The following is a 72,089-nucleotide window of genomic DNA, read 5'->3' as shown; positions in this document are numbered from 1 at the left end:
AAAGGATTTGTGTGTGTGCCTAAATGCCATGTCTGTTATTTCAGTGGTTGGGGCACTACTCATAACCACAAAATTTACCAATCTGGTTTTTTATCTTTCAGTATATAAATTTATACTTGAAGAATCCCTAAGCAACCATGCTTCTTCCAGCAGGCATAAAAATGGTCATCAAACCTTCATGACACCAAAGTACTTGAAGCTTGTATTCACTTCAGAATCCCTAAAGATTTCAAGATTAAAAATTCCTTTGTCTGTCTCAGTTGCAGCACACGGTGTGATACACTTTCTTAAAGCACTCATCGGTGCTTAAAGGACATCTGGGAATGAAACTTTGAGAGCTAGAGATGAGAAATAACCATTCAGGCAGTGATGAGAGCTCCACTCCCTACCTGATGTGGGTATTACTTAAAATCCTACCACAGTACAGGTTTCTTCAGCTTCCTTTGTCTTCAGTAGATACACATGTTTATTTACAGTGCTAAAGGTCTGGACTGCAGTATAAGCCATACCCATCCGTATTGCAGTTGCTTTACCAATAGTAAGTCAACTTTGCTTTGCACTATCAAAATTGCTTCATCATTTTTTTTACAGGCTACATGTATTTGCAACATATTAACATAGCCATGTAAGTTTAGCAGCAAAAGGAGACAAAGGGATTGTACACATGAAAAAATTTTTACTTACTGTGTAGGAAATAAGATATAGCTATTTACTTGTATAGAAGTAACATAGGTATCTTGAGGTTTCTGTCACACTATACTGGGAATTTTGGTCTTTACCTGCTGTGCTGGGGATTATAGTCGTCTAAAAATAAAGCATTCTAATACTGAGTACTGGAACAATTAAGAACTGTTGTGGAAATAATTATGTGTGAAAGTCTTGTTGTTATGTGCCCTGAGGTCATGAAATATACTCTATCAAATGGAAAGGACCACAAAGGTCCATGAGGCATTATCAACATGAATCTCTCATGGCTGATGCCAGTCAGACTACAATTCTTTAGGTCTATTCATAAGACCCTATGGGAAATCAAAGGAAAATGGAGTATCTGGTCAAGAAGTTCAGTCTTAGGGGGGGAAAAAAAAAGGCAGAAAAAATAAAGACAGAACAGAATTTGTAGCAGAATTTTATTGTTATCTTTTTACTCAAGCAACAGTCTAACTACAATGTAAGACACCACTAGAATAATAAAAAAATATGGTTCCAGGAGTATTTATTTATTTTTTAAATGCAATGTAAGTAATATAACATATTTATCAGAATTAACACTATTAATAATACATTAATAGTATTGCAATTATTCCCCAAAACAGTAAGAGTATTGCTATTCAATTATAAACTTCTCTTTAATTCTTATACTGTAGTAGCAATCATTGATTTCTGTATTTTTTTTCTGATAATAACATATGGCTCCAAAGTCTATAAAGATTGGCTGAACAGCTTTGAAAAGACATAAAAGAGATTAATTACCCTGATCTTTTGAGATGTCACTGTCTTCTGTGGACACAAGGTAACCAGAGGGCTCATGGAGAGACTCACCTTCTCTGCTGCCATGCAGCTTCTTAAAAACTTGTACAGTGGATGCATCAGAATGACTTGCTCAGAAGAAATCTGTTTAACAGAAAAATTATTCCTTCTGGGAATTATTGCTGTCCCTCAGCATTCAGGCATCAAGGTCAGCCTAATATGAAACTAAGCACTTTTTTGACTCTTTATTCTAACGATTCAGTGGACAATCAATATCAACTCTTATTTCCTGGGCAGCCCATTTCCTGGGCACTAAACGTTTTTAAGGAGGTTTAGGTTTAGACACTATTTAAAAACAGAAGTAGAAAAAAAAAAAAAAATCCCATCTTTTGTTAGTTTTAATTATGAAAAAGTTTCTGTTACTATTACAGTTACTGGTTTTTGGTTGTGTTTTGTTTTGTTTTTCCTTAAGATGAGTCTAGCAGCAATTCTTGAATTTTGCATAAAAATACCAACTTCATCATGGTCCTGGTGAAGTTATGTCAATTTCAACAGAGACCAAAGGAGAATTTTAATAGAGTGCTACAAGAGCTGAACTACAGACTGAAATTAACATACACCTGTAATTGTCTCTGCTTGCTTATTTTTCATTAAAGATAAAATTACATTTTTATTAATGATTATTTATTCATATTGTCGTGATGATTTCAAATATAAATGTTCCTTTGTGTGGAAGATTATAAACAAGTTGTTTCTTAGCATCCGTTTTAAGGTTATCAGTTACAAAGCTTGTTTCCTACTTAGTTATATGTATTCTTATATTAATTTAGGGGATAATTTTTTCATTAAAAATATTAATTGTATTATCAGCCTTTTGTGTAATTGAAATAAAATTATAATGAGAAATACAAAAAGATCTCCTAACTGAGAACTATCTTAGAACTTTGTGTCAAATATACATATAAAAAATAGAAATAGATATACACTGAGGAAATATATATTTAAAAGAGATGTAGTATTTTTGTAAATTTGGTAACAGCTTTTATTTGGCTGGTGCTTCAGTAATATACTAGATATCCACCTTTTCTTTATTGGGAAAATCCTCAATATCTTAATAAAGTAAATATTGTGAACAACACTATTCAAAGTCATTTCAGTCTCAGAAACGTGATCAGATTGCTACGCTTCAAAGTGTAACAGGCTGTAGCAACTGACAATATTGATCTTCGTTAACACCTAAAGGAGTTGTGCTTTACAGTTTGCCAAGTTACCATAATTTTATGTGTGAAGTCTCAGTTGGGTCCATATGTATGCATGTTGGTCCAACGTATGCAACCTTAATTAAGCCCATTTCCTAAGCATACACCAGATTATGGTAAAAGTTATATCTACACTAGACTCAATTAAAAATCTTATTGCTACCATCTTTATCTCAATTATGGTGAATTCTCTCTCCTTCTCTCTCTCTCTCAATTACCATTCATTCAAAACTGAAGAGGATAAGAGGACATTTTTATTAGCTGGTTAAACCTAATTTGGGATAGCCATTTAGGAACAAGCTGTCTACAGCTATCAAAAATATCAGATGGCGTTTTTGTCCAGAGGAAACTCAGTAATAATGAACCAACGGGTGTAAAATGATGCTAGCTTCACTTGCAGGATCAATATCAAAACAGTCTGAGTCCCACTGAAAAGAACGATGGCTACTGTCCTGGTTCAGCTAGGATAGGGTTAAGTTTCCCCAGCAGAGAGGGGGAAGGGATCTCCAGCCGGGTTATTCATACCATGCTGACATCAGGTCTGGGCGCGGGAGCGCAGGAAGCTTTTCCTTTGTGGCTTTGGTGGAGGGGAGCTCATGGCGGGCTTGTTCCGTAATCATTGCAGTATTTCTCTGTATATCTTTTGTCTTGCTTACTGTTATTGCTGTTTATTGTTGTTATCATTGCTACTGTTGTTGTTCAGATTGCTTATTACACTGTTGTATTAAATTTCTTCTTATTTTAACCCGGGGTTTGTGCCCTACTGGTGTCTGAGGGTGGGGGAGGGACAACAGCAACATGGTCTCTGGTCCCGGCAGGGCCTAAACCAACACAGCTACTTTGTCATAAACATTTCATTTTGGTTTTACTTTTACCAGTAGTAGCAATTTTTACCTCTTACTCTGTAATATGTTATTTTTTAGTACCTTTAAGAAACAGAAATCCTCATATATTTCACTTTCCTAACCAATAAATGTATGAATAGGCCCTTATACTTTTTACTGAAAAACAGTATACTCATGTTTATATCTTTAACATACTCAGATTTCATATTCACATTTATGTAAATATTCCCATTTTACTTAAGAGTCTTCAGGTGTTTCTTTAAAAAAGCATTTAACTGAATATTTCTGCATAGTTTTTTTATTAGCATATTTGCTTCATGTGCTATACAGTTCATCACATTGTTTCAAATGGACGTTATGGTCTCTTAGATAATGTGTATCTAAAACTAAACTAAACAAACCACAAAAGTAAAGTAAAATATCTGGTTTTGGTGGCAGACTTCAATGGTCTAAAAAAACTTAAATCTATAGATATATTTAACTTTTGTTACTAGGCACACAGAAAAGTACAACTTTAGTAATGAAATTTAACAAAAATAGCCCAAACATTTTGTTTTTTCTTTTCTCACATCTCAAAGATTTCTAGCAAACTAATTTTTATTTATCACAGTAAATACATGTGAAATTAAGCTACCCCCATGGCAAGCTTTACACCAGTCATCTCAAACACGTGCCTATACATTCAGTTCTGTCTAAATACTCACATCTGAATCTTTGAATAAATGTACATATTATGCAATTTCTACCTGACTTGAAACCTAAATGACTAGAAAGTTTATATTAGACTAACTTAAACACTGAAAAATTTCTTCTAATCCTGCATTGTTTATAAACAGTTATTTTATTCCTGCCTTGTCTTTTGCCCTTTGCCATTTGAGAGAACAGGTCCACAGAGTTTATTTTTGTTTTGCTTTTCTATAACACAAACCAAGACAGTTATCCCTGTGTTATTACAGTCTAACTGGTCTGGATATTACTGATGGTCCACACTATTATGAGCAGCAGTTTTCAGTTCATTCGTAATCCACAGTACTTCGCAATTTCAGTACAGATTCCCATTAAATATTTGTTGATGAGAATGCGTTATTTGATGGTGAATTGCTATAAATGCTTATTTCTGTTGTTTACTTGGCAATAATCAGCGTCTAAGATTCTAGCGTATGTGTGGTGGGGTGTGTATGTGTGTACAATCTTGTACTCTGTTAGGACATCCTACTGCTGAAAGAGTAGATGAAGAAGTTATATGGCAGCAGACCTCAGCAATGATGCTAAATGAAAGTCAGACATACTCAGATCAGATGCTTCGTGTTAACAGGAACAGCTCTCAAGAAGCTTCCTCCTGTCCTGTGCTGAATTCCACCCTTGAAACGCTCACCTCTGCATAAACATAACAGCTCTATATAAAACACAGCAGTATGAAATCTCATATTAATGATACTTTAGACAGTATCTCTGTATTTCACTTAACATGTTCTTTCACTGTTGGTTAATTGGTATCATTAGCACAAATGTTATGGTTACTTAATTTAATTAGTTCTTACTCATACATAATACTAATTTTCTCTTTCAGAAAGCTAAATGAAGAAATGCAAGTGAAAACAGTGTATTGCTTTGCTTTGCTTTTTTTGTAATGTAGCTCTTCTACATAACTGATTTTAAGGAAATAGTTCTCAGGAAGGCTGTTTTTTTAACAAGTAATATTCATAATAATATTATAATAATCAAATTATTTCCATTACTTCAATGGAAATAGCTTCTGGAGTTTTCCTACCATATTCACATCTTTTGATCTACAAACCAGTATTCACCAGACTACAAGCCTGTACTCACCAGACGCTAATTCACTTCAACGCTGAATCGTTCATTTATCTTTGAACATATAAATCTCTTCATGGAACCCAATGGGACTCTTCATGAAATTAATTGCTTTTCTGGATTGGGATCTTAAGTTATTTCTGATTTTACTCTATATCCACACATAACGTAGAAATCATTATTTGAAACTATTTACCATGGAATGAAAACTAGCTGACAGAAATCACATCTTCACTTCTGACTAGCTATAGAAGCTGCTAAAAGCCTCCCCCATAATCTGCCACTTTTTGTTTTAAAATAAATAATTAATATAGTGTTATGTATAGGTGATTCTATGATAGCAACTCCTTATCGTAAATAAAGTGTTAGGTACATATTTTTCTTACATAGTAACTTCTTAAAGTAAAAAATTATACCTTTCGGTGGCTCCAGATCACTGCTGTTATTAATAAAGCTGAAGACTGCTAATTGCTTTTGGAAATTACCTCTGTCCTGAAGATGTGCCAAACTAGGGACACCAAAATACTGTGAGGAAAGCAGAATTGCTTAAGGTCACACAGCAAATAAGTGATTAAGACAAGTAAAGAACTGAGGGACTCTTCCTCACGGTTAATGATCTCACACTGCCCCAGACCTAAGCCTTTTCTCTGTTAGGCATTATAGCATGCTTCCCTAAAGATTTCAGCATCAATCTCCACTGTGCCTTCCATTGATATCCAAGCATTTCCTAAGGCATGACTATATGTGCCAGCTACCACACTTTAATATACAGTCTTAGAGCTATTTTGAAATAATAGGTGCAAATTACTGCAGATTTTCTTGGGGAAAAAAAAAAAAATCAGATGGCCACTTTATAAAGGGTAATACTGGTGCATTGTTTTGAACCTTATGAGCAGTGGAAGTCAATAGAGTCTAATGCAATGAGAAGTCATGAAATGAAAGATTATATGCACTTCCATCACTCCCTGTAGCAAGATTATTGATTTAAACACTATTCAAAGCTTATATTATGGTAAATAAAACAAGGTACTGCAGTATTCATGATGCTACAGATTAAACATTGGAAGAGATCAACCTTAATGATCACAAGAAGGAAGTCAAATTTTATTAGTTATTTGAACACAATTTGCTGTGGAGGAGGACATATAGTAGCCTTTCTGAATGTACAACTCTCATCCAATAGCTTACAGGTATGTTGATGATTCATACAAAATGTCAGAATTTAATTTACTGTATAAATTAAATTGAATGTTCAGTTTTGGTAATTTTCATAGCAAGAAAAGAGATCCAATAAAATCAAGCAAGTTTCTTGTAATGTGAGACTAGAGAATTTATATTTACCCTGCAGCTATTTTAAAATATAGTACATTTATTATGTGATATTTGAAGTAATAGAATTTTCTTTTTCATCTATAGTAACTTTATTTAAAAAAAAACCAAACAAAAAACCCAAAAACAAAACACAACAGATAAACCCTAAAAAGCCCTAAAAGCTGACTCAAATTAAATCTGATTTGTTGGCAGTAAAATCATACTTTAGCTGCATTCATAGTTACATAAAAAGATTTTTAGGAAACATTAAGAAATATATGCCATTATAACATTTATGTGGAGAATATTTTTACTGTCAAAATAAGTATTCATAATAATTTCTTATTTGTTAACTGAAGGCCTGTATTATCAGTCAGATCTCTCAGATAATATATGGATTCCCATTTCAAACCGTTTATTTCACCATATTTAGGACAACCTGAACATGGCTTGATTCTTTTCCTGTGAATAAAATTTTAGCAATATGAACATGTTATACTCTGTTGGAAGTTTCTGAAGAACATGACAGATCAGTCATGTCTCTCTCCATCTCTCTTCTGCCTTTCCCCGCCCCAACTTCTCCCTTAATATATTTTTGTAAAAAGAGGTGTTTGTGCATCTGCACATCTGTTCAACTGCAGTATAGGAAAAACTTCAGACCTTCAGTTAGTTTTTGTTTGGATACACAATGGATGATCTTATATTGAGATGAAACACAAAATACATAGATTACTTTTGGAACATGATTTAAACCCTCCAGATAAAAGCTTAGTCAAACAAGGTAGAAGTTTCTACTTTGTACATGTTGTTTCCTAGTTTACCTTTTGTTTTTTCCCTTTATATTCCTTCTCTATGTTCTACTTTATTCCGCAAAACAAGCTGTAATACTGGATTCTAATTATTTATAGTATGATCTCCATCAGGTCATGTCACACCTTTCACTTTAGAATTTGTCACTAACAAGGAAACTTAGTGACTGAAATTCTTTAAATTTAACGTTAAAATTATGTTGGTAAGGAATTATTTTTTCAAACAAAGTGTGTGATGATAGTAAAATTTGATCTTCCATTTCTCTTGAAACAGAAAATGTATCAAAAACTTACTATTGTTATGTCCTTCTGAGAGGATCTATACAAAAGAAAATTGCATTTCAAACAATATTGTCATATTTTTCCTTTTTGTTTGTTTTATTTAACTTTTTTTTTGTCTTCTGACAACTACCTATCTTTATGTTTGTTTGTGTTTTATGATTTGTGCTTCCAAAACATAGATTTCTATGAATAAAGTTTTAAAAAGTAAACTTTAAGAGACAAAGAGATGAAAAGCCAACAAATCCATAAAACAGATACACAGTGAATTCAGCTGCAAAGCCTGGTGAATATTCATTTATTATAGGATATGAAAATTATTAAAAATTAATTAGAAAGTTATTAAATTGTTTGGTTCAAAAAGAGAGGTGACAACATAACCTGGATCCTTAGGCTTCATATATGAGTTTTTAGCATAACAAACAAGAAAGAAATACTTGAATCTCAAAAATTTCAATGTTTTACATGTACAAAGGTTAAACAGACCATTTTCTTGTAAGCGGCAGAGAGAATTTTTCACGTATTGAAATGCGTGAGTAGTAACATGCCCTGGACAGTGACATTTGCTACAAGTAGTCTGACACAACAGAACAACAATTAACTAGAAAAATGCCAAACATTCATTACTCTTTCAGAGAAACTTTTTACAAGTTTAATTTCGGACTTTGAATTTATGAGTTACATATTCATACATAAATACCACATAATGATCAAAATGAAAAGAAAGGTCATTTTTGCAACTCAGAACCCAAATGATAAAAGAGTGTATTTTCTCTTTCTCTTAAAATTGTTCATACTCATCCTCTCTATGTACTTCTGCTTAGCAAAAATTATAGAAGAGTTAGAGGAGAGTAATTTCTTCTGATTATGCATGTACCATGGTGCAACCTTAACATCACTTTCCCTCATTGAAGAGTCACAAAGAGCAGTTTGTTAAAAAACTAATTTATTGACACCCTTTGCATAGGGTAATACCCATACTGGGAAGCAAATCTTTCAAATTGGATGGTCTGCTGTTCTCTGGGTGGTAATGAGACTCTGTTGCATCCTCTGCATGTTCCTTGAACTCTGACAGGCTTGGAGCCATGATCACTTCCCTGGGGAGCCTGTTCCAGTGACTGATTACCCTCTCAGTGAAGAACCTTTTCGTAATGTCCAACCTGAACTCCTGCTGACACAGCTTCAATTTCCTCGTATACTATATCAGTAGTCACCAGATTATCTATCTAATCTATCTATCTATCTATCTATCTGTCAATCAAAACACATTAAAAACATATATATCTATCTATCTATATATATCACTCCATCAACAGGACTCATATACCCAGTCTTCCCAGTAACTGCCTCTGATCCCAATCTCCCCCATTTCTGAAGGACATATGAGCTCCCAATGGCACAGCCCCATTTCAGCCGTGGGTACAGACTCCTTTGCACACACTGACACACATGCACGCACTGACACACACATACATATACAGTGGATTCATTCAATAACTGGGCTCAGAGACACAGTGCACACAGTAGCCTGCCCTGATTCATTGCTCTGCCTAGTTGCTTCCCATACACACACATGCACACAAACGGGTTCCAGCTGACCCCAGCCTATGGTGTCTCCAGCAGCTAGCGGGACTCTCCTGGTCCCTTCAGTAAGCAGCTCTTCAGGAGTTTCCTTCACCCACATGCTCCTCTGGTTCCTAAGCCACTTCACGTACTCACCAATCAGTGCAGCCTGATCCTCACTAGTGATCACCACACTCTCTCACACACCTGCACTGGCTCCAAGTTCTGTACCACGGACACATGGGCCCCAGTGACCTGAGGTCCCACTTCAGCTGCTGACACTCAGATCCCCATACACACACCCGCCAGAGAGTCCTTCACTCAGGGAAAATAGCCAGACATAGTGTTTAATCAGAAGATACACCAGACTGCACAAATCAAACGCAGACCATGGCCAGCCAAGCATATCAACCACCCTTTTTATCTCCTTCTCGCTTTTTTTTTTTTCTTATGTTTATTCCTTCCCGGTTCATCTAGATTCCCTCCTTTCTCTGCTTTTGGTTCCTGCACTAAACATCCCATAAACAGTCTTATTGTCCTAGGTAATCATTCCTGATCCTGCAGGAACTGCTAACACTTTACATTTTTCTGTGTAAAGCTTGGTCAATTCTACAGCAGAATCTGACTGAGGGAGTCAATGAGATGGACAGATCTCTCACCTAGTAGATTAACCAGCTCACAGACACATACAAAAGATTTTTGTCAAGTGACCTATGAACAGCAGGAGCTGTGTTGGGGAATCTCTGGGACAATATGAGACTCTCAGCTGGAAAGCTCATGCAAGGATTAGACAAATGCTTTTTACAAAGGCAGTTATGCATTCAGTCAGCTACCTGGTCTCACATTGGTCCATTGTCTCTTCTTGTCAGAGACTAATGAGGTAGCTATTGGACCACCAGGAAACTTGTGACTGAGAGCACTGAGTGCATACATATGCGCAGTCCTGATACCCAGTGTGCCACAACAATTACAGGAGAAGCCTCTGTTTCATATTTATAACACTATTCTAACTTCAATTCCACATACCTAGCTACATCCCATGTTTATTCCGAGACTCTTAGTAACTGAAGCCTGTGACTGTCTGAATTGAGGTGAGCTGGTCAGTGTTTCTCTGAATGGCCATACTGTTCTCCACCTCTAATTTCTGCATAGCAGATATACTGCATGAAAACAGCTATCTTAGCTCACAACCTGACTGCTAACTCTGTCCTGGACAAGTCAAAGCTAAGTTTTTTTACTAAGGATGGAAGAGGTAATGCACTTCTGCAGCTAAGATTTTTTTTTTTTTTTTTTAAAGTACATAAAGTTTTGAACTTAAAGAGGACCTGACAGATAAACATATGAGAACGAGCTTTGAAAGTGTTTTATGGGACAAAATGTTGGTGAACTGAAAATCACATTATGGGTAAAACAATAGAAAATGAATAGTCATCATTAGTATGGTCTACCAGAGCCTTAATTCTTAATATTTCTTAATAATCCTTTATGAGGTCATTGTGTATTATACACCAAAGTTGTCAAGAAAATCAATTTCTCAAAGACCACTATCACATTAAAAATATATATATTTAGTCTCTCAGAAAAATAATATTGAAAAATATGAGTTTGTATATTGGGAATATTTCACTCGATTAGGCACCACTTATTTCAGAAAATAAAAAAAATAATCTTTTTTTGGTGGAAATGAACAAAAGGAAAAAGGTTCAATTCAAAGACTAGAAAACCTATGAAGTTGCTCGCTTTTGATATTATGTAAGAGGGAATATAGATTGAAAGAACATAAAAAATATGCCATGTATATGTAGCAGCCTGAAAATCAAGAAGAAAAGAAAGTCACTGAAGCATTTCCATATGAGAAAAAAAGTGCCTAGAAAGATCAGTTTACAGTAGCTGAAGTATTCAGCTTCAAATAATACAGAATCTAGCACTACCAGAGTCAGTCATACTAGTTAAGGCTGTAGCAATAGATTGCCCTTTGAGCTTACTACAAAATCACGAGCTGCAAAAAATAAATTATATGCAATGATAGGCTTCCAACATTGTGGAGAGTCTTTCAGGGTCAAAATCACAGGGACTACTTTCAAGTGAACTCCTTGTCTGTGGATATTTTTTTGTTACCATGGATACATCAAAAAAAGTTAGATAACAAGCTGTTCTTATTAGTTATGTAGTACTCCTCAAAAAAGTAAGGAGTCAAGCAAGATTTTCTTGACTTTTTTTTTTTTTTTTTTAATTAGGATGACAATGAAATAAGTAAAGCAATAAGGGACATCATTAAGGAGAACTGATTGACTCTAGAATTCATTTCATTATAGTCTTTTAATAATAAATTTCTATTTTGAGGTAGTGAAATAGTTTAACCAGTATACAAAAATGACTCATATTTGCTTGAATTGCTCTAACATCTAGATCAGAGTTGTCCAAGAGACCTAAGAAAATTAGAATTTTAAGGGCATTACATACCTATCTTTTCCCAGCTCTTGAAATTTCATATTTATAGGCTGCAACTCACAGTATGATAATGCTAGACGTTATGTAGCAATCTTGTGAAAACACTTTGTCCCAAGCAACTTGCTTTGCCTCAAGTGGTAGGTGATATTTTAAAATTAAATACAGTACTAGGCGGTTAGGAGCACAATAAGGCAAGACCATATAATTTCCATGTAGGTTGTTTTGGTTTGTTTGGGGGTTATTTTTGTGAAAGAAATACTGAGATTTCCATCTGAAAATTTACAGAGATATTTATATGTGAAATTTATACTATCAAGTACATGAAAAAGGTATTGGTGCAGCATATTCTTATTGATACTGTCATGTTAAAATCAGAGGGTCCCTTGTTTCAAAGATTGCACATCTGTCATAACCAATTGACTTTTCTAGTATGAGCTTCTATTATACTTTCTGAAGGTAAAGAGCAATTTCTATTCTAGTTAGTACACATCACAGTGAAACAAGCTCTTGTTCAATACCTGAACATAGACAGGAAAGAACCTCAAATAATAATTCACAGACATAAAAACATTTTTTGATGTGCAATGTCTTTCTTACTATGGAGTTTAGATTAGAACCTCTCACTATCTGTCATTGTTCTCAGGATGTACTCTGTAATTTTGTTGTTTGTTTTTTTTTTTTTTAAAAAATACTTGTACTATTTTAAATGCTTGCAGATATATGAAATTATGAGGCGATAGTAATTTGCCCTCCAGTCTGCAAATATAATGAAAAACGCTGAACTATTTTACTCACCTGAGTGGACTATTAAGTCTTCACTGTCTTAACCGTCAAATGTCTCTGATGCATTGATTCAATGCTTTGAAATTCATATGGTGTCAAAATCTTCTGTTGCTTCTTACTGAACTTCTAGAACCTTCACATTTTCTTGTGAGAACTGCTTTGTTCCAATCATTATAGCTGCAAATGAAATCTACACACACTTCTTGATAAATTGACAATGAAAGATAATACTGTTCAGAACTGTAAGAATCCTGTATATAATAATGTTATATTCAGCAGGAAACTTACTAAAAAGGTAGTTCAAAACTTGTTCTTTTGACTGATAACAGCATCATATTGCCATTTAAAGAACAGGAAACTGAGGACAAAAGTAGAAATTCAGTTAACTGGTCAATGACCAAAATCAATCAACAAAGCAAACACAGGGCTGAAAACAGAAGCTACATCTATGATTCCTAACTCTGGCTACAGCTAGTAGGTTAGAAATTATCCTGCATATATTATTTTTTTTTATTATTATTTATAGAAGGTAATCTATATTATTACTTTTATCTATATTATTGATCTATTTATTTGATAACACATTGAAGATGGCTACAAATTCTGCAATACTGAATAAGCATAGCCAGCTACATCCTGAGAACACTGGTCTGGTAGGTATTCATCATCTACCTGATTTTCCACAATGATGATTCACAAAATGTGCATTGTCTGGATATTTTAGAGCCTGAATGGAGCAACTGGAGAATGACACCCCCCCCCACAATCCAGGAGGAGACAGTCAGTGACCTGCTGCATCACACAGACACACACAAGTCTATGGGACTGGATGGGATACACCCGAGGGTGCTGAAGGAGCTGGCTGGGGTGCTCGCCAAGCTGCTTTCCATCATTTACCAGCAGTCCTGGCTGACCAGGGAGGTCCCGACAGACTGGAAATTAGCCAGTGTGACACCCATATATAAGAAGGGTTGAAAGGATGATTCAGGGAATTACAGGTCTGTCAGCTTGACATTGGTGCCTGGGAAGCTGATGGAGCAGCTCATCCTGAGTATCATCACACAACACATGTGGGACATCCATTATTGGATAAGGGAATAAGGGAAAGGCTGTGGATATTGTCTACCTTGACTTTAGTAAGGCCTTTGACACCATTTCCACAGCATTCTCCTGGCAAAACTGGCTGCTTGTGTCTTGGATGAGCACACGCTTTGCTGGGTAAAAAACTGTCTGGATGGCCGGGCCCAAAGAGTTGTGGTGAACAGAGTTAAATCCAGTTGGCGGCCGGTCACGAGTGGTGTCCCCCAGGGCTCAGTTTTGGGGCCACTCCTGTTTAACATCTTTATTGATGATCTGGACGAGGGGATCGAGTGCACCCTCAGTCAGTTTGCAGATGACCCCAAGTTGGGTGGGAGTGTTGATCTGCTCGAGGGTAGGGAGGCTCTGCAGAGAGACCTGGACAGGCTGGAGCCATGGGCTGAGGCCAACTGGAGGAGTTTCCATAAGGCCAAATGCCGGGGGCTGCCCTTGGGCCACAACAACCCCCAGCAGCGCTACAGGCTTGGGGAGGAGTGGCTGGAGAGCTGCCAGTCAGAGAGGTACTTAGGGGTGTTGATTGACAGCCGGCTGAACAGGAGCCAGCAGTGTGCCCAGGGGGCCAAGAAGGCCAATGGCATCCTGGCTTGTGTCAGCAATCGCGTGGCCAGCAGGGACAGGGAAGGGATCTGACCCCTGTCCTCGGCACTGGTGAGGCCGCCCCTCGATTCCTGTGTTCAGTTTTGGGCCCCTCCCTACAAAAAGGACATTGAATGACTCGAGCGTGTCCAGATAAGGAGCAATCCTGCGTGAGAACAAGACTGATAAGAGCCTCAGCCGAGCAAGAATGCAATAAAGACGTGACCCTGAATGAGGGGGGAGAAACTCGACGAGACAAACAACCCCCGGAAGGGGTTGGGATGGAAGAGGACGTTCCACAAGGCAGGAAGCCTGGCAAGGCTGATGGGGCACCTTTTATCCAATCATAAGAAGGTTTAAAGCGCGGGCTAAGTTAACTGTCCAATCTTGAGGACTTGTACTGCATGTTACGTGTGCGGGAGATCAATATAAAAGGGCTTTCTTAGTTGTAATAAACGGGCATTGCTTGATCACATTGGTCGTGTGCATGCTCAGCTCTCCCACACTCTATGAACCTTTTATTTGAGATACAGGATTTTAAACCAGAATACGGGAAAACCTACATTTTATAAGAGACTTGATAACCCTACACAAAGCAGATCTGTCTGACGTTCAAGGGATTTCCAGTTCTGCTTTTTTTAAATCCAGCTGATTGCTGAGTAGTTCTTGAGAAACAGTTCTTCATGCATAGAAGGATATTTCTCACTGACAGGAGTTACTAATCTCTTTCTTAAGGCTCTGATCTGCAATATTTCAGTGTGAGTTAAAACTTAAAATAAAATATATCCAAAACAGGCTAAACTTTCTCGGGGTAAGGCAGTAACATATCCTGAGTAGAACTTTACACTTCCCTTGGAGAGTTACTTGTATCATACTGAGTAACAGCAGAAATGGCTTCAGCTTCAGCTTTACACTAGTTTTGAGAGGTCATTTGCTTTCATCTCTTCTTTTACTCACCTGTTGAAAAAAAAATTTAGCCAGACCACAAAATCCGGACTGGTTTTTTTTTACTAAATTATGATGTCCAAGTATATTTATTGTAAATCACTTTGTATCTTAGGGGATTTATTATCTGTGTTGAAAGAAGAGTTCGTTTTACTTCACTCTTGATCATACAGTTTACCACTATTTCAAATTATTTGAATCACAGTTGTAAAACACTGATTTCCTTCAGTTTGTTGTACTTTATGTAATTTAAAAACTGTACTTCAACAGCTAGTAGGGACACTTCTTGACAAGTCTTTGTGACATATTTGTTTCGCTCGTCTGATGTTTTTTTCTTTTTTTCTTTTTACAATTTGCTTATATTTCAAATGGGACCTCAGGAACCATTTAACTTTCTTTAGCTTGCCACAAGCAGACCTATTTCTGGAATTGCAGAGACTGCTTTGAGGAGTAAGCCTCTAAGTGAAACTTTAACTCTGCTGGGAATTTTTCAATAACATTCTGATGCCTGCTTCTGGCGATCCACATTTCATTATTTGAGAGCAAATACTTTCTGTTTACAAATGAGATATATAAAGATTTAATTTGGTTTGCCCAAAATACAGATTCCTGTTGAAGAAGCAGTCTGACAGACATTAAATCCTGCTGCCATGTATCTTTTAGTCACTCTACTCCATCTTCTATTTTTAAATTATGTGAAATTTAAGCTTAAAAAGGTGATAAATGGGTCACTTAGAGTAGAATCTTGTAGTTAGCCAGTCATCAATTTATCATAACAGAGAACTGGTTTACTGAGAGAAGAGAGAAAGATTTACTGAGAGCAGCTAGAGCAGTCTTATGAAAACAGAAGAAATGAATAAAAAAATATTAATTTTACAGGTGTTTATTCAGTTTAGTCCCTGTGATAGTAGTTATTGTGAAAATATGCAACATGCATTACTTCTAACTGCCAAACTAAAGCAGTTAGTTCTTTGTTAGTCCTTTATTAGGACTAAAACTAAATGCCAAAAGTGGATTGAAGGATTTCTTTTAGAGTAGTTTTGGAAGCATATGGAAAATTTCTTCTGCCTTGAAGAAAGTATTCCCTTTTTTTCAGGCTTTCCTTTTACTGGGGAAGAAGTTCTTCTTTTATTGTTTCCAAAGAATTCACCTTGATATATTTTCATATAGACTAGCTGTTAGATGTGTCATTTTTTAATACCATTGCAGGACTTTAACCAGCTTAATCAAAACTTGAATTCAAATATAGTTGTAACTGTTAAGAGCATGCAAGCCGGGGGGGGTGGGGGGGGTGGGATGGGGAGTGTTACAACATTCAAAGGACCACTGTTTTCAACTACATGCTAGATGCAGGAAGAAATGGGCATGGAGGTGTGGAGAAATGAGCTGGGCTTTGCTTGTGGCATTTCATTGGGAAATGAACAAGTGAGGTTCGTCATACTGCACAAAGTGTAGTGCTAATTACAGTAACATCAATCCTTCACAGAAGAAAGGGAGAAAATTAGAGGTTTACTGTGGTTGAATCACAACCTGATTCTCATTCTGTTCTTACAAGGTTATGGTAGAGCCATAACTGAATGGTAGTGAGGAACCATGAAGTGATTTCTTATTGAATCAATGATTATTGTATAAAATGAATGCATCTTACATATGTATATATGCTGTACTCATATGGCTTTAAAGAGACTCAGAGTATCCACTGAGATAGCAATTAATTTTCAGACATTGTTAGTAACTCCTCCCTCCTACAGTAGAGACAGTGAATCAAGGAATCACCAGATAATCTTATTAACTCTAAACAAACCATACATCATGCTCTCCGAAATAAAAGTAATATTAAAATAAAATGAATTAAAATGAGATTAAATGAAATGAAATTAAATAAACTAAACTAAACTAAACTATAATAAAATAAAATACTGAATTTAACAAGTTAAAAGATGTTGTAATTTATTGACTTTTTTTTTTTTTTTTTTTAGACTGTTTCGTCCTCAGGACAGCTACATGTAAGCAGAAAATCTATAGCATACCCTTTGGACACACACAACATGTCATCACCATATGTTGTCTGAATGTTCTCAGGTCAGTGAAAAAGATTGTCAGTAATGAACACTTTCTTGCTTATTTTGGAAAACCCAAACAATTTGTCTCTCCCTAACTCCCAGAGAACTATGACATCCTAAAATCTCTTTTTTAATTAATGACTACTGATTTTCAGTACTCAAGTCAGCCAGTGTGCTGTATTCCTGCAACTGAAATTGAATTGAAAGAATTTAGCTTTTTGCATAATCTTAGTCTCAATTAACAGGCTAAAAAGATTTCAAAGATGACTACAACTCTGACCTTATGCTGCATATAAATAGCATATTATTAGGCATAGTACAAGACCCAGTCCTAGACCCAGAAAACTAATTGTGTCTACAATATCAGTATTAGCCGGTTGTCTAAGCTGCCATTATAGCTGCTGAACATGAGTGTCTGGTGTCACTGAAGACACCCTAGAGTATAACAACTGGCCTCCATAGAGTGCTCTAATATTCCATGGTTTTCCTGCAAGTTGAGTACTGTACCTACTTGATTCCAGAGACCTAAGGGCATCCCAAATGTCTCTAGCCACCTACCCTTCAACAACTAAACCTGCCCTCCAAGTGACTCTGCTGAGCAGGGACTTGAATCATCACTTAAATAATTATATAACAGCTAGTGCCATTTATGATACTCTAGCATGTGTGGGATGCACAGGCTTAGCAGGTATGATACGATCTTTAGAAGAATCATGATGTCTCGAATTGGAGGTCAAGTAGAACAATAGAGTAGATACTTGGCACCAGATGTTACCTATATTTAGGCAACTGAAATTGGCTCATAATGTTAATTATTTTACATAAATCTGTTCTAAGTGTTATTATATGTTTTGGAGAGGGTTTCAGAGGTTGTAGAAATTTTAATTAGGAAATTCTATGTCAAAGCCCCTCCAAAATTTTTCACCAAATATCTCATCTATAAATGAATAATAACAATAATATGCTATTAAATGGAGAGATGTTATACTCTCCTTCTTGAACAAAAAGGAAACAGTCACAAACCTAAATATTTCTCATTGGTGAGGAAGTAGATGAGACCATATGCATAACAAATATTTTCTTTGTATAATTAAGGATGACACAGTAGGATCCTGTATATGAAACATTTTTCATACAATTTAAACATTCACAATGTATGTTACTGATGCATGTATATCCTATTATATATATTTAATATGAGGATAAAAAAATATATATAAAAATAAATAAATTAAACCATGAATTTTAAAAGATATCATTTCATTTGTGTACTTTAGGGACACCTAATAAATTAATTTCTTACTTTCTTTTGACAAAGGTCTCACACAAACTACACTTGTAACAATTTCCAGTTTTCAAAAGATTCAAAGAGAATAGTCTTGAATTCTTGCCAGCATCAAATCTTTTTTTCATTATTAGTTTTAATGCTATTTGTTAAATGCAGCACATTAATTTATGGTACATTCAGTACAGTTAGATAAATTATAATTAAGAGGCTATCTTGTTTACATTAGGTCAAAACTAGCACGTTGAGACTGTTAATGGGCAATTCACTCACACAAAATACTATTATACACCTCACAGGAAAATGAAATGCAGTTATTATAACTTTTTTATTTGTAGGTTGGTTTCTAAAATTAAATCGCAATAACTGTTTTAGTGTAACTCAGATAATACATGGATCAGCTGTACTCAGGCGAGTTAGAATGTTGATTGCAGCAAATAATGCTGAAAGAAAACTCCAGATGAATGCAGCTACCACAGCCTTAGTCATTCCTAGTGGGATTTCAGTGTGGACTAACACAACACAAACTTTATATTGCTTCAGAATGATCACTCTATTGCTTTTACTCCCTCCACCTTTTTATTCATTTTCTTTTGCCCATGGACGCATAATTAACATGATCCTAACTTTTCTAAACAAAGTGTTCATCCCACAGGTTTTTACTTTCAATAACTGTGTTTGCGGTGCTGAAGAAGGAACATGTCCTTCTGTAAAAGTTTTAAAAATCATTTTGAAGAGGGATTTTTTCAGAGTTAGACTTGAACTTTACACAATGTTTTAGTAGTGCTACCTACAGCTGATATATCCAGAGCCCTAAGAGCACTGCACTATCAGAATAAACCCTCTCAACAGATATTCCACTTGAAAAATCCAGGAGAGAGACGGTCAGAAGACTGGATTACAAAAGCTTCAGTTGTAAATACAGATTTAGATGGCATGATCTTCTCTTAATCCTCCTCTGATACATACACGATGCCTTATAGAGTACAGGCAATTCAAAGACCATATTTTCCTTAAGTTTGTAGCAGATCTTTATACGCATATGAAACATATGCTATAGAAGAGCATAAGGTGGTCTAGCTTCTTCAAAATATTAAACTTTTCTTTGTGTTTTACTAGTCCCTTATATGTGGAATATTACCATGTCTTCATGAATGGGATGATGTACGCTCAGAAATTTATTTGCAACTACACTCAAGAATGTTGTCTTCTGGTCTAAATGACTGCTGGTGGGGTAAATGTCAACCTCTACCAGGCTGCATACTATTAGAAATTTTTGCTTTAACCCATTAATCTCTACTAATTGTTTTTTGTTTATTTTATGGTTGTCCAGTGGTGTGCAATGTATCAAAATTTTACCTGTTCTAGTAATGCCATATAAGCACTGGGCACTGCAGTGGATAATAAATTCAACTGAGATTAGTATAACTGCTGATTAAAAAACAGTAAGGTCAATATTAAAGCAAGGACATGCTTATATTATACCTAATTTGTGAAAATAGAACATATATATATAAGTTCATGTTTACAAAACACAATGATACTTAAAAAATTGTTAAAGTTTTTAAGGAATCATATTCTATCTTTTGTTCATTTAAAGAAGATTTAGAGATAAAGCAACTGTTCTGATGAAAATCAGAATTTGAAAATGGTGGAATTTTCTGAATCAACAATGGAAATAGCGCTCAGCCCAACAATGAAGTTTCATAGTCATTCTATAAAAACAAATTATCCAGTAGTTGACTTTAATTACACCTACAAGTCAGTACAGTTGCAGAATTAGTAGCTAGGTGAAATCAATTTTAAAAAGTTATCCTTTTGTTCTACTAAAATCTTAACTTTTTTATATTGGAAAAACCAGGAATAATGATTAGTAAGTACTTTTATGTTTAGAATGCAGACCTTTTACTACTGAATCAGTCAAATATTTTCCTCTACTTGAATAACAGTTGCTAGTTTCTGTTAGTGTATAACGGATACATAATGGTCTAAACTACTGAAACAAATAACAAGTTCCTTATTTCACTTCCTAAATAAAAATATTTACATCTTCAAATACTTGAGCATAATTTTCCAATTTTTATCTACTTGTAATATTTTTCTTAGTCAAAGTCTTCAAAAAGGATCCTTGAGTGTCTATGATTTCCATAGCACTATAATCAGCAAATGCATTGCATAACTTTTTTCTGTCACTTATTTCCCATTTTAATTAATGTTTAAAAAACCAGCCTGATAAGCCATATTATTTTAACTAAATTTGTGCATAAAAACATAATTTTTCAGCCTATGAAGACTACTAAAACCTACGTGGAGAAAACAGTTGTAAGAAATAAATTAAGATACACTTGAAAATTAATAACTGTTTTTCTAGATGATTAAATCATTCATTATTTGATACAACCAGAGAAAAAATATTTATATTTTTACCTAAAAATATTTTTTTGTTTCCTGCTTCCTTCTAAATTCTAGGTGCCCAGCTACCCTGTTCTGTGAGCAAAGCTAAAACATGAAGCCAAAGTGTAGGATCACACTAAATAGGTGTATTAAGATAAAAAACTGAATGATAAACTGCATCTGAGCAAAGCGCTGGGTTGTAGTGGCTGAATCTGTGGGTGTAACATCCTACAGTCATAAATGGAGTGATAATTAAGAATCACAGTGAGCCCATGATTAACCATATTAACAAAGAGGAGGAAGAATAGAAGTATAAAAACGTTTGAAATTTACCAATTTAAAAAGAACAGTTGCAAACATTCACTAAGTTTACTAGTATTTTAGAAATTCTCTGGCTTTAATGATGCCACCAAAGACACAATTTTACTGGAAAAAAAACCCCGCTATGATTACTGGATAAATTTTAACTAATGACATTTTCTTTGAGAACTCATTATCAACTTTGCTTTTCTCTTACATGTTACTGTATCATAGGAGACTAAACTGGGCACTCCACAGTTTCCATCTGTTCAGAAAACAGTTACAACTTGCTTTGTTCCCCACAAGCCTTCTGTCTTCCCTAGAAGCAACCACATGACTGTCACTAAATTGAAATCACTGTAAACAGAAAACCTTTACAAAAGTTTCAACAAAAGTTATATGCAACATGCAGTAAAGCTGTAGGTTATAATGTATCTTCACACACTCTAGGGCCAGGAAGTTGGACTCGATGACCATTGTAGGTCCCTTCCAACGGGAATCTATTCTATTCTATTCTATTCTATTCTATTCTATTCTATTCTATTCTATTCTATTCTATTCTATTCTATTCTATTCTATCCTATTCTATTCTATTCTATTCTACTCTACTCTACTCTACTCTACTCTACTCTACTCTATTCTTCTATTAATCAGAAAGGTAAAGCCTTCTCTAAAAGACAAAAAAATAAATGTAAATATAGATGTGAAACTCTGATATGAAATTGTTTTGAAAGCGGAGCTGCTTTTATTTCCTACTTGTGCTTTTTGGTGCTAAATAAATATGTAACTCCAGAGTTCTGTAAAATGAAAGGAGACAAGGAAAATATACCTAAAATTCCACCTCTTGGCCACCATTTTGGGAAGGAAGGCAGAAGGGACAGGGGATGAAATGCCTTACATGAGATCTAGGGGATTGTATCTATGTTAGCTTGTGAAAGTTAGTCTGATCTGTAAGTGGGTAATTGTAAGAGACTGTGTTAGACTGTTTGTCTCGACATTGCTGCTGCACCGCTACCACTTCCTGACCTCAACATCCTGCTGCCGTGGAGGAGCATGCTCTGAAGGAGACGAAATGTCCCTGAAGAAACCACTGTATCTGCCCAAAGCTGGAACAGCAAGCTACATCCTTCATAGCACTTACTAAGCTGCACTTGCACATGAGGCTAGGTGCAGAGGAAGTCAGGGTGAGGAAGACATGCAGAAGCTGAAGGCGCTGCAGGTTGACACACCCCCCAACACCACTATCCCCCCCCCCCCCCCCCCCCCCCCCCCCCCGGCACAACCACCATAAACGCCTGGGCATGCATGCATGGAGGAACAAAGAGTGGTGCATATCACAATGAGCTCTGTGGAAATGGGAGGACTCTTCAAAGAAATCATAAGGAATGGGACAATAAAAAGACTGTGTACTTCTCTCTCAGAAGAGTTTGGAATTTGGGAATTCAACATTGACTGTGTACTCTTGTCTTGGGGGAATTAATTAATTCAGCACCACCTGAACTCTTTTCTTGAACCCTATCACCTGCACTGAGACCAAGCCAACGGGCCACTGCCAGATTCATGGTGGTGGTATCTGATTTTGCTGCATCTCTTCCATTTGCTTGCTTAGTTATTCTGAATTTTCCTTTCTGCTTCCCTCTGTTCTATCTGTATTGCCCTTGTAACAAGGAATAAAGTTTAAAAGGTTTTACAGCATCTGACATAATTTGTGTCTTAATTTCACTCTTGGGATCATAAGAACACACCCCCACCCCTCTCACCCCCGATACTGAATTGGGAAAGTAATATACCCTATGGACTAGGGTGCTGGCATCAATGCAGATGTTATCATCTTATTACTTTTTGTATTACCAGGTATTTAAAATTATGTTCTTTAATTATGTGAAGAGTAAATCTTCTACAACATTTTTCTTTCTTTTTTTTTTTTTTTAACCTCAAAGAGAAACACTGTGTTTCTCTGAATTCAGAAGAAATTTTTATTTTCTAGAAGACAGAGAGAAAAACAAACTAAAAATCCCCATGCAAACAAATTCAAATAGAGTCATATCATTATCACGGAATCACAGGATTATTTCAGTTGGAAGGGACTTTTTCAGATCATGTAATCTACCCTCAGTGCTGGGTCACCTGGAGGAGGTTATCCAGGTATGTGTTCAGTCAGGTTTTGAATATCTCCAGAGATGGGCACTCCACCCCCACAAGCAGAGTTTGAACACTCAAACAGTAAAAAAGTGCTTTCTTGTGTGGAGGTGGAATTTCCTGTATTTTAATTCAGGCTCATTGCTTCTTTTACTTTCACTGGGCACTAGTGAGAAGAGTCTGTCTCCCTCTTCTTCATTCCTTCCCATCAGGTATTTTTTAATTTTGATAATATTCTCCCTCAGCCTTCTCTTTCCCAGGCTGAATATTCTCAGTTCTCAGTCTCTCCTCCTACAAGAGATGCTCCAAACCCTTCATCATCTTTGTGGCCTTTTTCTGGACTTGCTCCTGTAAGTCCATGTCTCTCTTGAACTGGGGAGCCCAGAACTGAACACAGAATTTCAGTCCTCAGTAGATGGGCAGGATCATCTACCGTGACCTGCTGGCAATGCAGTAGATTGTTATCAGAACATGGAATTTCAGCAGGACTCTCAAAATTAACTGCAACTCATACATAAATTAGGAGTAACATATCACTTAGGGATAACTACTGTTCACTGACATATGTTGATGATTGAGAAAAAAAATCAAAACTCACCAATCAGACCATCTGTGGTGAGCTAACTGAGAGCATATCTGCTTTTCATGAATTAGACTAGATGACTGAAGGGGCACTTGCAGTCTGTCCATACACTGGTGTGTAAATAAGAGCAAAGAGCGAGTAGGTATCCTGGCTTACTGTGAGACTCTAAAGTGCACACCATTCATGTGCCAATGGGTATGGGACATTTTCACTCCAGGAGAATTACTACAGGATGTAATAAATTTATTTAACATATACAGCAAATATGCAAGACTATAGTTAAATGAGATTGATACAATTTTACAATTTGATCAGGGGAAACCGTGTGACATTATTTCATGATGTTGTCAGAACCTTCTTCATTCTGCTCTCATTTCCATTCCTCTGACCTCATTGTTCCTTACGGACACCTACTTTTTATGGAGCAGGAATTCTCCTTGTTAGTCATTTTCACACTGCCAACACTTATTACTCTCTTCTTGTTACACCATCTATTCTTTATTCCTTTTATAATTATTTTATGTTTTTCAAAAAGTTCTCAATTATTGTTGGTTAATAGTGGGTTAGATTAGATACAAGACTAATATTCCTTATTAGACTCAGCTTTTACTTCCAGTTCCTTGTCTTAAAAGTTTCCAGCTGGGTTGTTTGGGGGCCTACAACTGCCTTTCCCATTGTCATTACTTTTGTTGGTACAAATAAAACAGATATAAAAATAGCTTAAAAGGAATCAGTTAGAACTAAAAGCACAGTATCCCATCAGGGGTAAGCAGATAAATATATACCTCTGAGATGGATATTGCTTAGAATTGAATGGTTGCAATATTCTGTTGGAGGGTACAGAACATATGATGCCGCCTGGACATCTTATGTACAACAGAGTGCCTGAAAATCAGTTTCTATAGACAAAGACTCTATGATAAAAACAAACAAACAAACAAATAATGCATGCTTTGAGTACTTACTGTATTCTACTTGGGTTAAAAATTTTGGCCCACTACTGAAAGCTTCAACATCTACACTTTTAAAATTATTTGAAATTTTTAGGCAAGTACAAATTATAGTATAACTTTTATTCAGTAAATATGTGGTTAGGCTGTTTGTATATGGATCTGACATTGAAAAATTATGTGTAGAAATAATTTCGATATTATTTACAAGTGACGACTATTTAAACCATCATAGATGTTTTGCAAGTTCTATATACTTTATTTTTCTCCTTAGTTGCTGCATGTATTAAATTAACTTTCTAAACATTCCATTCTTCAATTCTGCACTGAACTCAGAGTTTTTCTGGTGTGTTGGTTTTTTGGTTTTTGTTGTTTTTTTTTTTTTTCCTAATGCATGGGTCCCCAGTCTGTGATGTTAATTGTGCATCATTCTTTCTTACTGAGCAGCAATTCAGTTGTAACTCCTCTTTCACCTTATTCCATTATGACCCGGTATTTATTTTTAGAACTATAAGCAAGCAGGTGCTAGTTATGAAGCCTCATCTCTATAGAAAACAGCACCCTCAGTTTTTGTGACCTGCAAAGGGCTTGTGGCTCCATTTTGAATAAATAGTTTGGGTGTAATGCATTTATAGTTTTGCTGTTTGCTACAGGTTTGTTTTTCTTCATAAACTACTTTTCATCAATATGCTTAGATCACACACAGAGTGAATCAACTGATGTCAGGAATGTGGGCTGTATCCATGCATTTGATAATGCGAGCATTTTTCTTCAGAATTGTATAATGTTATGAGCTGGCAATGCAGAAACAGCAACTATTATCTTAAGTGAGACTAGGGGAAATTTTTAAACCTGAAGACAAAATTCTGAATCTTCAAGTCAAATGTTATTTACATATTAACATAAAGATGTAAAAGCCTGATTTCCCTCTCAGTATGCAAAGACACTGGAATGCTTTCAAAGCAAATGCATAATAAAAATGTTAGAATTTTGTCGTGGTATAACCCCAGCCAGCAACTAAACACCAGACAGCTGTTCACTCACTCCTCCCTGCAGTGGGATGGGGAAGAGAATTGGAAAAAAAAAAAGCACAAAACTTGTGGGTTGAGATAAGAACAGTTTAATGACTAAAATAAAATAAAATATTGTAATAATAATAATAATAATAATAATAATAATAATAATAAATATAGCGAAAAGAGAGAAATAAAACCCAAGAAAGACAAGTGATGCATAATGAAATTGCTCACCACCCGCTGACTGATGCCCAGACAGTCCCCAAGCAGTGATCTGTCCCTCCCAGCCAACTTCCCACAGTTTAAATACTGAGCATGACATTCTATGGTATGGAATATCTTATGGCGAGCTCAAGTCAGTTGTCCCAACTATGCTCCCTCCCAGCTTCTTGTGCACCAGCTTGCTGGCAGAGCATGGGAAACTATCAGATTCTTAATTTAGGATTAGCACTACTTAGCAACAACTAAAACATTAGTGTGTTTTCAATATTATTCTCACACTAAATCAAAAACACAGCACTGTACCAGCTACTAAGAAGAAAATTAACTCTACACCAGCTGAAATCAGGACAAATTTATAACAAATTACAAAATTAATCAGATTCAAGAATTTTATTATCTCTAAATTTATCCAGAAAAGGACATAGAAACATATGAGAGTTTTGTTAAGAGACAAGTGAGACCATCTGCTATGGAAGGTATGTCATTGTGCAGATCAATGAGAGAATAGCTTTAAGGGACATTCAAAAGAATCTCTACACTGAACTGAGAAATTACTCACAAAGAAAAAACTCATGGGGTTTAAACAAGGGGAATTGTGTGCAAAGTTAGACCTAGGAGAGAAACGAGTGAAAGTTTTGTTTGTTCCCTGATGGTGTACAGACCAAGAGTTTCATTATACTGGGAGTAAGGATTATAGTTCAGATTACAGTTCAGACTTTTTCTCTTTCATATGTTCCCTTAAGACATTTTTCACACTTCAGTGAATGGGTTTTTAATTTTGTATCAAGCGAAAATTAAAGAGTAGTATCTCTTGAAGCTATTATTTAAACTTTTCAAACTGTACACCAAAAACTGTCTGTTTTTCCACGTGCACCTAGTTGTGCAAACTGTTATAAATAGATTATAAATAGTTAACTATGGGGACACTTTATGATCTATATCTGTTACATGGCTTTACTAAGAGAAAAGGGGCTAATGCAAGAATAGCAGTATCATTATCAGTATTCTTCTGGCTGGTATGTCAAACTTCCGAACACCCATCCAAGCAGCATCTCAATAAATGAAATGAACTGCAACACATTGATAACTGTTGCCAAAATAAACACATTTAATATTTCACAATACTGCAGTGTTTTATTATGAGATAGGGATTTCATGACATGAAAAAATGTCTTCCAAAGAAACATCAGGTCAGTTCAGGACCCTGATTTCTGTATTTTAGTGGCAAAATTCATCAGGAAGAAGGAGAAGTGTCACTGGCTTCTGTTGCCTTGACAACTCGTGTTGCCAAACAACAGGCTGGGTACCTTCTAGCAGGTTTAAACTTTCAGGCTGCTAAGAGACTGACTGCAATGACAGCAGAAACAATAGCTTTTGCTCGATGCTTTCTGTATAGCAAAACAAGATAATATTTTGCATATTTTTTCACCACCCACAATACTCTTTCCCATTTGCTTTCTGTTATGTTTGTTGGTAGCATTAGCTGTAATTAATCTTAACTCTAAATCCTGCTCTAAATCTCTTACTTTGGTTGCATATTTTCTCAAATTCCCTCTTGATAATACCTTTCTCCACACATGGCAAATTTTGGTGAGATGGCTGAAGAAAACAAGTGTCTAATTTTTTATTTATTTGTTTGATTTTGTTGATCTAATCTGTTTTCACTTTCTGTGCTTGTGGGTGCTACAGTTTAAAAATATTTGTAATAATAATAAGGTAACTGTCTGGGATTAGGTACCTCTAGCTACAGGACAAATTTAAGGATAAATACAGCTGTTCCTGTAATTGGCATGCCGATAAAGGCTACCTCTGGTGGGGTTGGAGCTTTAGACAAGCCTGTCTGGAGCAGATGGTGCAGAGTTTGTCTCTGATCTAAGACATGCTATTATCTACAGACACCCAGGTGGGAGTCCTCTGATCAAATGTAGATGCCTGAATTTAAACTAGTTTGCCCTAGGTTCTTTTCACTGCCAGTGAAGAGAAAGACACTGTTAGGAAGAAATTTATTTCAACCTAATGTAGACTAATAAACTAGGAAAGATGAACTGTGCCCTATATGTCCATATTTCTCTCCATTGGATATAAAAGAAGCTTAGTGCCTAGCTCAGGCACAGAGGTCTTCTCACTGTCTAAAATTGGGTGAGCTGAATCCACTTTTTTAAGGTTTATGAAGACCCCAATTATCATTGACCTGGTCATTAACTGAGTCTAATTTTGTTACTCTCCTGGCCACACCTTTTCTGTTCTCAGTTAGATTAGTAGACTCATTAGTCACTCTCAGCCATGGTTTAAGTTAATTACAAGTCATTCAACTTGCTTTAAACTAGCAGGTATCTGGGTTTGGTTCAGATTGCTCTATGGGAAGGTACTTCTATGCTATTCTCTCCAAATATCTGTACTATTTTCTTTGAACTCCTCTTAGTGCTGTGTTTAAATTGTGTTTGAGCATCAACTCAAGACACAAATGCATAAACTTATTTGTCTTCAATATAACTGCATGTGAGTTGAGTGTCTATGTTCTGATTATAACTGATGGAGATATAGGACTCAATGAAGTTGCCAACGTGTGGGCATCCGCTTCCATTTCACACTCCATAAGGTAAAAGAAACCTCAGCACAGAGTTAGCAGATATGGCACAGGGGCAATGGAAGACCAGTACCATGCTGATGCAGCTGGAAGCCAAGTGATATGCATACCCTAGGATATCTAAAATCTCTTTAGAAATTATGACACTGATTCTTTCCCCTAGTAAGATGTTCAGTTGACCAGCTGTAGATGTATGCTTTCAAGTGAAAAAAACAGCTCATTGCTTCCACAACATCATACAACAGTTCCCTGACAACAATGATAAGGCAATATAATTCATGTCAAGCTATAAAGAAAAGTAAGTGTTCAAGGGTTAAAGTTTTCATTAGTTTTTGTTGTGAAAAATTCTATCCAGATGGGTGTGGTGGCAGTCTTCAGAAAGGAGGTGAAGGAACCCTTTGCAATAAATTACAGAGTGTTAATTGCTTAGCTGGGGGCCTATTTTACAGAACTGTGGCTGTTCTGGGCACAGTCAACTGCTGCTGAAATCAGTGAGAGTGCAAACACTGTGCATGGTAAAAATTGACCCCAAAAGACTGTCATCTTTTAATTTTCTACTATTTCGCTTATGAAAGATTTGGCTTGTGTCTGACTGCAAGTCAGAAATAAATGAGTGTACATTTGTTGAGATTGGTTATTTTCTATTAATTGATTAACTATATGAATTCAGTCCTTCATGGATGTATTACAGTTGCTGTAATGCACTTCAACTGTTTCTGTAGGAACCTGGTGAGGAGCAAGCTTAGTAAATTCCGTGTGTTTTCAATGTGGCCTCAAGTGAATTCCATTTTCTTATTTTTCTTTTTGTTTTCTGGGATACCTGGGTCATTTCTTTCCCCTCCAGCAACCTTGGAACTTCAGCCGATGTAAATTAGCAGAGATCTGTTGATTTCATTGGCACTGTAATAATCTACTCGAGTTTAAAGCAACTTCAGAGTTGTAGGAAGTGACTATATATAACCATACACCTTCAGCATATATTCAGGGCATCAAACTTCTGTGTCAAAGATATAGATGCAGCTTTCTCCTCTGGGAGAAGGACTTGCCAAATATGCACAGTGTATTGCACATATATTTCAAAAATGTGCTGTCAAAAGTATTATGCCTGGTCCTTCTGGATTCAGAAGGATTTATGCAATCATTTTCCTTTATCTGTCAGTGATCATGCAGGTGTTTTAGAGAACTAATTTTGTCTTTTTCTTTCTCTCTTTCACTCAAAAGTAATCTAGCTTTTTTTGTTTGATTTTTGTTTTGTTTTTTGTTTGTTTTTTCTTTATATCCTAGTCTTACTTCTTTAATCTTACTCCTCTATCTCTCCTTGTAAATCAAACACCTGCTTATAAACATCTTCACTACTTCTGACAGAAAGTGAAACCAAAATAAAAGATAAAATAAGTCATAGTTTGGGATTTCTCTCTAGAATAGCAAACAGAAAAGATTCTGGTTTAAGAAAGTGGAAACATTTTCTCTGCTAGCTCCAACTGTCCCATTCTACTGTCACAGTTACCAACACATGTGTTTTGGACAGGGAAAGTATTTCATATCGCTCTCCTGCAAGATCCCAGACAAGAAACTATAGTTTTCTCCTAAGCATTCAAAGTTTTTTTGTCTTTAAATCCTTTAACCTTTCTTGCAAATAAATGAAAGAAAAGTGGCTAAGAGTATAGATGAAAAAGTACATGGAATAATTCTTGATTTATGTCATTTACATGTCTTTTGAGAAAGAATGCAACAGTATCTGATTGTTAAAGGCATTGGTAGAACATTGGTCCAAATAAACTGTAGTAAGGATAAATTCTTTGTCTAATGTCTGAAAGTTAATTGCAAGGAAATCAGTAGAAGCTATTCAAATTGTTTATTAAACAAACCAAAAAAACCCACCTCTTGGAAGCTGCCAAGAAATAATGCACAACAAAAATAATAATGATTTACCCTTTAAAACTGTGCTTTCACAAAATTCTAAGCAATTTGCTGACACATGTTGATTTATTTAATTTTTACATATTTATTTAATTTTTTAATATAATTATTATATTTTATTATTATAAATAATAATAAAAGTTATATGGTGCTTACTGTGCGAGTATTGTATGCTTTGTAGAAAAGCAGTGACTGGGTGATGCAGACCATTTGCCTTGTTTTGGATAAAGCAGCTGGGGGAAACAGGATCTTATGCCAAGCAGAGGAGATTGCTTTGCTCTTTCCACTAGAGCATCTCTGCCTGCTCACTGAAGGGATGTTTTCAGGGTGCAGTACAGGGCAAATAGATAGAAATCTGTCCAACACAAGATCCTGCAGCAAGGCCTCAGATTCTCAGACTCCTCAGGCTGTGATTAATCTGAAATGAGCTGAGGCTGGACGCACTGAATGCAGCTGCCTGGGGTTACCCAGCCACTCAGTGAGCCTGAAGCGCTTGTTGAAATTAATCTTGTTGCAAAAAAAGCAGTTAGCATTAGACAATTCTGTAAGGCTAGAGCAGGAGAGGACAGACAGAGGAAGAGAAAAAGCTTTCAGCAGCACCAAAGTGACACTGGTTTTGAAAGCCTCCTGAAAATATAAGCTGTAAGCAGCAGGAGGGCTTTCCTGAAGCATGGTTCAAATTCACAGCCAAGCCTGATGAGTGACAGAAGAGATGGGTTTTTTACTAGAAATCACTGGACTAGCAAGACATGTAGAGGAAAGAATTTCTTACAAGGACATAGTGCACAGTCATTTTAAAGCCTTTTTGTTTAATCTGTTTCACCTGAGAGGCTAGAATTTTCTCCATTTTTACGTTTACTTCTTGTGATGAAATCAAAAGTGGCTGAAGTGACTAGATTTGACTCTGTATTCACTTTCTAGAGGAAGATGGGTAGCTTCATTTCAAAGATCTGATCAACACTTTTTTTTAGAGATTGGAAGTCCCCGGAAATTTGTCTAAGTACTTTAAAGAGGGAGGGAGGGAGGGAGGGAGGGAAGGAAGGAAGGAAGGAAGGAAGGAAGGAAGGAAGGAAGGAAGGAAGGAAGGAAGGAAGGAAGGAAGGAAGGAAGACCACTTTCTTTTTCTCAGTCCTCTGCTGAAATTGGAACTTCAGGATAATTTGATTGGTTTTATATTGAAATTAAACATATTTTTGCTGATTGTTTAACCAGTTTAACCCGATCTTATGCAAGTCATGGTTCCAACTGAAGTTTTAATACAGAAGTATTTAATAGGTTATAATTATAAAGATATAGCATTTACAGAACTTAGGGCTGTTAACAAGAATCACTCTTTAGGTGTATTTTCTCTCTGTCATGAAAACCGAGAGCTTTCAGTTTTCAATAGAATAAAAAAAAAAAAACAAAAAAACAGGAGGATTCTGTATTTTTCAATACAATACTGAAAACATGTGAAGGGCCAATGTAATATGAAAATCATTCTTACAGCACACAGGGCAGAAAAAGGCTAGTGAGCTCTGACAGATTTCAGCTGTTACTTATAATTCACTAAGGGTAGTCTTAAAAAAAAAAAAAAAAAGGCAAGTAAAAGAGAATGACACAGACCATCTTAAATAACCTTTTTAATATAAGCCGATTGAAGGACAGAGTTGGTTGAATCTGGTTTTCAGTGAAAACTATATTAAACAAACTTAACAAAACAACCTATTTTTCTCTTTGTGAAAAGTGAACTATTTCATTTCAAAATAATAAACAAAAAGAAGTGATTAACCGTTTTGGATCCACTTTTAAATTTTTGTCTCAACAAATGGAGGAGAAAGAAAAGCTGTGTTCACGAATGCTGTGAATTGGATGAATTGGTAGAAATTAGAGCTGGGAAGTAAACCAAAGAAATCAGAAACTCATCATTTCCTGAAGGATTTAATAATAAGAAATGAGGGAATGATAATGGTAAATTTGATAGAATATCTGCTGAAAGGAAGAAAAGAATGAAAATAAATATAAGTACTAGTACTATATTAGAAAACATATGCTATAAAACATTTTTTTCCTACTACCTTAAAGCATATTCTTAAACAAATGTCTTTGATGACCGTTGTCCCTTCTGATTTCTAAATATAATGGTATTTGCAATTGTTGGTATAACAAAAGTTGTTGTTATAAATTTATCAACTCTTATCATAAGGTGTCGTTGTCCTTCTTGGAATCATTTTATTTGGGCATATTTAACCACATCCAAAGAGGCTCTGAAAGCACGATATATGCAGCTAAAGGCATAAGCAATTATTTGTTGGCTAATACATGAAAAATGTAGCTAGTTTTAATGAGCTCCTAGGTTAAACATTAGTGTGCTCACCATCCCTGAGAAGGCACTGAAAAGCCATTCCTGCCCAGACAAGCATTAGTGAGGAGGGGAAGCATCAGCTGTAGATGGTCCCTAAAATGTTAAGTTTTGCTTAGTTGTTGGTCCCTTGGTCTTGCTAAACTGTCACCCCCATGGAGATCACTGACATCAGCAACAAACTGACATTAATGATACCAACCAACTCCTTGGGCTGTTTTGTGTTTGGTTTTTTATCTTTTTAAATGACAACCAAATTGATGGTTTTCATCTTGAATCTTTAAGCTACTAACACTTGACATATCTATAATCATACCTGTGTCTGTAATTTTCCCTTTATTATCTTTCTTAGCTCCACCCTCTACACTTTCTCATACTTCTTTCTTACCACTTGACAGTTTTCTCAAGTCTGATTCAAGGTTATGACACTGAGCTACATACAAGCTGGGCCAGGGGTTGTTGTAACAGAGATGACCGGGCCCAGAAGAGGCAGGGGAGGTTACAGCAGAGATTACACTGAGAAGAGATTTTACAAGAGTTGAATTTCCATGGCTGGCCTGGACATATGGAGTAGAATTGATTGCACATCCACTCGGCTTCAGCCCACTTTGCAGCAGTGCGTAAGTTAGGTGCCTAATCACTGGAAGCTTCCCTCCTGTCAGGAGAGACAGAGAAGCCTCTCCAGGCAGAGAATTAGACCTTAATGGGCTAAATAAGTATCTGTAGATGCCATCCTTTCCCTTCTAAGTCTCCCTCCCTAGAGGGAGCTTTGTCTAACAACCCAAATTAGATAATTTAGTAAAGAAAATATCTGCACTCCCTGGGATGAATCCAGGTCTTTACTCCCATTAATTTCTTATTGAAAAACCAAGTATCTTCCCAGCATTTACTGATAAATGATTGATCCTCAACTCTTACTCATGTGAATAATATTTACTCCTGAGTAGTTCTGCTGAAATCATTCAAACCATTTACATAAGTAGGAAATGCTACATAAATGTACCCAAACCATCTTTAAAAAGGCTAACACACTCTGCTTGCTCTGGGCTAGGAATCCAATACCATTGCTGACATTTTGTGAGGCACGGAGCTGACTCAAGGCTTTTCAGATACATAAGGAGAAGCAGAGAGGTAAAGGATAGGCTGTTACACAAATCTAGGACTGAAACTCCTGTCCCATTCTGGAACTAGGGACCTTGGAAAGTTGGTCTTACAGTCTTGTTACTGCTTTTGGGACATGAAGGATGCTGACAGCTGTGGTGAACAGTGTTGCTGAGAGAAGCCATAACATAGTCTTGTTAAGTAATCACAAGCCACACAACAAAGCACCACCTATGGCAGCAAGGTCTCTAGAAGCTTGTGGCGATAAGCTTAAGAGGTCTTTTCTGAACATCTCTGCACTATTTGTCTTCTGCCAGGAGCTCCTCATGGCTTAGAAGTACTTGGAAGAGATGAGGTCCTCCACCCTAACAAAAGAAGAAACTTTCTAGCCAAACCCCTGCCACATGACCCCTGTGTGCAAGTGGTGGATTTTCCCTCAAGGATGGTCCAAGGAATGGTCAAAGATGTACCAAGGATGGTCATGGCAGGCAGAAAGAAATTGCCCCTGTGCTGCTTGCAGCTCATAGGGTGGTTCATCTACTGCATTTCCTCACAATTTGGTCAAGCAAGTAAATCCTCTCCTATTTTGCACATGTCCTGAAGGAGAATATATCATGCTTACCCTTCTTCCAGGACTCTACTCTGTGTGTCTAGCCTCCCTGCACAGACCTTCCACATGCCTAAAGAGGCTGCATAACATCCAACCAGACCATGAAATCACCATGAAAATGCCTTTGAAAGTTCATATTTAAGTGACTTATGTCATCAGTGTCATGTCCTGCCCACATGCAAGGTAAAAAGACCTTTTACTGCCTGAGGAGAGGGTGAGAACCCAGTGGACCACCTTGTGCTCATAACTGATTCCCTGATCCACTGGACATATCAGCTGAAAACTACATAACAAAGTAGTGAGCATGGGTGTGTCCATAGCATGTGGTTTGTTTTTTTTGTTGTTGTCGTTTGTTTTTTTTTTGGTTAGGTTGCCCAACTGTTTCCTGGTGCAACAGGAGGGAGAGTCAGACACAAAGGTCCTCCAAGTGTCTCAGGATGCTGCCCCTGTCATCAACATGGTAGTTGCACTTCCCAGTCACCTTTTCATTTTCACTCTCACACTCTTAAGTCTTCATTGCAAGACCTCCTCATCTAGTCCCCTGATCCCATCCAAGCTGGTTAACTCCACCAAGAAGAGGAATCTTGATGGAGGGAGGTGTGGTGTGGGGGAGTCACAGCCACTGTGGGACCTTTTCCCCTTCCCAGGTGGTGTCAAATCCCTTGACAAAGCACCCATGGGCAACACCTTGGATATCTTCAGGGAAGGGTGGGTGCTCCTAGGGTGCTGCACTTGGTATTTCTTGCTTTTATAGTTTTGATCCTGACACACATACCCTTCCACCTTTTCTCCTATTTTGTCTCAGTTAGTTTCTTCTCATTTTCTTTTTTTCTTTATCCCCTTCCCTCCTCAGGGAAACCTCGTTTTGTTAAAAAACTAGTTCTGAATACAATATTAGGAGCCACCCTGGTTCAGCACGGTTCTGGCACAAAGAGAACATGTCTGAGTCTTTTTTGATACAGCCAGGTGTATTCTGGACCACACAACTGCCTAATTTACCCATGACTGCCCCCATCAAGTCAAGTTGCAATTAGTTACCTAAAGCCTTACTCGGTTATAGGTTTATGAGCTTCATTTACAGATGAACAGGCATATGCTCTGCAAATTTTACTCATGCAAAAGGTCTGAGTGATTGTAATCACAAGTAAAAATTATGCGGATGAGTAAGAGTTGCAGGATCAGACCATTAATTAATAAATGTCACTAAAGTACTTACGATGAAAGATGTTGTGGGAGTACAGCATATTCTAATTAAAACATCAGATTTATTTCCGCAAGTTAGTCATGGACTTTATAAAAGATCAGTGTTTCCAGAACTTAAGAAACTTGAGAAAAATTTCTTTTTCACATAAACTTTGTTTATACTGAAAATCTGTATTCCATATATTAAACAAAAGTAAAACAAAATATTGAAAACCACTAACTGATGGCTTAAGGCTGCCTTGGGGAGACCTACTTTGCAGTCTATCCTTTTATATTGCAATTTACTGTGCAACTGTGTCAAAAGACACTTATTTGTGACTCAGAAGATTGCAAGCAGAAAGCAGTGCAGTAAAAGTTCACAAAAAGATAATAGAAATTAAAATTTTTCTATCCAATTCATAATTTGTTCAAGTCAGAATTTTGAGGAAGAGATATTTTAAAGATTAATTAATCACATCTGATTCCACTTAGCTATATAAACACACAAAGAAGGAAAAAGAAACAACAGGAAATGCTGGTTTTCTTCTCATTCTCAGTACCAGTTATACAGATGTGATTTCTGTGTATGCTGGCATAAAAACAGAAAGTAAAAGGACCATGGTTTAAGCATTCCCCCTGGATAAAAAATAAAACGTGCTATTTTGCCACAAAATTATAGCATTTGCAAAATATTAGGCTTGGTGAAACATTCAGATTCCCAAAAGGGTATTTTAAGTGCTTTTGCAGAAAATGTTTTCTTTTTCTCTTCCAGCATTAGAAAGAAAGATTGTCAGATTAATAGAATAGAAGGAGAGGTATTGAATACACTTTTCTGATGCTAATAAATAAACACTTTTTTTAAACTTTTTTTTTTTTTCACTAGAAAAGCAATGTATTTAAACTATAATATTTTAGAAACTTCCTTTGGCTTTAAAACAGGACATTATAATATCCATCTTTCTACAGCTGTTCTACAGTTTATATTTTTTCCTTGTAATTTTTTTTTTTTCCCCTATTTTAAATAAATGATCATATATCTGGAGCTCATACTTGGTAACATCTACTCCAGAGACAGTGACACCACTATCAGCAGATCTATTTTAAGGATGAAGTGCTACTTAATGACTTAAGTGGAAGAGCATTATTTTTATTACTATTTATTTATTCTTTTTTTAAGGAGGAAAATAATATGTGCATGCCAGGTGGAGTTTTAGAAGCTCTCAGAGCTTTATTCTACATTTCTCATTATACAAGGATGGTTCCCATGGTAACTATTACATCATTTGGCACACATACTACCTGAGAAAAACAGAACAATTCAATAAAGAAACACACATTCACCATTGTGAGATGTGAATTGATTTACTTATTACCTAATTATGTTTCCTAAAAACAGGAGACTGCACCCTTTTTCAGTGTCAGCATGAACACTTGTCTGTCAAAATTAACATTTCTGCTCCCAGCTCTTTGCAGCTCCAAACCACCCTCTGCCATTCACTTCTTAGAAATCTTGACACTGCTCAACTATTGTAAAAAAAGTCAACCTCTACCTTTGCCATTTCTTTCTGCCTGATCATGCTCTTTCTTCTTCTAATGCTGAATGGTATTGGAGATTTCTCTTAAAAAATAAAAATTAAAGAAATGCAGTTTGACTCCTAGACATGATTGGTTTTGCTGAGAATATTTGCTTAAAAATTATTTTCACAAATCTATCCAGCTGCCTGTAAGGCAATTTGTATTATAGGTTACCCTTATAGGAGTATACAAAGAGGAACTACTTTTTGTGTGCATGTCCTCTACATAAGACCCACTTGCAAATTCTACATGTGTAGTACCAATGAGTAACACAGTAAAGATCTGTAAGCGAGAGCTGACGTTATCCAATATCCAACTTTTCCTACTGGTCAATAATTTTTTCTCCTCCCACTTGTTTTCCACATTCTGTGTATTTTCATTTAATTTCTGCCTTTTAGAGTGGAATCTCTCCTGAGTACCTGTTTCAGTTCTTTGGAATTTTAAAAACCTAATTCTTTCTTCCTTTCCTAACAATTAATTATTATCACCTATTATCTATGCCTAAGCTTGAAGTAATTCTCTTGACTCCTTCTTCTTAATTTTTTTTTTTGTTGCTGCATGAGACTCTGCTTTTTGATAAAACAAGAAAATCCTTCTGTCCTTTTGATTTGTAATTTCTCTAGTGGTTATTTGAATTCTGTCTTTCTTTTACTAAATAATGTCTGGAGTATACCAGGACGTGTCTGTGCTTGTCGATCTGGAAAAAAATGTAGGGTGGTTATTTAACTGCATTAACCTTCATGAGTCAGGAAATAAAAACTTCTATATTCGTCTTTCAAACTTATGCCAGGGCACACATTTTCTAAAGATTTAAACCACAGTACTGAAACACTAAAATGGACACATAATCTGCCCACAAACAATGTACCCCTGAAAAACACCGCACCAATTCCACTACTGTCTCCTTAAGATAAGTGCTATTTAAATTCATTCAATTCCTGGGAAATGATTTTCTGATCTATCAAGGTAAATAGGTACTGAGGGATGCAAAATTAATCAAGAAAAAGGAAATGAGGTCTTTTTTATGTTGCTTTCTATCAAAGAAGGCTCTCATTATTACAGTGAACTAAAGTGAAGTCAAGTGGCCAGAGACAAGTGGAGAAACAGAACTTAGAAGCAGCCAGAAAAGGGCTGGGATGGATAGCTCTTCTCTAAGACAGAGAAGATGATAATTTTTTGTGGGTGACTGAATTTTGGAAACATAAAGGGTAAGGCATTCTGCAGAAAGTTCTTTTCTCTTTGTCCTGTATATAGAAATTGCAAAAGAAATTGAGTAAAAAACAAACAAACAAACAAACAAAAAAACCCCACCTTAGGATTAAAGATATAATTCCTTAGTTTTTGAGAGGGGATTGTGCACCTGACATCTTCAGGTGCATTGAAATTCTGCCTTCTCAGCACTAGAGAGTTAAGGTTGCTCAGTTTTGCAAAACTGCCACTGTTTTGTTCAAACCCATATATGATTATGTACTCATAAATACCTGACCAGATGCTGGTTTCTGATTCATCCAACCCCTTTACACCCCCTTTCCGTTTTAGTCAAGGTAATGCCTCAGTTTCAAGGGCTTTATTTCCTGACATATTTGCATAACTAAAAACGCTTGGATATATTTTTCAATTTCATAAGGAAGTTTATAAGAAGCAATTTCCTCATAATATGCCTTGTTTTGCTGTGTAATGCCTTGTATTCCCTAGTTCTTACTCATGACCTTTTACGCTGGAGAGAGATTACACCTAAACAGACACCACCTCACTCTTCAGAGAAGACTTTCACCTTAGAAAAGAGGCAAAATGAAAGTAGAAGTGGGGGCAACTTAGGACTTCCATTAATTTCAAAGGTCTGCAAGCCTATAGTGCTTTCTTAAGGAAAAAAGTGTCTGCTGAAATTCCTGGTCATACACTCATGTGACCTTGGTAGCACTCTTTCTTTTCAAATAATAAGATTCATTTGTTATTTAGGAACATTGCTTAACTAATGTTATTAAACCCAATATGCATGCTGACACTTGAAAGCTTGACTCTGTTGCAGGCATTTAATATTTTGATGTTTACTTTTTCCTCTGGCTCTAGATCCAGGAGCCTGACGACTCTTGTATCTTATGAGAGGAATTAAAGAGGGAATGTGTGCTGGTGAGATCCTCTCGATCTGACTAACATGAGACCCAGAAAAGTGGGTCCCTCTAATGGCTGAGTGACTGACAAGGTAATAAGGTGCTGATTCCATGACTGTCACCCTAACTCACCATAAATCCGCCCTGTGGTTGAAAGAATCCATCTAATTCCCATATCTGCACAGATTAAGAGCGTTCTTCCAACCAGATGGTCAAGCAGATCATGTCACTGATCTTGTGCAAAGCTGTTTGGGTTTTGTTTGTTTGTTTGTTTGTTTTCTTGATTTATATGTTGGGTAGATCAATTTGTATTGCTGCATGAATTCTTGTGCAGATAAATGAGAATGAGAATGTGTAGCTGGAGGCAAGAAAAGTGTACCATCCATTTGGACAGCAGAGTGAATTTATGCCAATTAAAATGGCTATGGAGCTGTGATCCAAATCAGGCGACTAGATCATAACAACTTCTATACACCCCTCCTCATAATTTCACCTGTCCTTTTCATCATGAGAGAATATTAAAGGATTGACTTCTGAAAGGGAACATCTCTCCTGCAGTTAGCTTCCCTATGACCTGGGAGAGCAGGACTTTCAATTGCCATCCCATAAAATGTATGAAGCCAGCTCTCTAACATAAGCTGTTGTTTTTATTAATTCAAATGTAATTGAGGCCAACTAAGAGAGTACTCGGTAACACTGTCCTCCTTAAGCTTCTATCACCCAAGATACTGCTCTGAATACTACATTATTCAAAGAATTAGTAAACTGAACTCATACTTCAGTTTAAAAGAACTAGAGAAAAATCTAAAGTGAAATTCAATCTGCAAAACTTTCAATCAAAAACTAAATTGCAATCTCAATTGTGGAGTAATTCCAAGAAAATGCAAGTCAGTCTGATAACAAGAATGCAGAGTGATGCAGGCTCAACAATTTATTTTTCTTTTTAAGGGATGAATGAAAATTATGTTCTCAGTGCCAGGCACGTTCTCTTGCAAGCATAATTAAGGCATTGATTCTGGTGGCAATTAGAAACAAAGGAAAACAGGAGACTAGGAGATTTACCTTTTACTTCAGTGTAGTAATCCACCTTAAATTCAATCCTTTTTATTAGTGGTATTATTTGTGTACATCACCCTTTCTCCCACAGCCTTACAATACAAGAAACACAACTTGAAGCATTTTCAGGTGAATTTTAACATTAATGGGAAGTACTGAAGAAGAGCATAAGCCTCCATTGCTACTTTGGTGCTGTGGGACTTGGGAGCATTTCTTGTATCTCTGGTCTGTACACACTCTGGCTTCATTTTGACAGCATGGTGGAATGAGACTTAGATGAACAGCAGTAATCTAACACACACTAAGAAAAGTCTGTGTGCAGGGGCAGAGGAGGAGCTGGAGTGCGCTTCAGCAGACCCCCTTTGAGTAGGTGTGCACATCTTCCACACGGAGCAGGTATCCATTTGAGCCTGGATTTATGTGAAGAACTTTAAAATCTCAGTCTGTGAGTGAGTGAGTAACTATCTCCACAGAAAACCTGTTAAGGTTGTATCTTAATCCCTGTCCCTGAAACATGACCTACTAGTACATAATCAGAGACCTTGAGAGTATCCTATTCTATAGGTTTGCAGGTAAGCACAGAGATCGTATGGACTTGGTGGATAGCACTGCAGAAGCTTCATTCACCTCTAGTAATATTTTTTTTTTGTTTTAAATTCTCTCTTGTTACCACAACCATAATCACTTTTAGCTGTTTTTTTCAAGATTTTTTTCAGCATCAAGGATATCGAGTTTTTAAAAAACTCCCACTGGCCTTTTTGAGACTGATTCTCTATGTTTTTCTTATGATATGACTTCTCAGCCAGGTGAATTCAACTGAAAAACTATGAATTTCTCATTTTACTTACTAGGAAAGATAAAGCATCCATACAATGTAGTATTGACACTAAAGCATAGAATATAAAAGGAAAACATAGACAAACGTTCACAGAAAATGAAGTTAGAAGTCATGAGTATTTGCAGAGGCCAGAAATTTAATTCACAAAAATATTCATGACAGAAATGCTTTCTCACTTAGTGTGTGAGAGATCACAGTCAAAAAAAACCCAAACCAAACCAAACCAAAACAAAACCAAAGAACCTCACAAAACAAGGCAATATTTGCCTGACATGAAATCACAAGTTCCAAAGAGTAAATACTTTTAAAATAATGTACATTCAAAGACATTATGATCTGTCTGATAGAATACATAAAAGAACAGAGCTGACATTCAGTGATGTATGGAATTTGTAAAAGAGAACTAGGATAAGTAAAAAAACTCTGTTGAAACTAAATTTCAAGGGAAAACTGTGTTCTCAACTGGTTTTCAAGTGCACCTTTAAATGTTTGTTTTCTGCTCATTTCACCAAAACACGTGAATGCTCTAAGCAGAGTTTTCAGCTCTAAGTGGAGTTTTCAGCTCTAAGATCTAAATTTTCAGTTGTTAGCTGATATATTCCTGAATTCCTGACAAGGGCAATAAATTTTGATTTTGGAATGAAAAATTTTTGTAGGTTTTTCCCCTCTGGGGAAAAACAAACAAACAAACAAACAAACAAACAAACAGACAGACAGACAGACAGACAGACAAAACACACACACACAAAAAAACCCCCACACCAAACCCCCAACCCAAATAATCCTAATTAAATATAATGAGAAAAACATCCTTTAAAACTGTTATCTCACTTTCTTTCTCAGCATTTTTAAAGCTGACCAAACTTCTTGCCAAACTTCTCTCTTGAATGGGAGAGCTGATGAGTATTGATTTAGTTCATAAATATAGATTTGAGGTGCTGAAAAATTAAGCTTTGTCATTTAGTACAATCCAATTCTGTGATATATTTTTTAAATTGTTTTTTCAGGACAAACGACTTGCTCTGAAGTAATCTAGACAAAATCTAAATGTTTCATCTTAGCAAGAAAGGAATAATAATAACATCGGTAAAAGAAAACTAGTGTATTTTGCTAGTTTTACGCTACTTCTAAAACATTTTTGTAGCACTCTCTTACTCCTATACTTTAAATTCTCCAAATAAATCTTATGTGACTTTTGTTTCATTTTCTTTTCTGTCCACTAAAGAAAACCTTTCACAGACCTATACACACAAACGTCATACACATAGAAATGACAGAAACAATTTTTAATACATTATGTTTGATCTCAGAATGTCCCTCTTTTTCCCATTTTAAGAGTAGATGAAAACTCAGTCTCATGAACTGACAAGGTGATAGACTTATATATAAAGATGAGCTGGCTAACTAACTAAATCTCTGCATAAAAAATATGTATCTGTAATTCTGGCTCTGTCTTTCTGTTGTTCATTTTATATCTTTTTATCAAGAAACATATTTATGTAACCACCTTTTTCTAGGCATGTAAAAAACCCTATTTTATGGCAGCAAAAATTTTAAAAACTATACAATGTATAGATAGCATGTACATTAAGTAACTTAGCATTGTAAGCAGGAGGATGTTAGATCACTTATGAACTTGATGACTACAGAGGAACTGAAACGTGAGAATTTTCATTCTTTACTTTCTCCTTTGAGTTGTCTTAAAACAGGAGTTTGGCTTTGAGGTATGATATTTGTTGATTTTTTTTTTTTTAATAATAGTATTTGCGAAAGTGACATCGGATTTGTTATATGTTCCAATGATTTGATGTGTTTATTGCTCTCGTCTCTTGTTGAGCACCTGCAGGAAATGTGTAATTGGAGTACACATTCTGATCTTTTAGGACTTTTTCTATATGTCAGGATTGGATTATGTGTTGGTTTGCTATTGATACATTTAACTTTTAAGTATGTTATTTTTCCTTTTGTTTTGGTCACTTTGCTATTACCTCCTGAAGACTGTAAGTTACATCAACAGCCAGTCTCCTGCATCTCAGACCCTGAGTGTCTGAAACAGGGCACACGCACAGGGTAGAAATCCGCATCTTTAAAAAGTGGTGTTCTAGGAGCAGCAATTAGCTGTGCATGATTACCTTCTAACCTGCTAAATAGCTGGTTCAGATCTCCTGCTGTCAGTAAACAACCAGGGGCTGATTAAAAATCTTGTCATCATTCCAAAATCCTTTGATGTATGCTTGTGCTAGTTTTGACCTCTTTTTTATGTCTGTTTCTGGAGTAGGTTACCAATTTCAATAGTGGAAAGAAAAAAGTAATTCAGCGAATTCAGCGTGCCTGACCTACAGTGGAATATTCCATATGAATATGAAACTGAATATGAAAAAGTGTCTTACCTGGCGTTATTTCATAAAACCTTTTTCAGCCCCCACAATATAGTGTGTTTTTTTTTTTTTTTTTTTATCTTTTTCTTTAAGCAATACTAGTGTTTGTAAAAGAGAACAGATTGGCACTATCATAAGTAGAAATAACCACAAAGCACCCATAGCACTGCAACAAGAATAAGATTTTTCATGTCACTTAAACAGTACGTCTCTTAAGAGAGTTGCACTGGGAAGCAGGTATTAGCCCAGTTCTATTCGCTTTCTAACTAGAAGATTGTCTCTTGTGAAGTAAATGTAAACCATCAGTTAAGTTCATATTATACACCAAAGAGTTTATAGGTTGCATAGTTTCTGTTTAATAAGCTAGATTTGAACCAGTGACCTGCATGGCAAATTTTCTGCTTCAATATCAGTTTTCTACACCTGTAGGTCTGATAATAACCTTCAGTTTAGTGAGAACTTGATAAAAAAACCATGAAGTTGCTGTTGTTGACAACTGTTGAGACAAGAAGTTAGCAGCAGAGTTTGACAATTGTTTAAGAATCTCCACTGCAACTTCAATGAGGAAAGCAAGAGTCTATTTTCTGAACTTACTCAAAGATGTACACCTCAAGGATAGTTTGTATATACTAAACTTTATTGATTTTGTGTGAAAGAGAGGTATTCTGGCACATATTCATCCAAGAAGAATTACACCCTTGTAAAGATCACATCTTTGCTTTCACTCTTTATTCAGAGTCCTGCTCAGTTTCATCTAATCCTGTGAAGTGATTCTAAGGACGTAAGAAATGCCCTGCTGGGTGAGGCTACCCCAGGTTCATCCAGCCCAGGAGATGTTATTTAGGGAAAGTCTGAAAGTCTAGCCATTTTTTGAAGTCCAGTCTCCTTGCTCTCCCCCAGCATACAGAACAGTTCTATGAGAGATGTTGGAAAGTTCATCCTTGCCCAGTTCTCTTAACATCCGTCACACCTTCTGCCTGTGAATCTTTCTAATCTCTTCCTGAACTTGCTGGTGCCATCTGCTTCCCCACCTTCCTGAGGGAAAAATCTCCAGAAATTCACCACTCTCAGTATAAAGATGTGGTTTAAACTAATATTCTGCCACCTTTAGAGAATATCCCCTAGGTCTGTGTTGTAAGTCTGTTGTAAAGAGACATCAAAGTCAAAAATGTCTAAACGCAGACATAGCTCTGTGAATTTCTGTTTGGAAAAGGAATGCTGTCTTTGTCACATACCGAGCTACATACTTAAAATCTGCAGACACAGGAAGCATAATGGCAGCTGTAGTGAGTCCTCTGCCATGAGGACAACATGGAGAATAATTACCTTCTGTGGTAGCCTATTTGAGACCATGGAAGTGACCCACCACTTGTAAGAGACTGTGTTGGACTGCGTTTGTCTCAACATTGCTGCTGCACCACTACCACTTCCTCGCCTCAACATCCTGTTGCTGTGGAGAAGTACTCTGAAGGAGACGAATTGTCCCTGAAGAAACCACCATAACAGCCTGAAGCCAGAACAACAACATCCCTGACAGTGCCTACTAAGCTGCTCTTGTGCACAAGGCCAGGTGGGCACAACCACCATAAACACCTGGGCAGGCGCACATGGAGGAACACAGAGTGGCGCATACGACAATGAGCTCTGTGGAAATGTGTGGATTCGTCAAAGAAATCAAGAGGACTGAGACAATAAAAGGACTGCATACTCCTCTATCTGGCATAGTGATAATCTTCATAACTGGAATGAAGCCCATCTCTTCAGGAGACAAAGTCCTTCAGGGCTAATCTCAGTGTGGTAAAAATTCTTGTAGGAACTGAGAATCTTCATGGATTTGAATGTAGGGTACTTTTTTTTTTTTTTTTTACCTTTCTTTCTTTAACATAAACACAGCAATATTTGGGGAAAAAAAAAAAAGAAAAAAGAAAAAAGCCCAAAGGAGACAAAGTAACTTTCAAAACAAGATACGACATTGCACATACTATTCATGACTGAAAGAGATGAAAGAACAATCAGAACAATCAGTACTTGATAGATGTTAGTCAAGTGTTGGATGTTAGTCAAGATGCTTAGATATGATGACAAGTATTGCATATGAAAGCATTTACAATCGAATAGCTACTCCAGTCCCTGAGTGTTAGACATAATGATATATATCTCTTTGTCACTCACTAACACAAGAAGACTTGTGACAGACCTGCAACTCAGAATCCCAGGAACTCCTATAGCATAGCTTGATGGTCAACAGGAAAATTCGTCATAGAAAATACCCCTCGGTATACATTCAAACAATTTAGCAGTTAAGTTTTGTTCAGATCTAACACAACTTTTGCGAAGCTGTTTTGCGCCTCTTTCATTGATTAATTTCTATTTATTCATTTTTCACACTCTGACTTTCTGAATAATCCAGAACTTTCTCCATCTTCTCAGTAAGAAATCTAAATTATAAACTTCATATTATTGATTAATAGAAATCGTTCCTAAATTAATGTCTTGCTTCCAGTGATTTAAATTCTCCACTCCAGCCATTAGAGATTCTGTGGATAATCTTTCTAATGTGGTCTTTCTACCTGTTATTCACTCTTTATTTCCCATTGACACTTGTCTCTTCAGAACTCCTGCCCTTTTAACTTGGAGGGGGAAATTACTTTCCAGTGGATTGAAGTTTGTGTTGCTCTATGTGTAGAAGAAAAAATAATCATGCTTCAGAGCCCACAGTAGTATGCTTTGAGGTCCAAATCACAAAATGATGACCATTAAATGAGTTAACAGGGCAACCCAATAATTTCTCAGAACAGGAAGTAAATAAATGGCTATTAGAAGATACATGTTGAAATATCAGTTTTAGTAGGTGAATGCATTTTCTGCTGGAGATTACATATTGAAAAAAGGCTTTGTAACTACATTGTCATAATAAAACCCAAGAATCCTTCTTAGTCAATTCTGATAACTTTAAACATATTTCAGCATCATCTCTATTTAAATGAATATTTTAAAATTAACATTTGAAACAGAACTTTGGGTGAATACTAATTTTTCACACTGGATGGAAGTTTTCTTTGTTAAAAGCCACATAAAGTTAGAAATAAACTGTACTCACAAGCAACTTGGAACTCATGAGTCAACAGAAAACAGAGACACCATCAACTCTTCTGTGCTTATCGCAGCTGAAGTATATTGATGGGATGGTCTACTGAAAAAAAGTAGGTCATCAATACACAGCTTTAGTTGGAAAATTAAGGTTCAGGGAGAGATATTGACAGCCTGAGAAGGAACAGCAGAGGTTACAAAGGAAAATTAGTGTTTACAGAAAAATGAGTAGAGTTGAATCCTAAGGAAGACACTATGGGTTTAAAAAAAGACACTAAGAAAAAAGAGCCTTATTCGCAAATAAAAAAAAAAAAAAAAAGAAAACAACAACAACAACAACAAAAACTCCAACCAAAACACAAAAAACAAGTGTAGATGCTGCTATGAAAGCAGGTTGGGATTTCCTAGAAGGAGTGGTAAACTTGGCAAGTTCTTCTCTTCAAGGAGAATCTATTGCCTTTGGAAGAGGGGCCAGATCTCTCATGAAGACTATAAAGTCATAGTGAAGTTATGCAGGGAGAACATTAGGAGAGCCAAAGCACAGCTAGAGCTCAACTTGGCTGCAGCTGTTAAGGATAACAAAAAAAATGTTTCTCTAAATTCATTAACAGCAAAAGGAGGATTAGATAAAATCTCCCTCCCTTACTGGATGAAGAGGGAAACATGGTAACTAAGGATGAGGAAAAGGTTGAGGTGCTCAACGCCTACTTTGCCTCAGTCTTTAGCAGTGGGACTGGACACCCAGCCTCATGAGCTGGGAGATGGGGAGGGGAAGCAGACTGAGGTCAGCACAGTTGAAGAGGAGGTGGTCAGAGACCTGCTGCACCACTTGGATGCACACAAGTCTGTGGGACCAGATGGGTTACACCCAAGGGTGCTGAGGGAGTTGGCAGATGTTCTCGCCAAGCCATTGTCCATGATTTACCTGAAATCATGGCTAACTGGGGAGGTCCCATTGGACTGGGGGTGGGCAAATGTGACACTCATCCAGAAGAGAGGCAGGAAGGACAATCCAGGAAACTATAGACCTGTCAGTCTGACCTCGGTGCCAGGGAAGCTCATGGAGCGGGTCATCTTGGGTGCCATTAAAAAGTCGTATAATGGACAACCAGGGGATCAGGCACAGTCAGCATGGATTTATGAAAGGCAGGTCCTGCCTGACAAACCTGATCCCCTTCTACGACAGGGCGACCTGCTTACTGGATGAGGGAAAGGCTGTGGATATTTTCTACCTTGACTTTAGTAAGGCCTTTGACACCATTTCCCACAGCATTCTCCTGGCAAAACTGGCTGCTCATGGCTTGGATGGGCACACACTTCGCTTGGCAAAAAACTGTCTGGATGGCCAGGCCCAGCGAGTTGTGGTGAACGAAGTTAAATCCAGTTGGCGGCTGGTCACGAGTGGTGTCCCCCAGGGCTCAGTTTTGGGGCCACTCCTGTTTAACATCTTTATTGATGATCTAGACGAGGGGATCGAGTGCACCCTCAGTCAGTTTGCAGATGACCCCAAGTTGGGTGGGAGTGTTGATGTGCTCGAGGGTAGGGAGGCTCTGCAGAGAGACCTGGACAGGCTGGAGCCATGGGCTGAGGCCAACTGGAGGAGTTTCCATAAGGCCAAATGCCGGGGGCTGCCCTTGGGCCACAACAACCCCCAGCAGCGCTACAGGCTTGGGGAGGAGTGGCTGGAGAGCTGCCAGTCACAGAGGGACCTGGGGGTGCTGATTGACAGCCGGCTGAACAGGAGCCAGCAGTGTGCCCAGGGGGCCAAGAAGGCCAATGGCATCCTGGCTTGTGTCAGCAATAGCGTGGCCAGCAGGGACAGGGAAGGGATCTGACCCCTGTCCTCGGCACTGGTGAGGCCGCCCCTTGATTCCTGTGTTCAGTTTTGGGCCCTTCACTACAAAAAGGACATTGAATGACTCGAGCGTGTCCAGAGAAGGGCAACGAAGCTGGTGCAGGGTCTGGAGCACAGGTCCTACGGGGAGCGGCTGAGGGAACTGGGGGTGTTTAGTCTGGAGAAGAGGAGGCTGAGGGGAGACCTCATCGCCCTCTACAGCTCCCTGAAAGGAGGTTGCAGAGAGCTGGGGATGAGCCTCTTTAACCAAGTAACAAGTGATAGGACATGAGAGAATGGCCTCAAGTTGCACCAAGAAGTTTTGGACTAAATGTCAGGAAATATTTCTTTCCAGAAGGGGTTATTGGGCATTTGAATGGGCTGCCCAGGGAGGTGGTGGAGTCCCCATCCCTGGAAGGTGTTTAAGAGTCGGGTCGACATAGCGCTGAGGGATATGGTGTAGTTGGGAAGTGTCAGTGTTAAGTCAATGGTCAGACTGGACGATCTTCAACGTCTTTTCCAACCTAGACGATTCTGTGTGATTCTCTGTGTGTGTGTGTGAAGTAGTACTTCACTTCCTGACATAAACTGGATCTGGAAATATATGTGGTGGTTTTACCATGACAGTTTATTTTTTCCCACATAAATCCAAAAAGAAACAAAGCAGACTTACAAGGTAGTGGCCTTTTTCTCCTGGCAGATGTTATGTGCTTCATGTTTTCCAAAGCTGCTCTGATTCCTCTGCATGCAGGAGAGAAAAGTTGGCAAATTCTGTCTAATCTATTGTCAGTGCCTAAGCCATGTACATTTTAACTTTATGGTAACAGAAGAGGTTGCAAAAAATTAAAAAAAAAGGTAATTTCCTGGCCATGAGAAGAACAACAAGGAAACAGGATGGAAGAAAACTAAAACAGAGAAGAAATTAAGAGCATCAGAAGTAGAGGGCAAAATGTAAACGACACAGACCAGCATCGCTGGAGTTAATACCTCAGGACTTTCTTTCACAGTGTATACCTCTGTGTTTTGTAGCTAAAGGTACTGTATTCTATCACCTGATGCTGCATGTACACAGCTGAGCTAAGAACTGCCAGGACTGTACAATATTTCAATATTCAGACAAAAGGTAGATTTGCCATTTCTTCAGTTACAGCTGATCTCTTTTACTGACTTTTGGCTAGAAACAGCCCATGTGATGGCCCATTACTGTCCTAAATGGTAACTGACAGATTAAACATATTGCGAAGCTTGCATTTCATTTCTATGAATACTTGGGACTGGAAAATTCTTCTAGGCCATTCTTAGGTCATGTCTTGATGCTTTTATTTTGCAATAAGCTGTGTAACAATGATTACTGAGGACATGATTATGCCATTATACCCACACTAAATTTCTTAATATAGTTAATCTGAAAGTATGACACAGACTGGCTTTTCTTACTGTTAATTCCAACTCGAAGAACTTCACTGGCATGATTTTCAAAAGTGACCTCTGTTGTAGGTATCTGTGCGTGTTTAGCTGGGGACAAGGTGTTAGGTTTCTTTTTCACCTTCTGAATATTCTATTCTTCTTTCTGAACATTGAGTCCCTTAAAGCTTCCCAAATTGGATACTCAGAATTGTCAGGTGCTTTTGTAAACTGTGCCCTACTCTTGGTAGATATTCAGTAAACTCAAGTTACCATTACGCTTTCTAGCTTCTTTTCACAAAGTAAAATGGGCATGACCCAGTTCTTACAAATGTGGCACTTGAGATTTACACCACTCTGCAGAGCTGTATTTGTACAAAACCCCATCAGAACCAAAATGGATATTTCTGTCAGGAAACTTTTATGACTGGCAACAATTTAGGAAGCGTTGTTCCTTTTACTTATTTTGTATTATATATATTTTATATATTTCTATCATTTTTCCTTATTTTATTGTCTACTACTATTATTTAGAAAGATGAAGTCAGAACAATCACAAGGTAAAATACTGTTTGACTCATCCTCTGCAGTAATGTGATCAGAGACCAAAATGCAATGCCTGCTTTAACACAGAAATCTTTGTTACTTCCTGACACTGAGCCACACTACACCTGCCAGTCTCCCAATCGTCATTTTTCTAGATTCTTTTCTTTTGAAACTAAGCCGAAACATATAATTAAGTTTAAAATAGAATGGCACCAAGAAGAACTCTTCTGAAATCTGCAGTAGAGGTAGCAGCTCCCATTAACTGGAGGCTAAGACTTACAACATCATGTTCTTTCATGAAATCACGAGAGCTTTATGCAAACAAAAGTGAGACTTTTGCAAAGTCAGCCAGCACAAAGCAGCTGTTAGCTACAGAAAAGAAGCCAATTACACTCAGAGGAGAAATTAACTTTGGGAAAGAACTGAGTGCCAGGTGAAATACAAATGGACAGATGAGAAGTATTTGTGCTGGCATGGAGTTCCCAGGACTGGTTTGGCACTAACATAGTTAAAGGGAGAAGAAAAATGGTTAAATAGAATTCAGCAACATGTTCTGAAAAATTCATCTTGGCTTAATGGCAAAATCTCCACTGTAGTTATCACAGTCAATGTAAAACCCTAGGCCCTTGTTTCAAGGAAGCCTTCTGCATCAGAAACTGTTAGGTGCCTGAGGGATAAGCTGAGATGAGGAACTGTAGTTGAATTTTTGTGCGTGTATGAACTACCAAAACCAGTTTCAGCTGCATCTAGAAGGCCTGATCCTGAATGTCTGCAGTATCAGTTGAATTAATTAACTTCAGTAAGCCAGTCACTGAGGGTCAAATTCAGATTTTGAGGTACAGATCAAAACAATGAGCACTACAGTAGCTGAGACAGCCCAAGAAATGCAAATCCCTTTCCCTCGGCTCCTTCTTATACCCAGTGAAAGAAAAGAGCAATTTACTTGTGCTAGGTACTGTTGTATTCACACTCTCTCAGCTGTACCAGCTAGATAGAGAAGTGAGGGAGAAGCCTAAAGTTAAGACCCTTACTATCCCCTGAGTCAGCTGTAAGAAGCACAAAGATGTAGTCTGTTCATGTACACCTGCATGAAAATCTTGCATTATTTTTATAGCAGAAGCATTTCTTTTCTTTATGGTTTTATAATCCAGCTAACAATATAGCCCTAAACTGTCACTGTTTTGAAAGTTACCATTATAATGCATAAAAATGAAAGATCATTCTGTAAAACCTCATTTAAAATGAACAGTATGTGTTGACCTTCTATTCAAAAAATTATACCCTTTTTATTATTTAAAAAAGTATACATTACACTTTAGCAGATTACTGTGCACTTTAATATTTATTAAATGTTTAAAAAATCTTCAACTCTAAAAGTCTAGTATTTAATTTTCATAAAGCCAAGATGTTATAACAGAAAGAGTACTTTCTAAGCACCCTTCAGAAACAGTGTTCTCGAATCCCCACCCAAAAGACTCTACTGAAATACTGATTTTGTATCAGGGTTATACTTCCTGGGAGTTTTTTATTTGAAATATTATTGTTTTTTTCATAGTCAGAAATATTGAACAGAATCAATATGTGTTTACAGAAATCCTTGAGCATTAAAACCGATCCAATTATTTTTAAATATTAATGGAAAAGAAATAAATTTTTTCCCTGAAATTTAAGGTAGTATCCATAAAATTTATTTTTTATCATGTAAGAAGAGGAAGCATAACCCAACATCTCCAAGGTTAATAAGCCAGTCTCTCCCCTTAAGTTTAAGAGTTTGTATTAATATGATAAGATATATATGTTTTTTGATATTTATTCACAAAGATAGAATTTCTAAATTTATGGAAATATTTTCTAGCAGTTACATGGTCTGTTGGATACAGAACTGTTCATTGACACAGTTGCAATCTCTTGCTTTGCATTCTCAGTTTCCTTCATTAAAAGCCAAAGTATCCTCCTGCTCCATCCTGAAATTATTTTAATGGTCAAAGAGTTTACAGAGAATACTCTCCCAATTATGACTCAGATTCACCTATTCCCAGGTCAGGATTAAGGTGAAATGACACCTAGTATTCTTCAATTCACAAAACTCAATTTTTATTTGCTCACAAGATATTGGCATGAAACTTTGTCAGTAAGACTTGCAACCTCTGCACCAAGCAGTAAATCTCATAACATACACCAACAAACCACAAATCTTACAACATACAATGAACAGCAGTAGATCTTATAACACGCCCCAACCTTGCCATGACAAGCCTTGCCTTATGTGCAGGGGAAAGGGAACAGAGAATGGGAGAGAAAATGAGAGAAAGAGATAAATAAAGAGAGAGAGAGAGAGAGAGAGAGAGAGACAAAAAAAGAAATAGTCCACCAGTCCTGGTTCCAGCATTGTTTCAGCCTGTCTAGAGGTCCCGTTATGGATAGGTGCAGCCACCTGGGGCTTTGACTCGTGTCCTTTTATAATTCTTTGCCTTACCTCCAGGTTGGAACCTGGACGCATTAGGCTAATTAGGCATCATGCACAGTCTACGCTTCTAGAATTCTCCTTACTTTGGTGCATAAGTAATTTGTACCTTCAGATTCTTCTGGAAGTGGGTCAGTGAGCTTGAGAAATTACTCTTCCCTCTCTGCAAGTATGACCATTGTCTGACCTTTCTTCTTGGCACATGCATCATGAAAATGGCTTCTCTATTGGCTATTTACACAGTCACTCAAGATGAGGAATTTCAGCCCCAGAAATGTGTGGTCCCACCTCCGTGGGACCCCCTCCTTTCGCCGTGTCTTCCTGCCATTGCCTGCACAACCCTAGCATGCTCACAGAGATCGTCTTCTTTACCAAAGTTCTTTATCAAATGTTCGATACATTAACTATGGTTTCATCAGACCATCACAAGAATGTAGAGGAGACATAAGTATCTACTTTGAAGCAAATCTTAAGAAATGATCTTGTTAAATAATAGTTTTGCAGGATAGTGCCAAGAGTAAACAACAAAGGGCAAAAAAAGATGGGATTTGCAACAGTTAGACTATCAAGGTAAAATCTACCTTGACATCAACAGGCCAGCTTCTTTGCTGTCCAGACCTATACTTGCAAAAGACAGAAGAGGCAACATTTTAAATTATATTTGCAAAATAAGTATATTAAAGAAATTTTACCGGAAGATGATCCACCAACACCTGATAACCTGCAACCATCTGTAAAATTTATATTAAATGGACAGTTATCTTGCCTATGCAATATAAATGTTAGCTTGGCAAAAATAACCCCTGATTCTTGTAAGAGTTTTCTTGACAAACATTATTGTTTCAAAGCACAGAATACAAGAATGTTATAGTGAAAAGCCCCCAGTGTAATAACTACCATGTTTCTAACACCTAAACCAAAGACTGAGGGACTGGACTACAGCTAGATACAGCCGTCCAATATGATTTCAGACTGTACAGCTTTCACATTCATATTTCAAGAGGTTTAAAACTAGGAAATTATTAGCCATATATAGAAAATAATTTGCTATATACCTTTCCCAAATGCTTTCTCTTTATAATTCTTTCTCCCTACTGGCTGGAGATTTGTGATTAGTTGTTTCTGCTGTGTTGGTTATTGACAGTGGCAAAAGCAATATTTCCAGTGTCAATATCTTCTTTCACTGTTCTCAGTTCCTTTTTTTTTTTTTTTTTTTTTTTTTTTGTAAGGGAGGAATGGGAAATGGGAGGAGAAGAGAATAACATATATAACATAACAACAGCATGTTCTCTCTTCCGTACATCTACTCATGACTTACAGCAACATTATATTCTTTCATTTCTATAATAGGATTTCTTTTTTTATAATTCCATTCCCCAGAGAGACTTATTATGAGAGTTCTTTTCCCATGTTTGTGCCTACACATAAAAGTAAATTCTAGGGGTATGTTTAGCAAATATACTCCCAGAACACCATTAATACCCAATGTTGGGTGTTTTGAGAAAAAAAAAAAAAAAAGGCATTGTAACCACTCCCGTAAGCTACTATTAAAAAGTTCTTTAACAAAACATCTCACTTGGAGAGCTTTCAAATGAATCCTTAAAACTAGTAATACCTCCTTAGCAATCTCTCTTATAGGAAATCCAAATATTATGCAACACTAGCTTTTTTTTTTTTTTTTTCCCCCCCATTCTCTGTTCTCTTTCTATTTTCTACAGCTTTTCTAGAAATTACTTCCTGTGTAGAAGATCCCCCCTTGCATCAGTGTGCTATCACTGTTTGTACCCCTGGAGCACTGCACTTCATGATGATCCAGCTCACATCAGCCAGGTGCTGCCCTAGATAGCAGTCTTTCCCTGTGGGCACACCCTTGTTTGTAATGTAGGCATGCAACCTACTTTAAAAATTCCCACCCACATTCACACACTCATGTGGAGTTAGCTGTTTCCTGGCTGAAAGCAAGACTTTAAGGAAATACCCTCACTGCAGTATTCACATTTCTATTTGATAAGTAAACCAGTAACAGGGGAGCTTGTAATTTTACTTAGTGTGACCTAGCTCTCAGATATGCAGCCAATAATGTTTTTGCTGTGTTTTTTTTACCAAAACAATAATCATTCTGTGAGTATTGTTTAATAAGCAAACCTCTGCCTCGTTGAAATATTCCTCTTTCCAAACATTTCAAGAGGCAACACAATTCATCTGATGTGGGAATTTGCAGCCCTTTAAAGGACATTTATAAAAAAATAGTATGACTAGGAAAATATTTAAAAATCACATATACAGCAGCCCATAGAACTCTGTTACACTGGAGCTTTATTTAGGAAGATGAGTATAGGAAAAATGTAATCCAAACCCCAACACCCCTATGAAAGGCTAACGTGGACTTTAAGCCCACGTTTCAAAGAGTATGTAGTCAGTCATAATTTAATAGTAATGTGAGTCTGGTCCTGCATTTTGCTAAATGCTTTAAAACTCCTTACAAAAATCAGTGGGAATTATGGAACCTAACATTAGGTTTCAGAATACAAGTCACACTTAAGCTGTGCTGCCAGTCAGCAAAAGGCCTGCAAAAAGGCAGTAGCTTAAGTAGGATATAGGTAGTGTGTGGACCTTCAGTGCTTCTGACCTCCTCACAAAGCAGTAAATTTCCTTCTACATCCTTAATCCTATACAATCCAAATCTCTGTAACAATGCCAATTTTATTGTTTTGATCATTTTCTTGGCAGCAATGTTAGAGCTGGTTAGCTGCAAATTACTCTGAGCCTCCAAACATGAATACGTTTATGAACTATAAATTATGTTCAAAGACATGTCACTCCTGCCTTTTCAGCATATACAAAGAAGTCCGTTAAACTGTATATAATATGGGCTTAATGCTATTTCCCTTGATGTCAATAGCGAAAAATGTTGGCTGCGTGCTAATCACACAGGGTAGTATTTTGACGAGCTGTGTGCACAGTCTTGACTGCTATAGTGCTGTAGTGTCTTCTCATGCAATCCAGGTGAAGTTAGTAAGAAAAATATCATGCAGCCACACAAGTTCTGAGTCCAAAAATATGCATATTTGGTGTATTTAGGTTAAACTGCTAAGTTTTTCCTAGTTGGGGTTTTGAGTTTCCTTCTTCCATACATTTTATTATAAGGGAATAGCACCATTACCATCTCTAGCTGCACATAAAAGGAAAGTTACAACTTGCCTTTATTAACCATTTAAGGTTTTGAAGCTTATTACAAGTCTCTGCTTCCAAGTAGCTCTGAAAGAGCTGTCTCAACCTTGAAGAAAAAGGAGAGACAGAGTGGGATTGGGAGGGGGTGGAATTTATCTCATTCAGGTTAGATGTTTAAGAGTAGGGTCGATTTAGAGTTTAAGGATATGCTGTAGTTGGGAACTGTGCTAGGTGAATGGTTGGACTAGATGATCTCCAGGGTCCTTTCCAACCTAGATAATTCTGTTCTGTTCTGTTCAGTTTAGTCTGATGTACTCATTACTGCCGTGATAGGCTATGGAGGAAAAAAAAACCCAAAACAACATGTAACACATCTAATCAATTTTTGATGTTTTCTTTAGAATGCTATGTTGTTTACCACAGATAAGCATATTTCTTTCCATAGAAGTCTAGCATAGATGTAGCTGTCTGCAGGTGTTTACACCCAGTCACATGGACCTTTTTGTGTGTGATTCCCAATACTCCTGTTGGCAAAGGTAAATAAACATCCATTCAGCTAACTCTCAGCCTGTGAGGTGATGACCTGTGGGGCACAGGGTTTTGAGCTCTCCTGGAGGAGCCAGGAATGAGCATCTACTGGTGGTAGTGTTGGCTGTTCCATCACTACAGCCTCTGAGGCTGAATATATATTGCTGACTTAAGTAATAAATTTTAGCTCATACTTAATTTGTAACTCTGATCATCAGCAGTGCCTGAAGACTAGATCAAGCCAGCTGAATATCTTAGCTAGAAAATACAGGTAGAGGGCCCAAGATACTTATACGTGAACAGAAAGCATTGTCAAGAAAACAGTTCCCATTTATAAAAATAAGTTGTATACCTGTAGCTTTTCTCTATCTTTACTATGATCATTTATAATTTTTTTTTCAAATACCCATCTATAAACCAGAGAAATTAATATATCCTTTCTCTTATTTTCTTTATTACCCTTAAGACAGAAAAATGTCTATTACAATATGCAGTTTCTGGACTTACTCTTGTATACTGGGTTCCTGATCTTGTTTAGGAAAGGAAGGTGATTTAGGAGTACATGATACTAATTATGTTTCATAATAATTTATGTCATCACCAATAGAAGTTCTCTGTCTTTTCCAAAGTATTAGTATTTTCAAAGTTGATATTATATATTATTATATATTCTATTGTATATTATATAATTGAGACTTCAGCATGTCTTCACCAAGGGCAAGTCCTGCCTGATCAACCTAGTGGACCTCTATGATGGAATAACTACACCAGTGGACAAGGTAAGATATACAGACATCATCTATCTGGACTTCTGTAGGGCCTTTGAGACGGTCCCCCACAACATCCTTTTCTCTGATTGGAGAGACATGGATTTGATGGGTGGACTATTTTGTAGATCAGGAATTGGTTGGATGGTTGCTTCCAGAGTGTAGTGATCAATGGCTCAATATCCAGATGGAGATTGGTGATAAGTGGTGCCCCTGAGGAGTCCATAATGAGACCAGTACTGTTTAGTATCTTCATCACACAGACTGGGATCAAGTTCACCTCAGGAAGTTTGCAGATGACACCAAGCTGAGTGGTGCAGTTGACACGCCTGAGGGATGGGATCCCATCCAGAGGGACCTGGGCTAGCTCGAGAAGTGGGCCCATATGAACCTCATGAGCTTCAACAAGGTCAAATACAAGGTCCTGCACCTGGGTTTGGGCAACACCTGGTATCAGTACAGGCTGGGGGATGAAGTGATTGAGACCAGCCTGCGGAGAAGGACTTGGGGATACTGGTGGATGAAAAGCTGGACAGGAGCCAGTAATGAGGGCTTGTAGCCCAGAAAGCCAACCGTTCTCTGGGCTGCATCAAAAGAAGCATGGCCAGCAAATTGAGGGAGGTGAGCCTGCTGCTCTGCTCTACTCTTGTGAGACCCCACCTGGAGTATTGTGTCCAGCTCTGGAGTCCTCAGCACAGGAAAGGCATGGAGCTGTTGGAGCAGGTCCAGAGGAGAGCCACAAAAATGATTGGAGGGATAGAACACCTTTCCTATGAAGACAGGTTGAGAGAGTTGGTGTTCTTCAGTCTGGAGAAGAGAAGGTTCCAAGGTAACCTTATTGCAACCTTTCAGGACTTCAAGGGGGCCTACAAAAAAGATGGGAACAAACATTTTAGTAGGACCTGTTGCAACAGGACAAGGGGTAATGGTTTTAAACTAAAAGAAGATAGATTTAGACTAGATATAATGAAGAAATTTTTTACAATGAGGGTGGTGAAACACTGGAACAGGTTGCCCTGAGAAATGGTAGATGCCCCATCCCTGCAAACCTTCAGGGTCAGGTTAGAGAGGTCTCTGAGCAACCTGATCTAGTTGAAGATGTTTGTGCTTATTGCAGGGGCCATTGAACTAGACGACCTTTAAAGGTCCCTTCCAACCCAAACTATTCTATGATTGTATAATTAATCAGAAAAACACCCACATATCGTTTATAGCTGGCATACGATGATTAGTAAGAATGCCAGATGGTTTTCCCATTACACAAAGAAGGTCTCTGAGACTTCTCCCCTCCCATTTGAGGAGAGAGGTCTTTCTCCCCTTCTGCAAACTCCAGCCCCAGTGAATCATTACTTGATATTTACTCCATATAAGTAAATCACCATCAAAGCTGTTTCCAGATTAAATTAATGGTATCTCTGAGATTTTCAGCACAGAGCCCAGAGTGCTGAAGCCCCTGAAATCCAATCCTGAAGCCTATCTGAGCTGTGTTCCATTATCACTTTTGCATTCCACCTGTCTAGAAGACAGGTAGAAGCATTTCATTATATTTTTAACAGTATTTCCTTCTTTACATGAGTTCTCTATTCTTAGCATTTGGAAAGGATTTTTGAAATCTAAAAATTCTTCTATGATTGAAAAAAAAATGCTATTTATCTGATGTCTTTGTATGTCCTTCTAGCTACCATCTGCCTGTGTATTGTTTTATTTCCAAAACAAAGGATAAACAGATGATATTGTTTCTTCTGCAATGTTTATTTACATAGGTGGGGCTTGCATTATAAAATGGAATGCTGCAAGCATCCTGTAATGTGCACAGTTTGGTGCTTACTGCCAAGTGTGACTATGACTTTTCCTAAGAAATTTAAGTTACAATAAAATAAAATATTTAGCAGACAATTTTAAATACCAGATTTCCTGAATGTTTGAATGTTTCACAGCAGGTCTCTGTGCCATAACAGAGTGTGCAAACTGGTTATTTGCACACACAAATATGCATAGTCAGCTGTTGATGTTCTTGGCTGCAGGACCACAAAGGCACATTTAATGCATATTTATGGTATGGTATCTGAAATTATACTGATGTATAACTATTTCATATTTAGATTCCAACCTAGCTGTGCAGAAATGTGTTATCTGCTTGAGTTCCCAAGATCTTGGTTTTGGATATATGTGGACATGGCCTTTCTTATTTGTCTGACTTCTAGAAGAGGTTAATAAAGGGTAAACATCTAAAACAGTACGTAGAACTTTGGGTCTATTATTTCAGCCCCATGAATTAAATACAGGGAAAGGGAAATAGGTAATCAGTAATTCTGAGATTTCTTACTTCCTTCTTTCTGTCCCTGAAAATTATACAGCTATGAAATGGTGTATACAAATTCATTGTATAATTCTAGATACCCTGTGGACCACATCCTACAGATCTGAAGAAGGCATTTTATAGCAGAAAGTATATCATATTACATAGCAATGTATGTATGTATACAAAATTTCTAAAAGCATGTTCCCTTACACTGGGAAATTTATAAAGAATATAGAAGAAAATGGAAAACCACTGTTCTGATTGGTAGCATAAACAAGTAACCTTTTCAGAGGAAAACTCATATTAACTCAAGAAGGGGACACTGATACCAGATGGGGAATTTCAGTTCTATTGGAAGATTAATGTGTTTTGTTTTTTTTTTAATACATTGTGCCATATAGTGGTACACTACAGTTAAAACTCTGCAATATTGAAAAACAATTGATTACAAAATTTGGCAGATGTTGAATACATGTATTATTTTGGTTATATTTAAGATATAGAACATTTTTAATTATTATTATTATTTTGTTTTCAAATTTTTAAATGTAGCTAAAATGGAAACATTGCATAAATACCAGTATCAACTCCAGCTCCCTGACAGCTTTTATGATTCCCTGCCCGCTTTTATGATTTCCTGCCCTTAATTTTACTACTGTTTTTTGTCTATTTCCAGTCTGCCCATAATACTGCAAATTGTGGGCTTACAGATTGCTCACACTTTGAAGTGCAATTTCAGCTCCATCACCATAGATGTTTGGCCTCAAATTATTAATTCATTATATTTCACTATCAACTGATGGTCAAAAAACAATCAGTCCAGTTCCATAAGCAATATAAGCTAGTCTATGTCTCCTCTTCATCTACACACATAGAAACACACACACATTGCTTATGCCAATGACTTTTACTCTATTTCTTTCTGGAAGATAATAAGAAAACTTTTTATAAAAATTATCCCAATTGCCACAGCATTCCTTCTGATGCAGACTACCAAATCTCATAATAGCCTGACTACCATTTTTGACCCACAAGATCCTCTATAGTCATAAAGCACTTTGGTACTTGGGTATTTTCTCAAATATACTATACAGTACTGTGGCTGTGAAATGTCTGATCTTTAGTATTTCATTCTGAAGATATCATCTAAGCTGTCTATTAACATTTTGCTAAATAGTTATGTGATACCTAGCTAAATAATTTCTTCACTCTGTTCCACAACTGTTATCTAACCGTAATACATAGGACTGCCAACCTACAACCATGAAAATCAATAAAGTAGAAACAGTAGTCAGCCTTATCTTAATACCAGAACCACATACTCATCCTTATCTTATCACGCTAATGCTAGAGAGGGTTTCAAGCAAGTTGGTGCGTGGGGTTTTTTATTATTATTATTTTTCTTGATATATTAATGGACTCCATGTGAAATGCAACTGTTAAGTAGTTATTGCCTCTGAGATGGCCTATTTTCTGCTGCAAATTAAGTGAATATAGCTTATGGCTCCTATTAAAGCCTGTTAATATTTAAAACTCAAGTTTCAACTCATCAGAATGAAAGACACTTGCGAAATCCTGATCACAGTGAAATCAATAGCAATAACTTTATTAACGGAAGTGATGTCAAGTTTTCAACTACTATAACATGCAAAATGTCTTTTATTAAAATGACAATAACTGTAAGGCTGTTGATGATACCAAGTCCTAAATTCTTTATTCAGTTGGGTTGAAATCTAAGGTAATGACCTAATAAGACGAAGTACTTCAGAATATAGACTGACAAAATTAAAATATAATAACAAATCATATATTGCATTCACATCTATACTTTCAGACATTAGCCACAGGCTGCTATAAGACTAACGAGAATCACAAGTAGCAGTTTAATATCCCCGTTTCTTGTTAGAATGGTGAAGAGACAGACAGATAAACACTCATCCACAGACAACTCACCTGATCAATTTTCCAAGCAGCAGACATTTGTTGAGTGCATGTCCTCATTCCAGTTTGCAGAGTCTGGGAGAAGACCCCTGGAGGGCATTTCAAAAGTCAAACAGGCTTGGTGGAACAGCTGATAGAACTGTACAGAAACCAGCAGGCAATCCGTTACTTGGAATAACTCCAAGTCTTCTCCACAGGACAATGGAACTTAGGAACATGGCAATTAATAATTTCTACCTGGAGGGATATTTGGAATGGATGAAAACAAAACACTTTTTCTTCATTTTTAGGATCATGTCTCTGGTGTTATCTACCAGCACAGTAGCTTTTTCTTCAGTTTTGATTTTACTTCTGTCCTACCACAAGCAAACAACAGCACATTCCTTTTTTCAGACATGAGTTATGACCATTCGTATTTAGGAGTGTGAAACTCTAGCTACATTTACTTGAAGTTGGTGACATTCCCACTTCTTAAAGACCTGGATGTGCTATCCACAGTGGCCTTGTCTCCAGTATACATGTTCCTTACTATACTGTAAGCTGCATAAATATGGTACTGAAGATTGATAAAAATGCCTTTTCTTCTTCACAGATGCCTTTTTCTCTGGACCTTTCAGTTCCCCCTTAAAAGTCACCTCTATGGGAATGCATAAAACCCCTCTGTATTCTAATAATGGCTAAGCAGGTGGTGACGTGTAATTACTCTGATTACTGCTATTGACTAACTACAAATTGTGCACACATTGTGTCTGTGCTAAATATCCTATTCTTATAATCCCTTCATTTTGACATCCCATACTCATTTTTTTAATCCTCCTATAATGTTATGTCTTCAAATTTTTAAGGTCTGAAGAGCAAGGGAGTTTTATGCATGGGTCAGCAAGTACAGTACCATTCTTGTACCAAGTAATATAATTTACTGCAAAAATAGATTCAGTAGGACCCCTTGTGAAATAATGGGTACTCAGCAAAATTCAAGATAGTCTCTTCTGTCACATATATGCCCCTTTCGTATACATAACATGTATATACATATACATAACATATACATAATATGTGTGTGCGCATATCTGCTTGCGTGAGGACAATATGCACACGCGCGCACACACACACACAGACAAACTAGTCTCAACAGAGCCAGTTCTTATAAATCCATTTGCAACATAAGTGGAAGAAGATGGTAGTAATAATCTCATAGTAATAATCTCAGAGGAAGTTAAAACTGTCATCATCCGTCTGAACAGGAGCCAGCAGTGTGCCCAGGTGGCCAAGAAGGCCAATGGCATCCTGGCTTGTGTCAGCAATAGCGTGGCCAGCAGGGACAGGGAAGGGATCTGACCCCTGTCCTCGGCACTGGTGAGGCCGCCCCTCGATTCCTGTGTTCAGTTTTGGGCCCCTCCCTACAAAAAGGACATTGAATGACTCAAGCCTGTCCAGAGAAGGGCAACGAAGCTGGTGCAGGGTCTGGAGCACAGGTCGTACGAGGAGCAGCTGAGGGAACTGGGGGTGTTTAGTCTGGAGAAGAGGAGGCTGAGGGGAGACCTCATCGCCCTCTACAGCTCCCTGAAAGGAGGTTGCAGAGAGCTGGGGATGAGTCTCTTTAATGAAGTAACAAGTGATAGGACAAGAGGGAATGGCCTCAAGTTGCACCAGGGAAGGTTTAGACTAGATGTCAGAAAGTATTTCTTTACAGAATGGGTTGTTAGGTGGTGGAATGGGCTGCCCAGGGAGGTGGTGGAGTCCCCATCCCTGGAGGTGTTTAAGAGTTGGGTTGACTTAGCTCTTAATGATATGGTGCAGCTGGGAACTATCAGTGCTAGGTTAAGAGTTGGACTGGATGATCTTCAACATCCTTTCCAGCTTAGTTCATTCTGTGATTCTGAGATTCTGTAATAAAACTCTTTTGAATATTATACTAAAAAAATTAATTCTTAGACTTCAGTCTGGCCTTTGCCAGTCAAAACACCTGACTATATTGAAATGAGCTTATATATTTCCTGATACAGATCTATCCATCCTGAAGGTTGAAATCCTTTTATTGCCATTACAGAATCGCCAAATCATCTAGGTTGGAAAAGACTTTGAAGATCATTGAGTCCAACCATTAAACAAATACTGACCATTCTCAACTACACCATATCACTAAGCACTATGTCAACCCAACTCTTAAACACCTCCAGGGATGGGGACTCCACCACTGCCCTGGGCAGCCCATTCCAAAGCCTAACAAGCCATTTGGTAAAGAAATATTTATTTATATCCAGTCTAAACCTTCCCTGGTGCAACTTGAGGCCATTCCCTCTTGTCCTATCACTTGTTACTTCATTAAAGAGACTCATCCCCAGCTCTCTGCAACCTCCTTTCAGGGAGCTTTAGAGGGCGATGAGGTCTCCCCTCAGCCTCCTCTTCTCCAGACTAAACACCCCCAGTTCCCTCAGCCACTCCAGACCTTTCATCATCTTCTTTGCCCTTCTTTGGACATGCTTGAGTAATTCAATGTCCTTTTTGTAGTGAGGGGCCCAAAACTGAACACAGGAATCGAGGGGCGGCCTCACCAGTGCCGAGGACAGGGGTAAGATCCCTTCCCTGTCCCTGCTGGCCACGCTATTGCTGACACAAGCCAGGATGCCATTGGCCTTCTTGGCCCCCTGGGCACACTGCTGGCTCCTGTTCAGCCAGCTGTCAATCAACACCCCCAGGTCCCTCTCTGATGGGCAGCTCTCCAGCCACTCCTCCCCAGGCCTGTAGCGCTGCTGGGGGTTGTTTGTCAAGCAGGTTCCTAAACAAGACAAAGTCAGCCCTTTGGAAGTTCAGGATGACAATTCTGCTATCCCCTTTCCTGGCCTCTCTAATAATAGATAACTCTATTATATCATGATGGCTGTGCACTGGTCAGCCTCCAATCGCCACATGATCCACCAGTCCTTCTCTGTTCACAAAGAGGAGATCCAGCAGGGCACCTTCTCTGGTCAGTTCACTCACCAGCTGTGTCAGGAAGTTATCTCCCACACATTCCAGGAATCTCCGGGACTGGTCCCGCTCTGCTGTGTTGTATTTCCAGCAGATGTCTGGGAAGTTAAAATCTCCCAAGAGAACCAGGGCAAGCAATCATGAGATTTCTTCTAAGTGCCTATAGAATATTTCATCCACCTCTCTGTCCTGGTTGGGTGGCCTATAGCAGACTCTTACTACAACATCTGCCCTTTTGGCCTTCCCCCCGATTCTAACACAAAGACACTCCACCCTGTCTTCACTACACTTGTACTCAAAGCAATCCTAACAGTCCCTGACATACAAGGCCACCCCACCACCTCTCCTTCCTTGTCTATCTTTCCTAAAGAGCTTGTAGCCATCAATTGGCACACTCCAGTCATGGCAGACATCCCACCATGTTTCTGTAATATCCATGACATCATAATTTTCCTGTTACATAATGGCTTCAAGCTCCTCCTGTTTGTCACCCATGCTGTGTAGATTCTTATACATGCACTTCACACGGGCTGATGTCCCCAGCACCTTTCTGCATTCGGAGGTTCATATTCCAGCCTGATCTTTTGCAGATGTTACCACAGTTACTGATCCATCAATATTCCTTGAATCTTTTTTGTGCTGCATGTCTCCATCCCTTGTTTCCACTGAGAAGGCAGGGTGAGGGTCGTCTCTGGCAAAACAGCCCAGAAAATCTGGTAATCTTCCCTGGGGCTTATATCCCGGAGTTACAGTTTTGTCCCCTTCCTTCTTCAAATCTAGTTTAAAACTCTCTCAATGAGCCCAGCTAACTCCTGACCCAAGATCCTTTTCCACTCTGGGACAGGTGCATCCCATCTGATGCCATAAGGTCTAGTGTCCTGTATACTAACCCACGATCGAAAAATCCAAAGCCCTGCTGGTAACACCAGTCTCGTAGCCACAATTTCATCCCTTGATTTCTCCTGTAATATTCTTTGTCTATCCCCACAACTGAAAGGATGGAGGAGAACACAGTTTGTGCCCCTGACCCCTTAACCAGTTTCCCCAAGGCCCTGAAATATCTCTTCACTGATTTAGGACTTCTACTCGTAATATAATCGCTACTTACCTGAAAAATGCAGAGAGGGTAATATTTCTTGGGTCTCATTAGAGTGGGGAGTTTGACTATGAGGTCCTTCACTTGGGCCCCAGGGAGGCAGCAGACTGCCCTATGAAGTGTGTCTGTTCTGCATATTGGGCCTTCGACACCCCTCAGAATGGAGTCACCCACTACAATGACCCTTTTGGGGTTCTTTTTAGAATTGGTTTTAATACCTGGTCTAGAGTCACCTGGGCTTGGTGGACCTTCATCTTCCTCCTTGTTTGACTCATGTTCTTCATTCTTCTCTACTTCATTCAAAAGTCTCAGGGCCCTGTATCTGTTGTGAAGGGACACCATGGAAGGTGAGGAAGGTCAGGAGGGGATTTTCCTGCCTCCCTGAGCAGGGACCTGTTTCCAGTGTCCCCCATCTCTTAGGTCCCCTCCTTCTGCCTGGTAGCAAGAGGGTGAGGGATCACCTGCCTTTTTTAGGGCCTCCATCTGCTCCTGTTGCTTCAGGGGTGCTAAGGTGTTACTCCACCAACCAATTTCCCTTTCGCACTCCCTAATACTTCTTAATCTTTCAACCTCTTCTCTGAGTTCCGCTACTAGGCTGATCAGGTCATCTAGCTGATAACTTCATTGTCAAGGAGTTACAAATATGAATGTTTCCAGTACAATCAATAGGAATAAGGAGCTCAAGATTTGACTAAAATAGCAATTTTTTTTTCCATTTCTATTTTCTTACTTCTTCACTCTGTGACATTACATCCCACATTTCTGTGCAGTAGCTGTAAAGCATATCATGAGGCAACTGATTAGTCATGACTTAATATGAACTGCATTAAAAAAATTAAAGTAGAATGCAACATACCAGAAATAATTCCATCCCTTAAGCTATAGCTATTGTTTAATGTACCATATGGCTAACAGAACTGGAGTAAAATGCTAATTTTCCCTCTGTTGAATTTTTGGAGAATAACAGAAACTCCAGTAACCTGTATTCAGAGAACACATGGGGCCAAAGTCTTTGGTGGTGTATCTCTGCTTGTACAAGTTAAAATTAAATCAGAGCTGCAAGTGATATGAGAAGACAGGTGAAAGAGGAAAATATAGTAGTTTTCAAATCTTCAGATAGTCCTTTATAGCAGTTATGATCATTATATGATAAATGTTATCTGTTCATCTAGATTGTATATTCACTTTTTTTTTGTGGTTTTCCACTTTTTTTTGTGTGGTTTTTTTTTTTTTTTGTTTGTTTGTTTTTGTTTTTTTTTAAGAGAGTGATAGATAAAATGTGGTAATTCTGTTCTGAAGTGCACTATAAAGACATTTCTTTGGTTCTGTTGCCCTCCTGTTCTTCCAGATTTTACTTCAGTTTTTTCAATTAAAGAAGTACATTGATTGTGAGTTAAATTTACTTTAAGGTGATGCCTTTTATCTGATTTTATGATAAGTATTGATTTTTATTTAGCATCTACTGTGTGGTTTCAATAAAACTAATAATGAATGTTGTTGATGCATGTTATTTGCCATTTGATCTGTGTTTTATAGCTTGGGGACTTTCTTGAAGGTGTGTGCTTTGTTAATAAAAATCCTGCCTTGCTCACCCAGTTCAGTTTTCAGGTATGGAAATGTTCCTGTTATTGCCAGAGTAACTTTAAGATTACATCTTTACACTGGAGGGTGCAGGTACTTAATAGAATGTGTTTGTTTATCTACAGTTTGACTTTTACAAGTGGCACATTAATCCTCTGCATTTTTTTTAGTTTGTTTTTACTTTAGCATATGATAGATTGGACAGTTGTATGCACCCTATTAAGCAGATAGATCGTGTGGATATGTGTAACTCCCTTCAGGAGTGTTCTCACTTTGAAAGACTCACTTCACATCTATATTGTGCCATAAGGCCAAGCATGAAGGGACTTGCACATATCCAAATGGTTTACCTGCTCAATACCTTTCAGACTGAATTTGTGTCCATCCAATTGCTACGAGGAAATTTTCTCCCAGATGCACACAGATGATCTGGAAAACTTCCACTCTGTTTTCCCTTCTGATGGTATGTCATGACTAACACCAAGCACAGTAAAGGACAAGGGATCTTTCCTGGAAGATCCTAACATTATCTGCCTCAAATCTGCCTCAAGGACAGAGAGGTAATCTTTTTAAATCAGGATGCTCACAAAGAGCATGTAAGGAATAATATCTCAGGAGGTCCTTCCTTTCTTTCTTTCTTTCTTTCTTTCTTTCTTTCTTTCTTTCTTTCTTTCTTTCTTTCTTTCTTTCTTTCTTTCTTTCTCCTTCCTTCCTTCCTTCCTTCCTTCCTTCCTTCCTTCCTTCCTTCCTTCCTTCCTTCCTTCCTTCCTTCCTTCCTTCCTTCCTTCCTTCCTTCCTTCCTTCCTTCCTTCCTTCCTTCCTTCCTTCCTTCCTTCCTTCCTTCCTTCCTTCCTTCCTTCCTTCCTTCCTTCCTTTTTTTCTTTCCTGTATTCTCCCAAACCCTACAGATGAGATACCACGTTGAATGTAATCAGATACCATGAATCCATGATTCTTGGCAGAGTAGGATTTCTATAAGATTTCCATCATCTATGCTATCCTATAGAAATTGTGTTTCAACAACACATGTATCACTGCTCTCAAGTTTCTTCATCCAGGACACCCATATAAGTTCATGTGAGTCTAAATTGTGCTTTCAGCATTTTCATATGAATCACAAACAATTTCACTGAAATATCAGTCAATTTATTGCAATATTATATTGCATATGATTGCATATTATTATTGCATATAATTATTGCATATTATAAACCCAAGAACTGTTCATAAACTAAATTTTGTAAAAAAAGCTTAACCTATTTGATATGCTGTGAGAAAATATCATATAAGAAATGCTGGTTCAGTGTTCACATCAATGATTCATAAATTATAATTTGTTAATGATTTATCTGAATCATGATTAGGCACAGAAAGTACTATTTCTCTCTCTTGATATAAGAATGTAATTTCTTATACCAGATATCACAGAATGTCAGCGTATGAACCTAAGAATTTCCAGGTAAAAAACATTAATGAAAATATACTGACAAATGAAAATATACTGACAATTTCAGATTTTGCATAAACTGACGCTTTTGTTACATCTTTAGAACAAGATGACTCGAAAATAAGAATAAAGATAAGTTTTTGATAATTTATTATACATTACTTCAGAATATTTGGTCAATATTATTTATTGATAACATTATCCCACTAATTTACGGCTAAATGTATGAATCTGTAAACTTTGCAAAATTATATTGCTAACAAACTAGACATTGCATTAAAAGAATTAAAACTCAATAAAATTCTATTGGTTGACATAACTGAATTTATTTGAAAGACAAAGCTCAGTTTAACATATCCAAACTATATTTAAATAAATGACAAAAAGAAAATATATAGCTTCTTTTTTTTTTTTTTCCTTAAGATGATTGACCTAATGGTCACTCTTTTCATTATTTTTTCAGCTTAGAGGACTGTTCTTTATTTTGAAGTCTTTCCCTGTTTAGAATCCAGAGTTCTAGAGGTCACTTATGATGAAAGAATCTTTGAACATCCATTATCTGCAGGCGCTGAAAGATTAGAGCTGTCATTTCCAGAAGTACATATTGACAGAACACTGCTATTTTTTAGTCTAATTTTGGTCTGAGAAAGTGTTTAATACAACACTGTCCATCAAGTCAGTATAGAAGGCCTAAATATGAAATATAATTTGAAAGCACTGAGTGTCAGTGTTATGTCAAATTATGGTATATTGAAAGCATTCCGAATCACAAATGTTCATATTTTATCAGGAAGATCCTTTTGCAGCACTATGTATCTGATTAACAGTTTTTACCTTTATTTTCTAAGAAAACAATTTTCATGTAATGACTTGTCTTTGTATGTTTATATATATCTGTCTCTCCTTCTGTGTGTCACCTATGAAATATGCTTTTGAGCTCACTAGCAGATCTGTAACCAATAAAAACGAAAAGACACAAAGATAATGAAGTGTCCTGAAGTTTTGTGAAAATAGGCAGTGGGGTAAAGAAAATAAATTCAGTGAGTTCCACAGCTTTATGTTAAACAAGAACTCCCATTTTATAAATGTCTCAATCACTGGGTAGAGCATCAGTCAATGCTTGTGCAGTTACCTGCAGGACACAAATCTGAAAAAAAATAATACAGACTTCATTAATTCGATGCCCACAGAATAGCTTTTTTACAACATCTGTGAATACTGTTCTATGAGGAATAGTGCATTTGCATTACTATTGTGACTGTAGTCTGTTAAATGTCTTGTTCTTAATTTATCAACAAAAGAAATATGTGAAGAAAAAGTGCACATATGTGAGAATAATGTGTACAGACATACAGTTGCATGCATGCACATGTAAATGCAAAACTAGGAGCTGTACTTTTTTTGGCTTCCAATTTGGCTTCCAATGTTTTCGTATTACTTTCATGTCACCTGTAAGTCTTGTGGTTTTATAATTTCTATTTTTTTCTATTGTAACACTCATGGAAACAAATTATTCCAGAAAGAAAAAAAACTTCCCCAAATACTGATGTGCACAATTACTTTTTTTTCCCCCCCCTCTTCTTTTTTCCTTTTATTTATTTTTTTCTTCCATTACAAGGTAGTAATATGATTGTGTGATATGTATTCCTTTCGTCCTTCGTGAGCACACAAACTAAATGTGAAGCCACCTGAAACAGAACAGCCAATGCAATAGTCTTGTCAGATGGAAAAAAAAAAAAAGGAAAGGAAAGGAAAGGAAAGGAAAGGAAAGGAAAGGAAAGGAAAGGAAAGGAAAGGAAAGGAAAGGAAAGGAAAGGAAAGGAAAGGAAAGGAAAGGAAAGGAAAGGAAAGGAAAGGAAAGGAAAGGAAAGGAAAGGAAAGGAAAGGAAAGGAAAGGAAAGGAAAGGAAAGGAAAGGAACGGAGGGAAGGGAAGGGAAGGGAAGGGAAGGGAAGGGAAGGGAAGGGAAGGGAAGGGAAGGGAAGGGAAAGGAAGGGAAAGGGAAGGGAAAGGGAAGGAAAAGGGAAGGGAAGGGAAGGGGAAGGAAAAGAAAAGAAAAGAAAAGAAAAGAAAAGAAAAGAAAAGAAAAGAAAAGAAAAGAAAAGAAAAGAAAAGAAAAGAAAAGAAAAGAAAAGAAAAGAAAAGAAAAGAAAAGAAAAGAAAAGAAAAGAAAAGAAAAGAAAAGAGAGAAAAAAAAGGTTTGAATTAATGAAGTTAATTATTTATAACTATTGAAATAGAATCTTCACTTGGCCTTGAAGTGCAGTTCAGCATAATAAAAGAGGTATGATGTCTCAAGGGAATTTAATCTGATTCTTTTTCAACACTGAAACTATTCTGGAAAATTTTAACTGAGGTAGTAGAAGTTGCATTTCAGATCAAACCAAGGAAAGCACTAAGTCTCTTTTTCTCTAGTAAGGAACAATCCAAAAGGATGATTTCCAAGAAATTCAGTACCTATATAAATAGTTGCAGGGACATATATACATATACATACACACAAAATTATAGTCAGGCCAGTAACTGAATGACTATTCAATATTATTAGTAAATTATAATTATTTTAGGTCAAATCTTACAAAATACTCAGTAAGCATTGCTCTCAAGTGAGGTGCTTGTAATTTAACAGTTTCACAAATGCAGTCACTATGCTAAATGAGCTTTTTCTGAAAAAATTAGCCATTTCTTTAAATCCTTCAGTGGAGGTTAGAACGTTTGAGAATCTGACACTATTATTCAGAAACATGTTTTTAAAGTTGTTTGGTACCAGGATCTCCAAAAGTATTTAGGGCTCAACAGTTTTTTCAGTGCCAGGTATGTTGCATCAGGTTCAGTTAAGATGACAGGAACTTTTAAATACCTACACAGAGTTTGGTGACTGAGCTTTATAACAATAATAATAATTATTATTATTAATAATAATAATGATTTATAATAATAAAAATCTGATCAATAAGGCTTGATTCAGTTGCTACACAAAAATGTTTAATGCTGTTTGAGATGCCATGGGGTCTAGCCATCCACTCCAGAAGAGGGATATAAATAGATATCTCACTCACATGAAGAAATAAAATTTTGATATTTATATTTGGGTTCC

Source organism: Athene noctua, chromosome 1 (assembly GCF_965140245.1).
Source record: "Athene noctua chromosome 1, bAthNoc1.hap1.1, whole genome shotgun sequence".
Taxonomy (NCBI): Eukaryota; Metazoa; Chordata; class Aves; order Strigiformes; family Strigidae; genus Athene; species Athene noctua.
This window is presented reverse-complemented; position numbering follows the sequence as displayed.